Genomic DNA, 61,815 nt, shown 5'->3' with positions numbered 1-61,815 from the left:
TTTTTTGACCGCTAGATATTTTCACTAAAGTGCCAATTAACAAAAGTATAACAAAGACCCAAGCCCTGCAAAATACATTTTCTAGTCCATTTTCTCGGGTTTCCTCCCACAGTCTGGCTTCTCTGCCTTTTTATACAAAATATCTAACATGCTGTCCCTCTGATGGACTCAATCCTGATCCTAACCATCCCCATAACTCCTAAAGAGAACCTCAACATCTTCATCTCTATTACTTCCTGTTCTGCTTCCTCCCTTTCCAATAAAACAATAAAAGTCTTAGAATCTGTATGACTTAAATTCCTGTGACACACAGTGCAATTGACACTACAGATTTTTTTTAACATTTTATTTATTTATTTATTATAATTAGTGTGATCTGATCACAAAACTGATTTGTGAATTCTTTGCTGTAAAAGAATTTTGTACTTTATTGCTCTCATTTGGGCATTAGTGCAACTGCCTGTGTGGATTTTTTCACGCTATTTTTGATTCTGTTTTTCCAAAGAAAATTGTCAAATCTATTTTCTTGATTGAAAGACTATATAAATTTACACAAATATATTGTGTTTTTTAAAAATCATCAAGTTTTACAGTAATGACGGGTGACATTTGTTTTTGCTTGTTTAAAAAAACACGACATGATCTTGTGACAAGCAGAACTTGTCACGAGAGCCTGCAACATAAGCAGTTATGGGCATTGTTCAACGAATTGTTGTGACCAAAAAGGAAACCTGACCTACGTACAAAATGCAATTAATTGATCCTGTACTCTCTTGTCGATCAAGAATTGCAATTTTTGTAAGCCGCTTTTGGATAAAAGTGTCTGCTAAATGACTGCAATGTAATGTCATAAAAAACACAAAAACAATGGTCAAATTATTTTTTTCTGAGATTTATTTCATAACATCAGACGGCTCAGCATTCATTCTCTACGGTGTTGACTTGGCCTCTGAAATGAACATTATTTGTATCTATTTATCCTGACCTCTGCGCAAACATGCTCAGCATCACTTGAGAGATTGCTCACTTGCCACACCCATGATTACCGATGCTGACAGTGCTCTCATATGCGCATGTGCAGTAGACGTCGTGAGGCGATGTATCCCACCCGTGACTGCTAGCGTGCAGGGCTGCAAATGTATGCGGAATGGAGCTTGAAAGATCTGCTGCTTTTCCAAATTCGCAGATTCGAGGCGCAACCCTGCTCTATCTGCGCGAAGCCAACCGGCTTCCCGTGTTAGTGCGTTTCACAGGCTAAACGGGTAAAAAGCCACATAGAGGCAGCCGGGAGAAAAGCGGAAAACAAAGAGTGTGACTTTCAGTTTAAAAGTAACTTTTAAAAAACACGCTGGGAGAAAAATTAAAAAGTAAAAAAAAAAAAACACAACAAAGACCAACTGGCCAATTTATACACTTTCCCTTATCAAGTGATGAGAAAAAAATGAAGGCACAAAGGCATAGATTTACTTTCATCCATTATTCAATCCAAAAATACAATGCAGCCTCATGGGGGCACAGGCCAGTGTCTCTCTGAGCTGGTCCCAAGCCTGGATAAATGCAGAGCGTTGCATCAGGAATGGTATCCGATCTAAAATGTCTGCCAAAACCAAATATGCGAATCGAACCCAAGAATCTCATACCAGATTGGTCGAGGCCCTGGTTAATGATGACCGCCATCATAATAGCGGAAATTGTGCTACTGTTGGTTGAAGAAAGACAGGAGGAAGGCGTGGCCGGAAGCAGAGAGAGAAGAGGGAAGGCAAGAGTCTGGGACTGAGAGTACGATCTTTGAATCAGATTTATGGATGTAGTCAGAGAGGAAATGAAGTTTGTTGGTGTGAGAGAGGAGGATACAGAGAATAGGGTTAGATGGAGAAGGTCGATTCGCTGTGGCGACCCCTGAAGGGAAAAGCTGAAAGGAAAAGAAAGATGAAGATTTAATCCATAAATACATTATGCACTGTGCCTGTGATCTCAGGCATGAAAACCATGCTACTAACTCAGGCAGAATTGAAAATAAAGTATTCAAGATTTAAAGTGCTTATTGTCATGTGTTCAGTCTGGAAGCATGTTTCTCTACAATGAAAGTTTTACTTTGCTGTTCACTGTGCATCCACATAAATATTGACAAATAAACAATAATAAATATACAATAATAAATATACTGTAGTAACCTGATGTAACACTGTAGCGTAATGAAAACAGTGGACTTAACATGAGTATGTTTCTTTCCTGCTTCTTCTCAGCTGTATTGATGAGACTTGTCAAAATGACAAGTATGTTGTGATTATTTCTAACTTTCACAAATGACATTGTGGATTCTGAAACTACAGTGAAAAAAAAAAACAGTGAATTCAGCAAAGTTCGGCCTCTTAAACCAGATATTTTAAATATTCCAATTATCTGGACATTTTAATCCACCTCCAATATGAGATCCATTGTTTGCCGCTGATGATATTACTTTCTTATTTTTAATGTTAACTAATACTAGTTACAAAAAAACGGTTGATTTCCGAGACTATTTGGTTATTATGAATTTAATATTTGAATACTGAATAGGAATTTATTTTAAGACTTTTTAAGGGGTTAGCCACAAAACAGAGGCTTTTATTTTGAAAGTCACAACCGGAAGTTTTCCGTTCAGCTTGACACCAGCGGCGGAGGCAGCAGAAAGCTAACAGGGAGCTCGCTTTTGCCACCTCAACATGGTGTAGCGAGAGCACATCGTCCTCCTCAAAGAAACGGCCCCCCCTTCGGAGACGAATTCACGACGGCTCAAAATTGAATTCACCCACCGAGGACCTCGCCAATGATACAACGGCAAGGGAAAATCAAAAGTGCGAAGAAAAGCTCGGCTTTTATTTGAAAGATGGCGAACGACTCTCCAGCGAAAAGTCTAGTAGACATAGACTTGGCTTCATTGCGGGTGAGTGCAGCCGAACCGAGCCCATGCCCCCCCCCCCCCCCCACCACCACCACCACCCTCATTGTTTTGCTACCACATATTAATGTAAATCGATAAAACATACAGCCAGACATGTAATAGACGTCGGCAACAATGATCCTGTTTTAGGAATGACCCTCCTTGCTAGCGGCGGAGTGTTGAAAATGACCGTTGAGCCGTAGCGAGGTGTTGCCAGTGTCTGGTGTTCCTTTGTTCGAGATGCATTTGGCATGTAGGGGAGACCCAGGCGCAACAGCTGGCTCACACCGGACAAAGCTGTCTTTTCACATTCACATTGCTTTTTATTCACCCTCAAACGCCTTTTTTTTATCTTTTCAGGACCCGGCTGGGATATTTGAATTGGTGGAAGTAGTTGGAAATGGCACCTATGGACAAGTATACAAGGTTGGTTTGAGGCGCAGTGCATGGATGGCCCTTTCCTGGTCTCCTTCCAGGCTCGGGCAAAGTGTGTTTTATCCCACCAACATTTTAAAAAAAGAAACGTCTTTCACATGTTGCTGACACATTACAATCAACAACCAACGATTGGGCCGAGAGTGCGTTGCAATGTTAGTTTCTGGTAATTTTGTTGTTTACTATGGTCGGAGGCGACCTTTTTCTGTTAGTGGTCCACAGTGAGAGGAGTGAATCACACTGTCTACCATGCAATGCATCACCCGTCTTCTTACATCACCTGCTTTACTGAAATGTAGGTGAGCAGGCAGGATCCAGAAGTAATGTCGTAATCAATCGCAGCTCCCTCCTAGTCCTCCTGAACAAAACCGAATTTCACATCCTCTCTGCATCAGGACTTTTTCCAGTTCAGTGAATTGGAATCCCACACTCTGGGCCATCTGTTTCTGGTGTCATATTTCTCTTTTGTAAATTAACATTGCGGCTGTCGAGAGATATCGCCAAGAGGCAGCAGCATTTAACTTAAATGTCTGTTTGGTAAAGGCACGGAGGAGTCCGCTCCGGCCACGTTTTGCTCAGTTTTCCCATCCAGCGCCTCAACATGTTTTTGCAGATTTGATATAAGGAGGGACAGCAAAACATAAATATCCCTGTGTACTTAGCATCGAGCCTGGAGGAATATTTAATAGTGTCAGCTCTGACAGCGCTGGCGAATTGGATTCAATTCTCTGTTGCTATGAATTCCCTCGATCCCTGATTCACTTCTAATACCTCATCTCTGTGTACGTCTCTGCCCCTAAAATCAAATCTGCAGTCTGCCTTGTATCGTGAAGTAGTAGTTGATGTTGTGAGCGTGCTATCTTCCTACCAGATGGTTCTGAGCTGGGCGTATGGGACAGAGAATTACTGCTTGTCCCTCTTTTTGTCCCTTAATCTCTCTCACTCCATTCTCTGTCCAGTGCTAATTCTATTTGCAAGTGCTGCTGTGTGGGAATGGAGCTTTGGCAAAAGTGTGCTGTCAGATTAGCCAGTAGTTGACGCATAGACATTGTTGTAGCAGCCGGCAGTGGATAGGCCATACTGTCCAAACTGGCCTCATGGCTAACGGAGAGAATAGCTGGGTTCCAATCAGCTGTCAATCAGTACATCGACTGTCATGTCAACCAGCTGAACGATCATGTGATCTTTTCGCTTGAGCGGTAAGACTGCAGTGGCAGCAGCAGTAGCAGTGAGCGGAGAGATTGCAACTGGCAGAAGAGCAGCTGTCCAGTTATGGGGAAACCTGCCCATTACTTTCACAAAGCTCAGATTGTCTATGCTCTCTATTGCATCTCCCGTTAAGCACCAGTCAGTTAGTTAGATCCACAGAAAGAGGGTGTTTGTCAGCAGGGTTTCCAACACGAACTGACTGAATAATCACAACAGTCTCCCAGCTGAAAACCGGGTGGAGTTTCATTTAGCTCTGAGGCTTTCTCTGCTGTATCTGGCTCTTGGTCACAGTTTGAAAGTCTTCTTCATCAAAATGATGTTAACACGGTTCTTTTCTCTTTGATTTGTTAAGACCTTTGATTCCTGTCATTATTAATGTTGAAAATGTTGAATTACTCTAATATTATCTATGTATGCCCTTGTCTACGTGGGCTACATCTGTAAATCCTTGTGTTTGTGGATTAAGTGTTTTCTGTTTATTAAATATTATGGTAGGTATTATTTTCTAACCATAAATACATGTGACCATGATTATTAGACATTGGTCATTCTTAGCTGGTGATTTCAACAGAATCCTGATTTGATTTGTGTTACCTTGGTCGTGTTCCAATTATGAATTGTTTTTTTTTTTAAAGAGTTTGCATTCATTTTGTAATGCAAAGCTAAAAACAGAATTAGACCAAAAAAATTAATGAAAAATGTTAAGGTTGGTGAAGCCATGCCATGCCATGCTGCTGCCGCCTTTTTCAAGAGCAGGGCCAAAGCAGAGTATCATTCTGAAAACATGTCACAGCAGATTTCAGCTGGCAGCCATAATGAAAATGAATGTATACCCGACAAGTCTGACTCTAGTTCTTAATTGAAATATATACACAGTAACTTGCACTGCTCTCTGACGAGATAAATGTGGCAGTTTGAAACGTACTGTAGTCCTGATTTTAGGCAGTATTATTATCAATTAATGTATTGCTATTTTGTGGGTTTCCTGCTATGTGATTTAAGTGACCAAACCTATCTGTAAAATAGCACAAACAATAGCCTTAAGGTACTGCTTTTGGACAACGCCATTGTCACGTTGTCATCTATGGTTGTACAAAACAATCATGAGTAGGATTCCTACCAATGTATAGCCCATGTATCTGGTTTGAAGTCATGCTAAAGTTATGTATTTGTATTTATACGTCCTATAAATACGGTTGCTTCAGTGCAACAAGAAATATACACTCACACACACACACACACACACACACACACACACACACATATATATATATATATATATATATATATATATATACACAGACACACACACACAAACACACTTGTTTTCTTTCCTTCTGTTATTCCTTATCAGTTGGCATCAGACCAGCTGGCCAGACTTTCTCAGGTGCCTTAGTGGGGAGATGGGAATATAAAATCTCAGAGTATGCAGGGAAGATTGCCTCCCTAGCTCAACAAAAGACCATATATAGTCAGGCCTGGGGTAGCAGGGTCCCTGTTGACCTGCTTCCCTGCCTACTGTGCATCTATTGGGCACACCATGGTTTTCACACCATGTCATGTCTCAGCTTTTAATGCATGCTTGTATGATTTCTGCCTCCAATATATGGTGAATGAACTGGATGGCCGCAAGGCTGTAATTCCAGCACGGACTACAAGCAGTTACATGGAGGAGAAGTATTAGTCTATCAGTCCTATCAGGACATAAATGGCAAACTTAAAAAGAATCAATTGTAAAAAAATCCTGTGTGCCTGCGTGTGTGTGTGTACATATACACACACACAATATATTTATGATGCATTTCTTTCTTGAATGCCTTGTTTGGCAGTCGCGTATACTTTGTTTCTGCTGCTCATAAAGCAATCCTTTAGCTGCTTTATCCTTCCTTTTGTTGTCTCCCTTAACCATAGGGGCAGCCTCGCCCCAGCCCTCAGGACAAGAGACTCCTCCGGGAGAGAGCTATGCCCGACGACCAATGCCATATGGTGCTGGGCACCTGGGCTAGACTGTCGCTTACCTCAAGGCAATAACTATCTGAATTAAGAGTCGCAAAGAAACCAGATTGTTTGCTCTTAAGATATTAGATATTGTGGATTTTTTAATGTAGGTTGCTGCTGAGATTATTTTCACTAACTATGAAAAGATGTCATGGTTCTACTTCAGCTGAATGAGGCAGCAATTCCATACATCCACATTGTTTCACTGTAAATGGGTAAGAGAGTTCATTGATACTGTCTTTACAATATCCAGACATGGAAGGCTATTTATTGTAGGTCCCAAAACATACTGGGCCGGGAAAATGGCTGAAAATAAGGCAGAACCAATCATGGTAAACCAGCAACTGATCCAATCTTGTTTATTTGGTTAATACTGTTCTCCAATATGCTCGTCCATGATCCGTTTCCTTAATTACTACTTAATGGTTGTATGGTAACTTGCCTGCTTCCGTCCAACTAGAATTGTTTATTCACTTATAGGAAAGCTGTGGTTTGTCCAGTTAAAGAAAGGCTGGATGTGTTTATGCCACTACTTAAAATATACTCCATCTATCCTTTTGGTCTTACAATTAATTCAGTAAACAAACATGAAACAACAAGTAATAAAATTCATTTGAATAGTAAAGCAATGTGTGCGCAAAAGTGTGACAAATTAACTTGTACATATTTGATGTAAAAATAGTAATTGATCTATTGATTTGAAGTAATATTTCCTATCCCAAAGAAAGACCCTCTACATTAATCACTTTGGTTTTGTTGATCAGTTATTGGCTAGTATATTTGGGATCAAAATACTTTGACAAACTGTTTTTTAACACTCAATTGTATATCAGCAAGATGCCGCCTGGTGTCATTTAACACTGTCTCTCTGCTTGTTTCTGTGATTGCTACAGTTTTTGTGAGGCAGTTACAGAAGCACACAGTAGGCTAATTGAATACCTCCAGTCCCACCCTATCCCTGACTGATAGATTGGCGGAACTGACAATAAATGAATGGCGGAACTGACAATAAATGAATAAGTGAAGGATTTTTTTTTCATTATTTCATTGTGTCTCACTCTTATTTCTTCTTGTTTGTGTAGCACTTTGATAGAAAACACGTAATAATAATATTTATTATAAGAATAACAACACAATAAACATCAAGAGAAGGTGGGGGTGATGCTACTTACCTGATTTAAAGCCTCAGCCTACAATGTTAAATGCTAGAATATGGGGTTTGATTTTGTTACACATTATGTTACCACTTTTAAGGATGTCATCTGACTTTATGGGAAATGTTACATTTCTGATTTACTTAAATGTAGAGTAATTTGTAAATAATCACAATGCAAGAATTTAAAAAATGCATGCTGGCAGCAATTTAAAGGTATCGTATCATACACCTCTCAACAACTTCTATTGTTTTTTGAGGTATCCAAACTTTAAATGATTAAACTGTTTGCTTGATATGCCACTCATATTATGCATGTTATGCTGCTAGGCCCAGGTTCAAGTTCCTCTCAGGACAAGCAGTCTTTGTCTGTAACTTTAATTGGGATGGGCTGCTGCTTCGCACGCAGACTCAAAAGGTGTAGTTAGTTTTTTATCTACAACCCCATGTAGTTCTCTTAGTTGTATGTGTGGCTCTGTGTTCCACATAGCTTTCCAGGATAAGGTAGTAATTCTTTGCCTCAATGTGATAAATCAATGGTTGCTGTGGAGGCTTCAGGTAATGTGACTAGAAACCACAGAGATGCAACACAATGCAAGGTAGGACCATTTAAATAACAATTGAAAGTAACAAAAAGGATGCAGTCGACCATTTCGACAGACAGCAATATTATTACTTAAAATCTAGCCCAAACATGGACCAACCGTACCTGCATGTATTTAATAAATGAGCAAGTACTAACCAAATTGGTATTCTACATATATGTAGTGAGGTTCTATTCTTAGCCAACGGCAAAGAGGTCAGATAACACGGACAATTGTTTATAACATTCATCACTAGACAAGTCTAGATATTGCTGACTATTTCCTGTTAAGCTACACAGCTGCTAGTGTTACCCACGAATGTATTTGACTGTGTGCTAATAATCCAAATTGCCAAAAAAATGTTACACTATGTGATAATTTGCAATTTTGCAGCAACTTTTTGGTCAGGGTTGTTTGTGAGTCCATTAGTACCGACCCAGATGTGGAAATAGTCTGATACAAAATGGTTCCATCCATCCCTCCATCTTCTCCCTGCTTATCCGGAGTCGGGTCGCTGGGGCAGCTGCAGGAGCAGTGAGGCCCAGATCTGGAGGGACCCCAAGGTGTTCCCTGGCTAGCCTGGAGACAGTCTCTCCAGCATGTCCTGGTTCTTTCCCTGTGGTGGTCTCCCAGATGGACATGTCTGGAATACCTCCCCTTGGAGGCGTCTAGGAGGCATCCTGATCAGATGCTCAAGCCACCTCATCTGATTCCTCTATGCGGAGGAGCAGTGGCTCTACTCCAAGCTCCTCCCGGACGACCCAACTTTTTACCCTATCTCTTAGGGAGAGTCTGGTCATCCTGGAGAGGAAACTCATTTCAACTTCTTGTTTCCACAATCTCGTTCTTTCGGTCACTGCCCACTGCTTGTGACTGTAGGTGAAGGTGGGTACGTAGATCGAGTGGTAAATTGAGAGCAAGTTAGAGTATAGAGTCCATATCGCTACAGACACCGCACCAATCCGCCTGTTGATCTCCCGCACCGTCCTTCCCCCCACTCGTTGATAAGATACTTGATAGATACTCCACTTGGGGCAGGATCTCTTTCCCAACCTGGAGATCATGGCCTGATGAAGCCAACAGAACCACATCATCTGCCAAAAGCAGAGACTCATTCCTGTGGCCACCAAACCAGATCCTCTCAACAACCTGACTGCACCTCGAAAATCTGTCCATAAAAGTTATGAACTGAATCAGTGACAAAGGGCAGCCCTGGTGGAGTCCACCCCCCCCCCCGAAACGGGCTCAACTTACAACAGGCAATGTAGCCCAAGGTCCAACACCGATCATAAGGGACGAAACAGCCCGTATGAAGGGGTTCGGTACCCCATACTCCCAGAGCACCCCACACAGGAATTGCCCGCGGGACACGGTCGAATACCTTCTCCAGAACCACTAAACACATATAGACTGGTTGGGAAAACCCCCCCTGCACCCTCGAGGACCCTGCCGATATAGAGCTGGTCCACTGTTCCATGGCCAGGATGAAAACCACACTGCTCCTCCTGGATCTGACGTTCAACAATCCGGCGGACCCTCCTCTCCTCTGAATAGACCTTTCCAGGGAGGTGGAGGAGTGTGATCCCCTTGTAGCTGGAGCATCCCTCTGATCCCCCTTTTTAAAAAGGAGGATCACCACCCTGGTTCGCCAGTCCAGCAGCACTGTCCCTGACATCCATGCAATGCAGCTGAAGCGTGTCAGCCAGGACAGCCCCACAGCATCAAGAGGCTTGAGGAACCCAGGGCGGACCTCATCCACCCCCAGGGCCACACTACTGAAGAGCTTTTTGACTGCTTCACCAACTTAAGCCCTGGAAATAGGTGTCCGCTCCAGAGTCCCCCGGATTTGCTTCTCATTAGAAGGCATTTCAAAGGGTTGAAGAGGAGTATTCCTGCCACTGATCTAAAATGTCTCAAGTTGAGGTCAGCAGCACCCCGCTCCCATTGTACACAGTGTTGACAGAGCACTGCTTCTCCCCCCTGAGCTGCTGGATAGTGGACCAGATCTCCTCGACGCCCACGTTTGGGTCTGCCAGGTCTGACCAGCATCCTCCCCCACCATTTGAGCCAGCTCAACACTAAGCGGTGATCAGTTGACAGCTCAGCCCCTCTCTTCACCCGAGTGTCCAGAACATGGGGCCGCAAGTCTGATGATTCGATAACAAGGTCGATGAAAGTACAGTGGCCTAAGGTGTGTTGATACCAAGACACCTTTATGCCTGAACATGGTTTTTGTTATGGGAAATTTGTGACGAGCACAGAAGTCCAATAACAAAACACTGTTTGGGTTCAGATGGGGGTGGAGGGGGGAGCGGCATTCCCCCTAATCGCGCCCTTCCAAGTTGCACTGTTGTTGCCCACCTGAGCGTTGAAGTCTCCCAGTGGACCAAGGGAGTCTCCAGTAGGAGCTCTCACTAGCAGCCCCTCTAGGGACCCCAAGAAGGGTGGGTAAACTGAACTGTTGTTGGGTGCATAGCCACAAACTACAGTCAGAACCCGTCCCCTCACCTGAAAATGGAAGGAGGCTACCCCATCATTCATCAGGTTGAACTCCAATGTGCCGGTGCAGAGACCTAGGCAATCAATATGCCCACACCTGCCCGGTGTCTCCCACCCGGGGCAACTCCAGAATAAAAAAAGAGTCCAGCCCCTCTCAAGAGGCCTGATCACAGACCCCACGCTGTGTGTTGAGGTGAGTCCGACCATATCTAGTCAGAATCTCTCAGCCTTGCACACAAGCTCAGGCTCCTTCCCAGCCAGAGAGGTGACATTCAGTGTTCTAAGAGCCAGCTTCTGCAGCTGAGGATCGGACTGCCAAGGTTCCCTGCTCCGGGCACCGCCTGGCTCACACTGCCCCCGACCCGCTCAGGCCTCCTTGTGGGTGGTGAGCCCAGGGGAAGAGGAACCCATGGAATTCCTTCAGGCTGTGCCAGGCCAATCCCCATGGGTGAAGGCCTGGCCACCAGGCGTTCGCCATTGAGCCCCACTGGACTTAGTTTTCCCTTGTCCTGGTGACTCACGTCCAGGCAAGGGAAAACTAAGTCCAGTGTTTGGGTTCTTCATGAGGGGCTTCTGAGCCACACTTTGTCTGAACCCTCAACTAGAACTTGTTTGCCTTGGGTGACCTTTCCAGGGGCATAAAGCCCCTGACAACATAGCTCCCACGATCACTGGGACATGCAAACCCATCCACCACGGTAAGGTGGCAGCTCACGGAGGGGGTTCCAAAATGTTACAAAGAGGTTCCACAAACTGACTTTTTGGGAACTGTGTTTGTAGAAACTCCAGACACATGAAATTCTTATTTCTAACCACGCATTTATGCATGAAATAGTACCTCTTAATGTGGAGGAATTTTTTTTTTTTTACACTTTAATGGAATGAATAATGATATTATGATACTTGCAAGGTGACCCATCAGTGAATTTCGTGGCAATGGAGGCCTTGCCTCTTTGGTTAATGAATGACTGTTACATAGATTTCATTTGTAATGGTCCGAGGTGCCTGGGGGATTATAGGCTGCGGCGGGCGCCAGAATCCTACGTTGTATCACACTCACCTTCTTTCTTTTGTCTGAATACGGAGTGAGCATGCTGATTTGAATGTACATTCAGTTTGCTCTGTTTGAATAGTTGAAAGGGGTAATGAGTAAAACATGTCCAGAGTATCTTGACATACAAGCGTTATACATACTCCACTCCGCATCGTTTCTAGCTGACACATCTCTTTTGTGCACATCTCTTCCATAATGACCCTTCTCCCTAATGGGTGTCACAAGACACACAACGTCCCCCTGACCGGCCCAGCTGTCTGAACAGAACTCTGTGTGTGTGTGTGTGTGTGTGTGTGTACAGGACTCTGTCTGCGTGTAGCTCATTACCAAATAGTTGTTTAGAATGAGACAAGTGAGTCTCCTCAGTGTCTTTCCTAGATGGATCTTTTCTCTTCAAGATCCTGTTCCCTTAAGAAATGTCTAGTTCGCAGTGGGCTTTGGCAAATCTGCTTGTTACAAAGAATACGCCTGAATTGATTCCAGCAATAGGGTCTTTTCAAAAGCACTCTGCAGTTAGATTTTTTTTGTGTTTTTTTTTTTTTGTTCTAACCCATTCAACTTGTTCCTATTCATACTGAGTGCAAATAGAGCACATTCACTAAATTAAGCTCATCATGTTTTTTGGCAATATCATACAAGAACATTATTTGGCCGCAGGAATTGGAATTCTGAATATTCCCCAATTTGACCCGCAAATGACCAAGCAAAATGAATATTTCTGTCAATTATAGCCTCATTTACTGCTCTCTGTAATCTTGTGACAGAATTTTTTTATGTTTTCAATTTCATAATGAATTTTGTATTGCTATTGGCAGTTGCCTTCATCCTGACTCGCAACTGAAGAAATCACAAGATAGAATAATCTGTCAAGCCCCTTAAGGGGGGTATTTTCAGTAGACTTTGATGAGGTGCCAGAAAAGTTTTTTTTAATTGATTCAGATCTGATCATTGTAACAAAAATTACAGCTTGACAGGTTGAGCAAACTGAAGATTGCCTGCTTTCCTACCCTCCATAGATTTTGTGTGCGTTAGCCTGTGCGTGTGTGTGTGTGTGTGTGGACTTTTGGCAGCATGTTGTACCAACAGAATGGAAAACATGTGGTGTAGAAAATAGACAATAAATTGAGATCTGGACTTAGGTTGTCATCAATGAGGTTATTCTCAACTGTGTTGGTAAAAGCAAACACCAGAACAAAAAAAGCAACGTATCACCTGACAAAAATCTCCCATTGTCCAGAGAGAAAAATCAATTCTAAAACTCATAGTTTCAGAGGCATGCCTTTAAGGAATGGTAGTTGTTGCTTAAAGACTAAATTGGCCACTCCTGTGGTCCTCCTACACATCATCAATTTTATTTTCAGCTCGGAAACAAAGCAGTACGCCTTTGGATGGAGACTATATTTTTATGTTTGAGCCTGTGCGCACAACCTATTTGTTCCCTTCCTTGTAACTCTTCATCATCTTCTTGGTTTGTATTTTAATGTAGTAATCATACTCTGTTTATGTCAGTTCTTTTGAAAACGTTTTCTCAGGAGTTAATATGGGGAGACATGCTAGAACTTGTGACAATATTCAACCAAAGTAATCAGGGTTGTCATGGAGTGGCAGCGTGAAATTTTATTTAGGGTCATAACATGTTAAAACATCATCAGTAATGTTTAAATGATCTAAATTTAGTGTAAGACAATTTCCATGCAGTAGTTTTATTATCTCAGCAACTGGTATGCCATTGTTTTGCATTGAAACTATATAGTTGGACAAAAAGTAGCACTCTTTATTGATCCATAATATTATTATTGACTCAAACAGGCATAGCTGCCGATGAGAAATGGCATTTTTCTTTGTTTAGAAAAACAAAAACAAAACGGCATGGACCACTTTGCAGTCATGTCCGGCACTTGTTCAGGCCACAATCCATAGTACTGTGAATGTAAGAGTATGAAGATTCTGAATCATCCTGTTCATGGTTCTTGTCAAATTTTGTTGTAGCAGCTGGACCTGTTAATTTTTTTCAGATGAGATTTGAGAATAATAGCCGATGAATAGATTTTTAAGGTTGGTTTAACAGCCCGGCTCAAAACACTTTGAATAAAATGATATATGACAGCACAAATGGAAGTACTTAATAACTAAAAGAAATGCATGAAACAGGTGTAGGTTATGTTTTGTTTTTTCATCTTGAAAGTTTAATTATCCATTCCTCATTTTTTCTTGCCTTTTAATTCCCATGTGCTTTTTCCTCTGATTCATTTTCTCTGCCTCCACAACTCCACTAAGTTGTCTCTCCTTTCTCCTCCATCCTTTCTTCACTGGAGAGTGCCTAAGTGGAGGCAGCAGGGTTGTATTTGTGTGTGAGAATTGGGTCAGTGTGCTGGTATGCAACACCAGTATATTTGGTAAATCCCAGAGAGGCAGGGGCAAGGCACAACCCTGGGCGTCATGTGTTGCTTCTTACTGCTGATTGATCATTATTTCTCAAGGTTTCACCCAGTGTGTGCTCTGTCATGCAGCAGCAGGGGGCCACTTATGTGGCTAACTGTTTCCTGTCTGTCTCTCCTTTTCACTGACTCATTATGCCATGTCGAGTGTTACCTTATATCTTTGTATGACCTTGCAATAATTCCTCATCATCACAGCTCTACCAGACAAATGACCCTTTTAATAATCAGATCAGTGTTTCCTCTATTCTCCATGTGCATAATAATATGCAACAAAGTTATTTTTATCAGCTAACGGTCTAGTTTTAAAAACCTGTATTTCTGGCAGTCCGCTGAATGGGGAAAGTACAGGTTGACCTCGTAACAGAACCATTTTAAAATAGTTAACTGCATGAATTTGAAAAATGTACAGCATGAGAGGCTCTTTGTGTTGTGCTGAATCAGGATGCATCATACAAGCTTCTGTACACATGGTCTTTTTGCTACTGAATTGCTGAAAATTACTGCTCAGTTGTAGCAAGCAGAGATACAGCCTAAAACATGAATGAGTTTACTGAACTTGTTTTGGTATCCTATTCTTGATGTGCACAAATTGATATTCAGGCCCTAACGCACAAGCTGTTGGACAGTGTGAGCACAAATGCAGTGTATTTTGGACAGGCAGAAGTCCTGTAATCATTGAAATTTTCAATCCTAAATGTGACAAACTTAATGCCAGGACTCTTATTTAATATCACAGAAATAGAGCCTCAATTTGAGATTTTTTTTTCTCCTTAGCATCTATACAATTATTAGTTTAAGGTACATTTTAATAGACTATTTCTGTTTTTAAAAGCAGTAAGTCAGTTTGTGGTTTAGCACTGAGCTGGAGAGTGGCCAGCAGCACATCTGGCCATGCTTAAGAGGAGCTGTGATGCAGGAGTGGAGAGTTAGGCCAGAGAGGGCTGTGTGATAGCTCGGTGCCTCAGATAACCCCTACGCAGCCACGCCTAACTGGTTGCTTCAAGGGGCCCTTTGGAGCTGGGCCCCAGCTCTCCTGTGGTTCAGCCCAGCCCATTTCAAGGTTCTCTGCAACACAATCATGTGTACTTGACTCGGCCATTTAAAAGTAGGGAACGGCTATTGTTGACATGTGCTCGGTCAGATATTTTCATACCAACTAATTTCGCATTTATTTTCTCCTTAAATCACTCATGACCGGTAAAATGATTGCGGAAAATATCAGTTCCCTTGAGCTCAAGGTTGTGTTTTGTACTTGTATCAACAGTCCAAGAGCTATCCCATACGTTGTCAGTAAGTTTGTGGTAAAGCACTGGACAAGGAGGCACTCACTCCTTGGAGATATTATGCGGGGGCTGCCACAAATACATTGATGTGTGGGAAAGACTTGTGTTTTTTTATGTGGTTTTTTTTTTAAAGCAAAAGAAGAGCAAATTCATCATGTTAAATGCTGTATTTTTTATCTAAGTACCTTGATTTGTGAAAAGAACATAAATTATGGATCTGGTGGATATCTCTGGTCGCATCTATTTTTGTAACCTAATAGTACAACAGGAATGCCAGATTTATGTTTCATAGTCTAAGCAAAAGCACATTCTCGTTTTCCAAATAAAAATTGGGATAAAAAGTCATAATTTTAACTACCAGTAATTAAGACCAAGCTACAAGCACTATCATGCATTCCAGAAATGCAAAATTATTTCAACATAAATTTGGGTTTACTACTTAAAAGACTGTTTTTGAGTGCTGTTCTGAGTTCAATTATTAGACTGTAATGACAAACTTCATCAGCTAATTTAATTTGATCAACTGTCAGTGTAACATTGTTTGACAATAAAGGTGTTTGTCGTTTTAACTCTACCTTTAGCAGTTTGCGTGGGTGTCCCAGCTTGACTTGAAAATCTTTTTTCAGACAATAAATTAATCATTGTTGTCACATTTTTAATCAAAACAAGCAGTTGATTCAACCATTTCTACCTTGACCTTTCTGGTTCTAAAGAAAGCAGTGCAGACAAATCGGTCCTCTGTCAATATCTGATAGTGTACATTTCACCATTAATCTTGTTAGCAACAAATGAGGTGGAGCTGATTCTTCATTCCCATTCCTTCACCATCTGTGACCTATGTACTCAGGAAAACAACCCGTATTAGTTTCTAGCTAAAAGCACATGGGTTTTGTCAGCCGCAATGTCAGCCCCAGTGCTGGTTTTGTGCTGGCAACCTCTGGGATCAAAGTGGATAGGATTAAGGGCATTGTAAAGTGTCCCTCTCACTCCCCCTCTCCTGCCTGATGAAAAGACAGGGCCCCCAAGCCTGCATGGCTTTTACTGTCATAATCCATACAGTTTCAATCGACTAAAGAATGCACTGGGTAAGATGATGATGATGCTTTGGTGGGGAGGGGGTGGGTGGTTCGAATGTCAGTCATGTGTGGCTTTGCTTTTACATGTATTGTTACTCTGCAAAGGGCCTACACAGGGTATTGACGTTTGGTTCTCCATTGCAGTTGCTGCCGTTATTAGCAGACACTGCAACAGTGTGACTGATGCTGTCCTGAGGAGAGGAAAGGGAAATACCCATACACATATAGGCCACAGTTCAGAAATGGCTCTCCTTGGGTTGGGGGCCTGGGATTGGGGGCGTTGAGAGGCCTCTATTTCTGTCTTTTGTTTATGTAAGGAGTGGCAGTAGGGCATTAGGGGGACAGAGAAGTCTGGGAATGTTGGTACTGTATAGCTCGGGAATAATGTACTCATCATTTGATATGTAATGTATATAGTAATTTGAAGTAGACCGTGGAATATACTATATAGCTATTGAAATGGTGGGTATGATGACATACCGTGTAACAACTGGAAAATGTCTAAAATATTGTGGTTCGGTTAACTAATTGATCAGTGATAAAAGCAGGCTTTCAAAACCCCCCTACCACCCAATCTATTCCCCATTGATTTTTCCCTCATTGCATATGATTATGAAAAAGTATTTGCCTTATCCTTGTGAGCTACATTCAAGGATCTCAACCAGAAATGTTCATAAATTTCTCACAAAGACTATAGTTTGGCCAACAATAAATGGGGGTTTAGATATGCAGAGAAAAAAAACTTTTTGATGAGTGAATGTAACATCTCATTGCGCCGGTGTATGATTGTATATAAACTCATGTGATGTTCTGCAAAAGCTATTGCTTCCGTGTATGATTGGAAGATGCTGGCAGGAAATTATGTACGAAATAACATACACAGGAATGTTCATAACACCGCAAAGGACTGAACTGAAATTAGTACTTTGCAAATGATGCTGCAGATTGTTCCCAGCAGCAAACAACACTAACATTGTTAGATGTTTTGAACTTAAAAGAAAAACTGCTCTATGTTTGTTAACTGTATATGTAATAACCTATATCAGGGCATGAGTTTAAAGTTTTGTCAAACTGACCTTATTGGATATATCTGAATATCTGACTATTATTATATTGATAAACTATTATACTGATATTATACTATTATATTGATAAAAGTTGTGGATGGGAAACACTAGTATAATTTTAAGTCAGTTAAATGTATTTCTATTTGTATCCAGGATTACTCTTTTGTGAGAAAGTGTATTCTTATGTAGCCAATGAAATACTCCCAAATGTGATTTTTTTTTTTTTTTTTTTTTTTTTTTTAAATCACCAATATTCTCCTAACCACAGCTTTGTTTATTCCTTTCATCCTCATCAATCAGCACCCAACTAACAGTAATTAAGGATGCAAAGAGTTTGCCAAGTGAGTGCTCAAACCTGTTTTCGTTTCCCCGTAGGGACGGCATGTCAAGACTGGACAGCTGGCTGCCATCAAGGTCATGGACGTCACAGAGGTACAGCACAACAAATCTTTTGTTTCAGCAGTGACATCATGATGTGAGCATTTGCACTGGTCTCTCTGCCAAGAAATCAAGGCATTTTTGATGCCAAAATGCACCCTATAAACAGCGTTTGATTGAAAGGGCATATTGCTGTATTTAATATACGACGCACTGTCGACAAATTGCATTTAAATTTGCTTAAGAGGATTACAGGCATAGTCTCCGTGTACAATTCAATATTTTGGTTATCCTGTCTTTTTTGTGATGTTTAAATAATTCCTGCATCAGTTGGTTTTTAGTTGAGCTTAATGTCATGAGTTCAAATCCTATGTGACATTTTAGTTGGCGCTGTTTTCTTTTTCTAGTCCGGTTGCTCCAGTTATGAAAGGATCTCCCCCACTTATTTTGTAATTAATGGCATATGTATATAAAATCATCGTCGGCAAACCTGAAAATAAGATGTGAACATACACTGTACATGGAAAAACAGTGTTAAATTAGAATCATTTTAAAACATAATTTTGAAGTGACGTAACTTTTGAATACAATGCTGTGCAATAATGGCGCCTGCCAACGCAAAACACACATACACACTGTAACCAATAGGAAGGGGAAAGACAACAAGATGCTCTTGAGTGAAGTGCGTCAGTTATTAAGCAGCAGTGGGAGGTCCTGTCTGCAGACCAGAGAACAGACGCAACCACACATGCACATATGCTGAAACACAAAGCTGCATGTTTCAGAATGCCAGTGAATGCCAACAGGCCCAGCCACCCACACAAGGCTGTAATAATAATGTAGTATAGAGGCATAATCATTACCCTCCAAGCATGAAAGATACATCTCACTTGACTTCGCTACCCAAAGAAAGACACATTTAGTGCTGTTTTGAGGCACACTGGCTCCATGTGCAATTCATATACCTGATTCAGCAACAGAGAACATGTCCTGACTTGCCCACTGCCACTCCTCGCAGAGCCTCTCATCATGGTGATTCAGATTTACACACCTGTTAGATTTGGTACCATGCTTTGTCACCTTTTGGAATGTTGCCATGTTGCTTCCACAGCTTTGTCATCTGTCACTGGGTGTGTCCTCTAGATGTACAACTAATGGCTGCACCATAAGCTAAACCTGTTTTCCTATTTTTTGTAAATGTCAGTCAGCCACACACTGTATGTATAATGTAAAAAAAAAATAGGTCAGAACAGTGTCTGCGAGTTTGCTCCTTTTTTAATGGTTACAATGTGCAGCTAAGCTTTTTTTTTCCAAACTGATTTAGCTCAATCACAGGCTTAAACATAGTGACTATTAAGTTGGTGTGACTTATCTGTTTAAAGACAATTGACTTGTCAAAATTACGGTTGTATCTGAGCTATGACAAAGTGACTGGCTTTGAAGAGACTGAACAGCAAAGCTGTATTTCCACACAAACACAAGGACATGAATAATTCCATGGTGTGTCTCCTGGTACAGATTTGGGAATTCCGTTTATGGGGCTATAATCAGGGAAGCTATGTGGCAAATCAGGGCTGGTAGTTTTTGTGATCTTGCAACTCTCGGGAAATTTAGCCGTCTTGCAAATCCTCCCATCGTTTAAATGTTATGCGATTAGTGTAGAAAGAAAGGACTTAACTGCCACTGTAAGTACAGAGCACTCAGCGTTGTCAGACAGAAAGCTTATATTTAAACTTTATCAATAGGAAAGTTAAAGTATAGGTATGAAGTGAACTTACAGAACAACATGTCTAACATGTTGCTGTTCGACATTGCATTAAGTTGAATTACATATTAGGGGTATTTTAGTATTGTTCACCAGTACAACTAATTTGTAAAATCCACAATACCCACATAAACTAATTATGATTTTGTGATTGATTTTGGGTTCATAGGTGTCCCTGGAGCTATTTCTATTGTTTTGGCTGAATAGGGTTTTCAAATCTTTCCAAATTAATACACCTTCTTAAGTAGTTAACTGCTGTTTCTTAGTTCTTAGTAATAAAACAATCATTAAGTTTCTGTCTAGAGAAGATAGAACCTTGGATTTTGACAGGACTGTTGTTTTCTTTTTAGTTTAATAATTTTATCATTAAAGTAAATTGAAGGAAGTAAATAGTTGGGAGATTTTTTTTTCTATAGTTATATCTATTTTTGTACCGGGCAGTAAAATCAAATTTGTTGTGTGTGAAAAATACCTTTTAATGCTTGAATGCTTCAACCATTTGTTAGCAATGAGTGACCCACATACATTTTGGATTTTGAATACCCTTGAAATATTTTCACTTTCTGACTGCTGAAGCTCTTACCTGACAAACACCATGATTAGGTCAAGCCTCATTGCTCTCTTTTTCATCTGCGCTGGCCGAGTTTAACAATCACACTAGCCTGTCCAGTGTCACTCTGACCCACATTCTCGTCTCCGCTCCACATTCCCAAATCCAGACACTCCTCCACTTCTCATCTCTGCTGCCTTGCACATTTTTATCATGAAAAGGAGGGCTTTCCCCTTTTTTCTCCATATTCTTTTTTTTTTATCAAAACTTGGAAGAAAAAAAAATCCAGTCCTCTATGAACTATAAAGTTCACTGTGAGATTTGTAAGTGCTTATTTGTTTAGCTGCTGCATACTATTTTTTGAAAGTCTGGGGAGGAAGTTTGTTTTTGCAATTTTGTGACCCAGCATTAAACACCTAAACATCGCATGACCTTTGTTTTGTTTTTTTCCTCCTCCAAAATATATCATGTTGCTTTTAATGACAGTGCTTGACTGGTCTGTCTTTATTTTGAGGTTAAGTTTGTTTTACATTTAAAATACAACACTGAAGACAAGAAAACAAACAATTTTCCCAATAAAACCCATCGTTTAGTGAAGACTGCATTGTGTTGCATCTTGTTTTTAAGTCTGGATGCTATGCTGAAATATGACTTTAGATGGAATGGCCTTTTTTTTTTTTGCTTTTCATTTTACGTAACAAAATTTAAATGAAAGAAAATTGATGTTTGCTTTGTCTTATGAGGTATCTTCCTCTAAATCTTTACATTAGTTAAGACAATTCATATTTCATTGTATTTCTTATTCTTCCTCCTTTCTACTATTATCTATTACTGTTATGTTTTTTACTTGAAACTCTGGCACAACAATTTCCTTCGGGATAAATAAAGTTGTTCTCATCTCATCACATTTGATGTCAGGAGAAAGCGAACACTAATTAAAATGAGTCACCTAAAACTGCTGATCACTTCCCTTGTATGTATCATGTTAAATCCACTCTGTTGTCAATTTACTAAATTTCCGCTTCTATCTCTGTCTCAATCTCTTTCCATTTTTCCTTCCTTCTGACACAAATCACCATATGATTTTTGCTAGTCCTTCCCAGATCACGTGACTCATGGCAGTTAGGCCTTAGCAGGCACGAGTGTCATAAGCCAACAGCTGCACAACAGTGGTAGATGGGGGAGGAGGGGTTCAGCGGGGGAAGCATACAAAACAGAATGGCTTACGTCAACTTTAGCGAGTCATGCAGCAGCAGTATGGCTGGCTGCGCCGACAGCCAAGTTCCATTTTAGTGCATATGATGCATTCATTCCCTATATAATCCGCCATGGACCTAAAGTAATGTTAATACACTACATTTTCCTTCTCTGCCTCTTGATGAAGCTGAAGCTACTTGTATTGTAAAGAAGAAACCCCACATATGGAGATGTAACTGTACAAAAGCCCACGCCTTCATTTTACCCCTCCTCACATGTAATTTCTTCTGTACAAGGGGCCGTATAACCATAAAACAGCAAACCACTCATTGGCTGAACACTGCTAGTGTTCAATTAGTGTGTCACTGTTAATCTCTGTCAGGTTGCGATTAGGCGCGAAGGGGGAATTTGCACCGCAGCAAGAGCTGACCTTTTACGAAGATGTTACACAGGGCAGTCTGTCTCTCTCGCGGCAAAATGCATCATGCATGTGTGCATGCGGATGTGTTTTAATAAATCTATATCCCCACAAATTTTTCGTATTCTTAGTCTACAAACTGTGATTTGTGTCTATTTTTTAGGTATCTCTTTTATCAAAGTGTACTGTTTAACCAACCTTCCATTGAGTCACCCTACCCAAGGAGTCTTACTCATTATTTACTGATGTGTAATACTATAATCTCCAACCACAGCTTTTGTCAGCTCTATTCAGGTGTATGTGAGGCAGATTCTGAAAAGTGTCTTTGAAGGATTTGTCATTGACTTAATGTACATTTATTGTTGTAAAGGGGATTGAATATATGGCGTTTGCACAAACCAAACTATGAGGGGAACCACTCATGCATCATTAATTCTTAAACAAAGGAAACATTGCCAGTAGGCCAACTAGTCTTATGGCAGTGTAATGCAGTTAAGTCCTGGACAAATAATAAATGAATGCTAGGCAAGGCTGCATTGAAACCACATTAGGACATTGTTACCTAACTCGACAGTCACTATGATTCCAAGTATAGAGAGGAATTGTGTTGATAATTATAATAGCAATTTAAGGCCACATGACGGTTAGCCCCCTCTCATGGTTTTGTGTGTGCGTGTGTGTGTGTGTGTGTGCGCTTGTTTGTGTGTGTGTAGGATGAAGAGGAGGAAATTAAACTGGAGATCAATATGCTGAAGAAATATTCCCACCACAGAAACATTGCCACCTACTATGGCGCTTTCATTAAAAAGAGTCCTCCGGGACATGATGACCAGCTTTGGGTAAGTCTTCAGATCCATCCAGAAATTAATGACAGCCATGATTTGTTGTATTATCTTAATCCTAATGGCATCTTATAGTACTATACTTACCAATTATCACGTTCCTACTTTCACAATCTCTTTTTACTCGTTTTTAAGGATGTATTATTTTGAACTTCTTTTAGTTAGTTGGTCTTAGCATCTGAAGCTTCAGAGTTTGATGTCTTTCCTTGTATTTTTGTGCAGTTGGTGATGGAGTTCTGTGGAGCTGGATCGATCACGGACCTAGTTAAGAATACCAAGGGGAACCAGCTAAAGGAAGACTGGATTGCCTACATCTCAAGAGAGATCCTCAGAGTGAGCCCTCGTTTCCTCCTCTAGACTCCCCTCTATTCCCCTTGTCTCCTCCAGGTCCGTCATTCTTTCTTTCTCCAACCTCCACAGGGTCTCGCTCACTTACATGCCCACCATGTGATCCACCGTGATATCAAGGGCCAGAACGTGTTGTTGACTGAGAATGCTGAAGTCAAATTAGGTGAGCAAAGAAAAAAGGGTTTCTACGATATTTTTTTTAACTTGCAGTTCTTGGCCATCTCAAGAACAAGAGGAAGAAATGTTTATCCCAATCGTTTGGTGTTTAAAACAAAATTACCTCAATTGTGTGTGACAAACCGATTCGTAGCACTGATGACCAAAGGCGTTTGTAGGACCAACATTCCACTACATGCTTCTGTATGGAAACAGGCAGAAAACGCTATTTTATCTCTAGAAAATATCTCATAAGCAACATTAGTAGGAATACATGTCGTCCAATTTGGTTGGAATACCTATCCATCCAACCATCCATCTTCCCCCGCTTATCCGGAGTAGGGTCGCGGGTCGCTGCAAAAAGCAGAGACTCGATTCTGCGGCCACTAAACCAGATCCCCTCTACGCCCTGGTTGCACCTAGAAATTCCTTCTATAAAAGTTATGAACAGACAAAAGGGACAAAAGGGCAGCCCTGGCAGTGTCCAACTCTCACCGGAAACGGGTCCGACGTACAACCGGCAATGCAGACCAAGCTCCGACACCGATCACACAAGGACTGAATAGCCCGTATTACGGTGTTCGGTACCCCATACTCCCGGAGCACCCCACACTGGATTGCCCGCGGGACACGGTCCAATGCCTTCTCAAGAACCACTAAACACATATAGACTGGTTGGGCAATCCCCCCTGCGCCCTCAAGGACCCTGCCAATATAGAGCTGGTCCACTGTTCCACGGCCAGGATGAAAACCACATTGCTCCTCCTGGATCTGAGGTTCAGCGACCCAGCGGACCCCTCTCTCCAGCACAGCTGAATAGACCTTACCAGGAAGGCTGAGGAATTTGATCCCCCTGTAGTTGGAGCACACCCTCCGATCCGCCTTTTTAAAAAGGAGTATCACCACCCCAGTCTGCAGGTTCAGCTGCACTGTCCCCGACATCCATGCTATGCGGCAGAGGCGTGTCAGTCAGGATAGCCCTACAACCTTGAGGAACCCAGGGCGGACCTCATCCACACCCAGGGCCCCGCTACTGAGGAGCTTTTTGACTGCTTCACCAACTTAAGCCCCTGGAATAGGTGTGTCCGCTCTGGCTCTGCTTCCTCATTTGAAGGCTTTTCAATGAGGTCTCAGAGGTCTCGGAAGTATTCCTGCCATCTATCTACAACGTCTTGAGTACAGGTCAGCAGCGCCCTGCTCCCATAGTACACAGTGTTGATGGAGCACTGCTTCCCCCTCCTGAGCCGCCGGTTCTTGGACCAGAATCTCCTCGATGCCCATTGGAAGTCGTTCTCCACGGTGTCCCAAAACTCCTCCCACGCCCAAGTATTTGCCTCAGCAATCACCGAAGCCGCATGCCGCTTGGCCTGCCGGTACCTGTCAGCTGCCTCTGAAGCCCGTCCAGAATTGGTTGGAATATATGTTTTGCAAGTCTATGTTTTGCAAAAAGACTTGCAAATTGTTATATTTTATTTAATATTGTTTTCGAGAATATACTGGTGTTTTTCCTCTTATAAAAACAATATAATTCCATATATATTGCATTTCGTTAATCTGTATCCTTACATGTGTAATGACAAAGTTGAATGGGGGGAAACAACAAAAACAATGAATTTAAATTGAATTCCAAGAAAATCCTTTCAGTAGCAATGGAATTAAAAGTGGGTGATTCTCTTAAACGTCTGAGCTGCAAATCAAAGGACCTACAAGAAATTACAACTCCAACAACGCGAATGCTCTGCCATAACATACAAAGTGAGTGTGATCACTTCAATTTCTGTTTCCAGTGGACTTTGGTGTGAGTGCACAGCTTGATCGGACAGTTGGAAGGAGAAACACCTTTATTGGAACCCCCTATTGGATGGCTCCTGAGGTTATTGCTTGTGATGAGAACCCAGATGCTACATATGATTATAGAGTAAGACTCTCCACTCAGTGTGTCAGCTAATATTTGAATCGATAATTGTATTCAGTATGTTTTAATGGTCTTTTCTTTCTCAGAGTGACCTATGGTCATGTGGCATCACAGCTATTGAAATGGCTGAAGGAGCCCCACGTAAGTGTTTTTTAAACTTAATCAAATTTAAGACAAGTGAAATGGGAAATATTATAATATTGGGAAACTTGTTTTTGATATTGATGCACATGATAATATCTGCTTTAGGAAAAAACTATCTGTTAGATACGGAACACAAAAACATTTTCTCACGCATCATGAGGGATATTTTAGTTATACATTTTTAAATGTTTCTGACAAGCTGACACAACCCCACAAATCCCATCTTTTCAATCATTTGAAAACTGAATCATTTTTTTCTATTTATGAGAATTGCTTGGAATTTTTGGTCAATATATTCAATATAAATGTTCACAATCAAGTAAACTATGCTGTAAATGTAGTTTACAAAGTAGCAAGTGTTTGTTTATCTTCCTTTTTGGTGATGTCTCCGGTAATGATTGTTTTCGATATGCATATTTCTTTTAATAGCACTTTGTGACATGCACCCCATGCGTGCACTCTTCCTTATCCCAAGAAACCCTCCTCCTAGGCTCAAGTCTAAAAAGTGGTGAGTGCAACTTATGAAGCATACATTTTCTGTATGCTCTGTATTTCTAACATTTTGAGTTCTCTATTGTCCCCACAAAATCGTTACACATCACGTTTGTCCCTAATAGCTAATGTATGGGTTTACTTTTGACTTGTTTATGTTCATCTTTGCCTTTTTTCTATTTGCTTTTACCTCAGGGCAGATATATATATGTACACACACACACTGAGTCATCTGAAACTAGTTCTTCCACAATTTTGCTGCTGAGCTAAACATCTGCGATGCACCTGCTTTGGCAGCCTCAGCTTCCCCTGGCGTATGCTCTGGACATACTGCAGAAAAAAAAATCTTTAATCCTCTTTTTTCCTTTTTTTTTTTGCTGGCATGTGGGCTGAAAGGAATGAAGTCTCACTTTAAAGTGTTCAGAATTTTCCACATCAATATCATGGTGTTAAAACATGTAGGACTTCTTTCCACTCGTGTCTATTTAGTTGCTATGATTGTTTGGTTACATGCCTTAAAAAACTTGGTTTGGAGGGGGTTGGCCTCGGCTGAGAATGAACCAAAATGTTGCATCAGATTCTGATATTTTTATTGTGTTTTTTTTTTGTTTTTTTTTTTTTTTTTTGAAACTTTTTTTCCCTTATTTCAGTTTTGGTATTCTAAAAGGCTAATCCCAGCAGTCCTGGTTTGTGTAAAATTATAAATTTTAGATTTGTGGTGTCATCTGATTTTATTTAAAGCGAATTTATGTCCAGTACCATTTTAAGTGATGATTGACCAAACTATATTTGGGTTTTCTCAGTATAGATATCTTAAAGGTTTAGTTCTGCATATTTCATTAAAAATGTAAAAATGGACAAAAACCAGAAGCTGTCTGCAATTTTTAAAATGAAGCAGGCTTGCTGGGGTTGATCAGTAATTCCGAGTCTGAAATTGTATGTAGAAATATTCATTTTACACAGGTATCCTCTACAAAGGTTTGTCTTTTGACAGAAATGTCAGTGTGGCTCCCAGTGTCTCCTCACTTTCAAACCCCCGTGTCTGCCTCCATCCAGCTATTTATTTTCCCCCTAAAAATCCCACAGGTCCAAAAAGTTTTTTAGTTTCATCGAGAGTTGCCTGGTGAAGAATTATACCCAGCGCCCCCCAACAGAGCAGCTGCTGAAGCATCCCTTCATCCGAGACCAGCCAAATGAGAGACAAGTCCGCATTCAGCTGAAAGACCACATTGACCGCACCAAGAAGAAGAGGGGAGAAAAGGGTATGTCTATCTTGCTTTGTCCTCACTTGCCAGCCACTCGCTTTTACATTATATGATTCATGTATCTCATTCGAATGCCAGTGACTGTGCTCTCCATTCTAAGTGTCTTTTCGTGTTCCCGTGTACAGACGAGACAGAGTACGAGTACAGCGGCAGTGAGGAGGAGGAAGAGGATCCCCCAGAGCAAGAGGGAGAGCCCAGGTATGGAATTGTCATTACAGCCCCACGAGAAACCAGACAATCCTACTGTTGGAAGGCATTCAAACTGAGCAAGAGTTTCTCCAGTAACTTACCCCTCCATCTCAATTGTTTTCTCACTCCCCAGCTCCATTGTCAATGTGCCGGGTGAGTCCACCCTGCGCCGGGACTTCATCCGCCTTCAGCAGGAGAACAAGGAGCGGTCAGAGGCACTCCGCCGTCAGCAGCTTCTCCAGGAGCAGCAGCTACGCGAGCAGGAGGAGTACAAACGTCAACTACTGGCAGAGAGGCAGAAACGCATTGAGCAGCAGAAAGAGCAAAGGCGGCGTCTGGAAGAGGTAGGGTGTTTTTGCGGTTATGGTATTTCTATGTGATGCCACCGTGACCGCTGTTTGTTCTTAGCTTCTTTTTGTACTGAAATTTTAGATAATTCATATGTGTTTGAAAAAATCAGCAACAGAGACGCGAACGTGAAATGAGAAGGCAACAGGAGCGCGAGCAGCGTCGCCGTGAGCAAGAGGAGAAGAGGCGCATCGAGGAGATGGATCGTCGACGTAAAGAGGAGGAGGAGCGCCGGCGTGCCGAGGACGAAAAGAGAAGGAACGATCGCGAACAGGTGTGTTTTCAAACAAGCTTCTCCCAGGGCTTTCATGCTTTGTATTGACCAGAGGATTGTGTATCCACACCTGACAGTGAGGATCAAAAATGTTAGATCCAAAATGCGCTCCTAAGAAGAGTATCACAGTGCGAGATTAAGACAAAAGGAAGGCCCCGTGCATTATCCACAAAAATAAAAGAACAGCAATAATAAGATGAACATTAGCTACATCTCCATATACTCCCAAATTTTGATTATGTTAGGTTTAAATGAAACAGAATCAGGGAAAAAATACATTTGAAGAAGACCTCTTTGTTTATTTGCAATTTGGGGGGAGACATTCCACGTTCCCTCATAGAATAACCAGAATTTGATATTTGCTCTAAGTCTAAAGGGACATTTTAAAAGAATTTCAAAGCAACTTCGCTTTGAAATGCAAAATCTCAAATGATGATGACTGACACAGGATCTAGATGCAAGCCTTTCTACTGTCACTTATTTCAAAGGCTTCTTTGCTTTTATTGACAGGAGTACATCAGGCGTCAGTTGGAGGAGGAGCAGAGACACTTGGAAATGCTGCAGGAGCAGCTGCTCCGTGAACAGGCCATGCTTCTGGTCAGTTCCAGAATTATACCACCTTTAACATTCCACAGGCTCATCTTGATAGTATTGATGCAGAATTATGCAATATCCATAACACAAATCCTCCTCTGACCAGTATTGTACAAGTGAATCTGTGAGGCACTTGTTTAATTCTCAGTCTAGTGGCTATGGTTTGTGGTGCTGTGAAACCGTAGTAGATAATACTGTGATATTAGCCCATCATCGTCATCTCATTTTACATCCAGTTGGAGGGAGCCATTGAAATGCTCTCTAGTATATTTTTGCAGTTATTATTTAGTAATACAGGCCAGTCATTAAATGGCTGTTCAAGACAAAATTTGCAATTTAGCCTAAACCAATTAAACAGATTTACTGCTACTGCTTTTAAATGTTTGATATGACGGCTGTATTTTCACATCATTTACTTCAAAATTGGTCACCGGGTATTCAAATATTTGTTTTTGTTAAATTTGTCACATATGTAAACCTACAACCATTTCTGCCTTCAGCCCTGCAGTCCATTCCATCTTGTCCACCGTCTGTAAAGGTATTTTGGGATACATATCAAACCACATTTAGTTTTTTTAAATTGCTATTTTCAGGACTCTTCCCAAATTTTCTGTATTGGGATTATATCCAATATATGCAGATAAGTGACTTTACCTGTTGTTGTCCCCTGCATTTAACAGTAAAAGCTTACAGAATGATGATTAATTATTAATTCTCTTTTACAATATATTTTAACGGCCAAAACATTCAATCACCAACATAATTGGAATTTTTATCTCAACCGATGACTTGATGAAGCAGTGATTTTCTAATAGGATTTGTTCATAGACCGCCAGTTTCTTTTTTGTCTTTGGCTGCAACAGTTGTGATCTTGTTCTTCTGTCTATATTTTAGGTTCATATTCCTGATATATTAAGGATAGGATTGTGGGTTCTTCTTGAGTGATGTTTCTGGGCTTTCCTATGTTTGGAATTAGTGATTTTTGGTTTCCAAAATCCATCACTCTGATGTGAGCATGCTTTATTGGGAAAAAGTTAGGTTGGTAGTTGTTGCTCATTGGTACCAACAATTGGTCACAACACTGATCAGTGTGTATTGATTGAATGTGGATTGTTTCATTTTGTCTTTTATTTTTTATTTTTAAACCAAAGGCACCCGGTGTGTGTGGTTTATAGATATGTCTCACTCATGTACATAAGTCCTAACATCTTATATTATGAAAAAATCCTACATAGCACTGCTTTAAGTTTAAATCAACCAATTTGTGTTTGGTAAGGGAAGTGGAAAAGGTCTTTTTTCAGACTGTGGCCCTCCCCAAGACCAAGCTTAGAATAATCCATTCGCTTGATCTGCCCCTGAGAAATATTGTAACCCCCTATCTATCTCCCACCAAGTCCTTTTTTTTTTCTCAAAAGGAGCGTTTAATTTTGCACTCAAATGAGATGATACTTTCTCTCCGAATAATTAATGTTATATAATTTAATCACCTCCTGAAATACATTGTTAAATATTCTTACAGAAGCTGCTGAAAACAATGAATTTCAACAAACTTTTTTTTTTTTTGTTGCAGTTTCATGCTGTAATTTTTAATTTGTGAATTAGAGCAATCATCTACATAATGCTGAGACAAAAAGCACTATAATGGCCGAAATGGCAAAAGAGACAAAACCATTAATGAACATCGATTTGAATGAAATGTGTAATGGAAAAGGTTTCGAGAAATAGATCGTTTTTTTTCAAGCAGCCAAAGTTTGCCAGGCTGGCTGTGGTTGCCGGTTCTCCCATCTTTTGTCATCACCTTTCAACCAACCCCACACTCTGCAATAGGAGTTCAAGTGGCGAGAGCTGGAGGAGCAGCGCAAGGCGGAGAGACTCCACAAGCGCCTGCAGCAGGAGCAGGTGTACCTGCTGTCGCTCCAGCATGAATCCAAACCGCAACCTGGGGACAAGACCAAACTCACATCAGACCACACCAAACACCCTCAGATGTCCATGTCCACCATGCCCACTGACAAAATCCTCACCCCAACCCCACAGGCTCAGGTCATAGACAGTGCTGCTTCTGTAGCAAGAGGCACTCAGGAGGGCGCTAGAGCCCCTCAAGCATTCCCTACCAACAACACTAAACCCCAGGCAACCTTTTCTGAGAAAAATGACTCTGATGAAACTTGTACTGGACAGCTCTCAAACTCCAGTCCCAGCCCCCCTCCGACCGAAACCCCCCCTGACTGTAAAGCTCCTGTGAAAGAACATTTGGAGCGCAATAGGCCAGCTGAGCCCGTCAGTCATCCTCCCCAGCCTATCAGAGAGGTGAACCTCCTCAATGGCTCTGACTACCCTGCTGCCTGCTCTTTCTAGCTTCTTCTTGCTTGCCTTTACACAGCCTCCGTGACCATGGTGATAGAAGTGGTGCGAGTGAAAAGCAATTGTTTTCCTCGGTTTGAGGATTCCCCCTGACACACCTGAATTTGTGAAAAGCAATCACATTGTGAAACTGGTTTGGCCACTGTGGTCCGATTCCAGCACAGTATCTAATTTGTTCAAATATGAACCTCTCAGACGGGCTCTCTCACAGAGACAAGTTGGGGGAACGACACAGAATAGAAACCCACAGGCTTGCAACCATCAGCAAATAGCTTTTTTGGCCTGAATTAAACAGAGCTGTTTTCTGCCACTCTCTTGGCTCTCCCTCACACTCGGCCTCCATGATGACTATAGCAGTTTTCTTTAAATTTTGACTTTGAAAAGCAAGAGCAAGAAAAAGACATGCCACTTTTAGGATTGTCTAATTAAGGGGAGGGGAGAAAGAAGCTTCTTACTTACATTTTGATTAATTTCAACTAATTTAGGTTACCTTTCAGATCACTTATTTTGACCAAAAAAAAGGATTTCCGATCTCTGATCTCCATACATCTCATAACCTTTTCTTTTTTAAGTCTTATTTGAGCTATCTATCATTCTATGTAACATTCAGCCGACTAAGATGTTTTTCTCCCGAGACCAATGAAGATCCATAAGTGCTGTGATTCCCTTGATCCTGGAGGGCTGATGTGGAAATCTTTGAAATGGCTTGTGTGTGTGTGTGTGTGTGTGTGCGTGCGTGTGTGTGTGTGCGTGTGTGTGCGTGTGTGTGTGTCAAGCCATTGCATGTGAAAAGCTGAGGCCCAAACTAACATGCAAAACACCGAAGCAGTGTCATTAACTATGACTTTCTCTCCGTTTTTTTTATACTGATTTGTTTCTCTAAGTTCATTTAACGTTCTGTCCCCCGAGTTTGTGTGCACATGTACCTGCAGCTGTCTCGAATGGGCTTCAAGCATGAATAATATCATTGTCACTAGCTATCTTTATTGTTATTTGTCAACAAGAAATTCAGTTAATTTTTTTTTTTCTGTCGGACATTGTTCTTTACATAACAAGGAGAAGGAAACCATTTTTATTGGAAATGGAAAAAGTTGCTCATATCATAAGTCTTTAAGAACAGGATCTTGAGATTTGTCTTGTTGTAGGCCTGGGCACAGAATATTTTGTAATGGAATTTGTTTATCAACAGTTGTAGTTAAACTATTCTTCTGTCATCATGCAAAGACAGGTCATTGTACCATTTTGTTTTTCTTTAAAAGTTACTGGGAAATGTATTACAATTTTTTTAAATTGCTCTGCAAACTCTCTTGGGTGTTTTCATAATCATAGAGCAATAGTGTGTAGAATATCATAATCATGAGGACTTGCCAATGAGCAACAATGACCTAAGGTAAATTCTTAATATGGTGATCTTAATTATTTCCCAAGTTAATTACTTTATTGCAACATATAACTGAATATAATCAGATTTTGGGCCTTTCATCCAACTCACAATTTTTAGCCAATTTAAATGTTCAAATCTGTGCAAATGCCAACTAAAGGGTAGGTGTTATTTTCCCAGTGTGGCTCATTAAATAAGGTTCTTATCAATTGGTTAAATGAAAACACAGCACTGACCTCTGGTATTTACAGGTGGTTCCCTTCTACTTGTTTTTCTTGGCTTGTAGTTGTGCGAGATCTTTCCAACCCTCGCTCAATGGTTGTCATGTATGATTCCCTCATCCCAGGCAGACGAGCGGTACCGTAAGAATATACAGGGCTCCCCTCAGACCGCCCCGCCACCCAAGCAGCCCCCTTTGCCTCCCCGCTCCTCTGAACCCTTCTCCAATGGTGGCTCTGAGGCCTCTGCCATGCACCGGCCAATGGAGCCTCAGGTAACTTGTCCCTTTAGGTTTTCCTCTTCTCTATAACTCTCTCTTCCCTCTACTGGATTCGATTTCCCGCACTGGGTTGTCAAGCATTGAAGTAAATTCAGGGTAATTTGGGGCCTAATCATTTTGTTCCTGGAGACCCAATGCCATGCATGCGTTTGTGTTTCCCCGTATAGTCAATGTGGGAGAAAAAAAATGCAGGTCAGAGTCTTTCCTCTTTGGGCTGGATTGCAAGACCAATCTGCCCGGAAAGGGTAGCTGAGGGATTTATCATAAAATGCAAGTCAGACTTTTGGCTCTTTGATTCGTTTTACATTCTTATTTCAGTGTATCTTGCCTTCTAAGGCAGACATGATTCCACACACTAGACAAAACATTTCAGAACCAATCAAACTGTGTATGTTGTATCCGTGAATGTTCTCAGCCATCGAGGTCATGGTTAATCATCAAATCCTGTCATGGCAACTGGACTGGAGAAATGTTTGCTTTCTACTGACTGCTGGAAAAAAATCTTCGAGCCGTCAGTTATGTTTGGCTGAAACTAATATTTTATGTGATCATAAGTGTCGGTGTGACACTACATAACAAAATCAAATAATCATCATCATTTTGTGTTGTGCTTGGTTTGCGATATGCATGCGCATAAATTTGAGCGCATGTATGTAAGTCACACACATCTTCCCTCATGTCTCACTGTGTTGTCTGCTTGTTTCACCTTCTTCCTCCTTTTCCTCTTGTTCCCCCTCCTTCCTCACCTCCTTAAAAGGTCCAGTGGTCCCACCTGGCTGCTTTAAAGAGCAGTAACAACGCTGCCCCCTCTCCTCCTCCTCCTCCTCCGCCTGTGGTGTCTCGCTCACAGTCCTTCAGCGAGCCCGGCGGTGTGACCTCTAACTTTGCACAACTCCACCTGCGTTCCCAGGACCCCCACCATCACCAACACCATCACCACCCTTCGCCCGCACGCACTGACCCCCAACCCCAACCTCCCCTCCACCATCCTCCAGCCCAGCCTAGGGCTGAGCACCAGGCCACCGTGGAGGAGGTGCCTCCCAAGGTAAGGAGTGTAGGAGGGCCCCCTTCCCCAACCTCCCCCCTTCCGTCCTGGTCTGGTCATCATTCACCTCTTTTCCTGTCAGTCTGCTCATTTATCATGCTCCTCAGCCGCACCATGTTTGAATGTGTGTCTCGTTGTGTTCAGTTTTATATACTTTGCCCACCCGCAAATTGTATCGAAACTAAAACTGACCACTCAGAATCTCAGGAACCACTAAATGTCATTCTATTTTTGGTGCAAGGGATGTTGCTGGTGCATATCTGCCAGCTTTATTTTAAAAAAACAAAACAAAAATGCTTCTGTGTTTCAGGGTCCACAATGAAGATTAGGGCTACTGTGCATTTTGAAAACTTTTCTTTTTGTGCGTCAGTTCAACCAGTTTGCCAGACCACTTTCCTTCAGTTACATATGGATCTTCAAATGTGTTTTCTCCAGGTCCCCATGAGGACAACATCCAGGTCTCCAGTACTGTCACGCCGAGAGTCCCCTCTGCCATTGCAGTCCAGCAACCAGGGTGGACAAAGGAATGCTGGGGGGTAGGTGAAAAGACCATTGTAGTCAGAAAGCTTTTCCTTTCAGTCAATGAGGATTTATTTACATAATCATTTAAATGTACTATGTAATGATTTTGTTGCCATATTTGTTGATCAGGTGACTGGTTTCGGTCCTACATGTACCTTTTTGTAGGGGCTCAGAAGACAGGTCTAAATATATTGAATATTATCTAACTGTGACATCACACCCTGCAGATTCTCTGATATTGAAAGCGTTACCGTATGATTTTAAATGTAGATGTGTATCAGTGCCTGCTGAAAATATGTGGACCATGTGATAAATAACACTTTTTTTCAAAAAAGGTTCAGGCTTTATAAACATCAGTGATGTTCTGAGACTTAGTTTCTTTGAATGCTAGTAAGTTTGTGTTATAATAAATATTTAGGTAAATTGACATATTTCAGTCTAATTTGTCTTGTCCTGTATCAAAATCCTAATTTTCACAACCTAAGAAGATATAGTAATACATATTGATGTCTGAAAATGGAAATTTGAACGCTGAGGTATTTAATTTCTTTCTGGATTGCTGAGTGAGTTTTCAATACATAGCAATATTTCCATCAAAATGTACATATAAAGTAGACTTGTACCATTTCTTTAAATTAAAGGAAATCCTATTCTGAATCTAGCGTTTTTTGTTTGGTTGCTCATTTTTTCTTTGTTTCAGCAGTGTGGAGCAGCGCCCACTGTGGGACCGAGTGGAGAAGCTCCAGCCCCGGTCAGGCAGCGGCAGCTCCTCAGGCTCGTCCAACTCCAGCTCCCAGGCCAGTCCAGGGGACCGCTTCAGACCACGCTGTGAGTCCCCTGGTACTGTATTCAGGCACATTGGAATAACTCCTCCTATATTATGTTTGGCACCGAAGGATTCACACGTACATAACTGTTCATCTGCTCACACTGCAGTAAATGTTGCACCGTTCATACACCAGTAATGGTGTAACTGTTATCTCTTACTAAAATCCCCATGTTTCTTGTCCAAAGCCTCCTCCAAATCTGAAGGATCCCCCCTTCAGCGTCCTGAAAATATTCCCAAAAAACAAGAAGACAAGAATCTTGCCCGACCAACTCGACCTGCTGTAAGTTCTCTCTCCCCTCAGTACAGGTCAAACTTGTATTTCTTTGAGCAGGTGAAATATTATTTTGTTCCATTTGTGTTCTTCTCCATTTTCGACCACAACTATTCAACCGCCTGATGTGTGAAACTACACATGAATCCGATGGTTCGTGAATTTTGAGAAACGTCTTAGGTTGATGTGGTAAGCCTATTGGACGAGATAATCGTTCCCCCTGCTGTGCTTGCACCATTTCCCCATTCGTTATATCTTATTATTGAGGTCGGAGGAAAAAGACACTTTTGATTCTTTTTGAGGAGTAAAATAATTTTGGTGATGTCCCTGGTTCCTGTCTTCTCTGATTGTGATACGATTATCATTTCCTGACAACCTATCTCATGGCCTGCACACTTGTACCTGACTTTATGTTCTATCGGCAAAGCACACATGGCACAGCAAAGGTTTGAAGCCTGTACCACAGTTTCCTGAGCCTGTATTTTAAACACAACCACACTTGTATGTTTTTTTGTTTCCACATACACGTCAGAATGTTTCTGATTCTCAATTGGTTTTGTGACTTAATGAAAGAATATATGTTTTTCTTTCCGTATAAATATTGGTATGAACTCTGATTGTATCATTTTGCCAACAGTCAATTTTATCAGCAACAATAACTGGGATCATGGCATTAGTTGTACACAGCAAAGCCTTTTTTAAAAGATAATTTGCTGCACTGTGAAATCGTGAACAACTCTGATCTGGAGCAAACATAGGCTACTTTTGTGAAAGACAAATTCCTGAGCTAAAAAAATCAGGTAACAGTGCAAAGATACCCATTTGGCCTGACATTCATTCTACAAATGGCAATCCTGAGTTGACACAGAATAATCAGATCAAATACAATGCTAATCATTAATGTTAAGCGAGGACGAATTTCTCCAAGGCTCCGCTTCGCAGATTGTCTCGAGCAAAAGCCACTTCACTAATCCTCATGTTTTTAAGTTTTACCTCCCAAATGTTTGGGGTGTTTGTTTTTATTTAGCTCAAATCCAATTAAAATCATTGCAGATAGGCTGAATTTTGTCAAAATCATAGACTTGATTCTATCTAAGAACATCTCATTGTACCGTGCAGGACTTGGCGGCTCTAGCCAAGGAGCTCCGTGCAGTTGACGATGTACGACCTCCTCACAAGGTGACCGACTACTCCTCTTCCAGCGAAGAGTCAGGTACCACTGATGAGGAGGATGAGGAGGAGGTGGACCAGGAGGCAGGAGAAGAGTCCACTTCAGGAACTGAAGACTCTAGGGCAGGGTAGGTAGAGCTACAATCTTGATACAGGGGTGCCATTTATTTTTTTAGATATTTTGAACATGAAAAGCAATACAAGTTTAAGCTTTCTAGTGTATGGATATCATCCTAATTTGAATCCAGATAATGTGCATGTTTTCACCGCATGGCTGGTAACACTGGTCTGGTTACGGACATCAGATATCCCCATGGCTTCCGCAGGAGGCAAAGTAACGGAGAGACAGAATCGGCAAAGACCATGCTGGTGGAAGACTCGGAGGGCGAACAAGCCATAACACCCTCCAAGGACGGCACGCTGGTCATCAGACAGGTAAGACAGGGAATGTGACTTAAGTGATAATTCAGGTATTTTTAAAACACTTCACTTTTTCCCTTCTTGTTGGGTCAGAATAATTAATAGGAAATAAATGTATTACAGCCAATGTGTGCAGGTCAGTTAATTACAATGGCTATGTACACAAAAGCATGGGATTAAAGAAAAATAATTCTTCAAGAAGCACCATGAAAATAAATGACGAAAGAACGAATGTGGAATAATAGAGTTTGTAATGATTCTTTTCTTCAACCCTTGATGCTGACAATCTACTTCAATATTTCTCAATGACGAACTAATAACAATAACCATTAACGAGCGCATAAAATATGATTTGAAATGATTTATAAGCAATAAGATGGGAAAGAATTAAAAATACCCAAATTATCTGCTAATGACAAAGAGCAATCACATTACATTTTCTTTTGTTTCCATATCTGTCGTCTGTGATCCAGTATATCCAGCCATTCACACCCATTTTCTTTTTATGCTTGTATTTCTTCAGGCTTTTTTAACTTTTTCTTTAAGCAAGTGTAGACTTGCAGCGAATTACGGATTGCATTTTAACTGACGTGGGCAGAAATGGAGGGTTTTTTTAGGTGTATGTTTTTTTATGATGAGGGAAAACAGGATCTTGAGATAGAGTAACCAACTTGGTGAGTGCAGGCTCCGTGCTCTCTCCACCTGCTTGCTTGAGCCCAAGTGTGCCTGTTCTTGCTTCCAGAGTACCGTTGACATAAAGCGGTTGGTCAATCTCTCATCCTCCTCCTCTCCCATGGCCGGCCCTGGTCACGGCCATGGCCAAGAGAAAAACGGCTTTGCAAGCCGCATACACCACCTGCCAGACCTTATCCAGCAGAGCCATCACTCCCCTTCCTCTTCCACCACCATCCTTTCCTCCACCTCCTCCCCATTCCCCTCATCACCTAGCCTTGCCAGTCCCGCCATGTCCCCACAGAACCCCCTGGACAAGCTCACTGCTATAGAGGTATGTCACCCTCGCACCGCTGAGGCAAACGACCGAGGAATGGACGGTTTCTGTGTTCAGCCATAGACATGCAACAAGCAAATCTGAGAGAAATAGCAGTTGCAAATTTTTGTTTTTATCTTGCTCAAGTTTTACAGTGGAGTTTGCTCCTGGATCAAGTTAATTTGCCTTACGAAATTCATTGCTGTCTATTAGTGTAGCCTATTCTCTCTCTGGCTGTGAGGCTGATAAAAATGAACTATTTGCCAGTGCTGTTTTGTCTCATTGCTATGTTGCTTACCATCTCTAAGCCAATACATACCAACTGTCCCGTCCTTGGTTGTTGGTCTGGGTATGTCTGTGGCCCTCTATGCCCCTCCTGACTTCACTCTCATCTGCCCCCTTCTGGCTTGGCTGGCACCTGGTTTGAATCCTCTTGGCCTGCGAGACTATCCTCCTGCAATTCACTGCGTTTTGCTTGCCACTGCTAACACTGGTGCCTCCTGGTGGTCCGACAGTCTCATGGCATGAAGGCGACTAAACCGGATCTTGTTGCACCCAGCTATCAAGGATTTTTTAAAGCTGGATACCACATATTTCGGTGCTTAAAGTACTTCTAGAACTTTGTCATGGTGGCATGTGAGTGCAAAAGTTTTGCTGTTGTACTTCGACACTTTTAGAGGAAAAGTGTACGGGACAATTTTTGTTTTAGACTGCTGCAGGTATACTACTTTTTACAGGGGGGGGTTGAAAGAATTTTTGATTATTATTATGTATTGCATCATCCTTTGTGATGCTACAACCTGCTTCCTGGTGGTGGAATTGTCCTCTTCTGTGCTTTCCTAGAAACAGCCTTTGCCTTTTCTAACTTTCACAGCAAGTAAGAATCATGTTCATTTTTTTCCTCCTTCTAATATTTCCGTCCATTCCAAGCTAAACACGACTAACATAAGTCAAATCAACTGAGTGTGAATTCCTTTGTGCAATTGGATTTAAAGCTGAAATGATCTGGATGCTTTTTGAACCCACCGAGGTAGACCTTAGGTGCTGAAAACTAACAAACTTTTTTTGCGTAATCAAAAGAAATGACTGTAACCGTGCAAGATGTTACAGTTTGGACCAAAGGCTGCCGTTTTGTCTCTTAACAATAGGCGACTCCTGACACCTATTTCAGTTTTGTGTTAAATAATAAGACTTGCTTTTACATTGTTCTTTTGGCAGTCCCAGTCAGAAACCAACTCCATGTCCAAGCACAAGTCTTCGTCTTCCTTCACTCCCTTCATCGACCCACGTCTTCTCCAGATCTCTCCATCCAGTGGCAGTTCCCTCAACAACATGGGTACGTTGCCTACAACCTCAGAATGGACCCCCCCATTCACACACTCGCCTTTAACTATTTTTTTCAGCCTTGAAAAAGATTTGGTTTATTTTCATAACTAAGCGCTGCCAATGGAGCTCTGTCAGTACAGAATTATTTTTATTCAGTAAAAGAGTAATATAAATGATAAATACCAGATACGCAGCTGCTTTAAGCCCGACTTGTACACCACCAGGATTTGGACAGGACGGGCGGCTAGCAGACCCACTGAGGTCTGACCCTTCGCGTAAAGGGTCAGTGGTTAACGTAAACCCAGTCAACACACGCCCTCCGAGCGATACCCCTGAGATCCGCAAGTACAAGAAGAGATTCAACTCCGAGATCCTCTGTGCCGCGCTCTGGGGTAATCCTTTTTGTTTTTAATTTGGCACAACCATGAAAGTCTTGTCGCTGTCTCTCGCATTTACAGTATAAGTGAAATACAGTGATTTTTAACTTTGTTTGTATATGTCGGTTTTGACCATAGGAGTCAATTTACTGGTCGGAACTGAGAGCGGTCTGATGCTCCTTGACCGAAGCGGTCAGGGGAAGGTCTACCCTCTTATCAGCAGACGCCGTATCCAGCAGATGGATGTCCTGGAGGGACTCAATGTCCTGGTCACTATATCAGGTAAAGACTCTAGAACAGAAACTAGTTTTCGTGTGGAACCTATCGTATGAGCCTCAAGTCAGAGTAAGATCTCTGAATGTTTTTGTTGTTCATCAGTTAAACTGCTTTGAAGCTACTTTCACACCATCGCCTACCTTATTCATAAATAGGTTTTCCATTTCCCAGAATTACATTAAAACTATCTCTCTGGAGCAGATTACGATCTAATCTTGGACAGACTTGTCATGATCTCAAATTTCATGAAACCTATATTACAGTCTGTCTGCCTAATGAATGGTGGAAAAAAAACATTTATTCTTATTGCATATTGCAATTCTAATGTGTTTGAATGCAGTACACTGTAGAAGTAGGGCTGCAACAAAAAAGCTATGGTAACCATGAAAATAAATCTTTAATCTCCAGATTATATCACCTTGCAACCACATCTTGTCCAACATTAATGCTTAGTTTTTTATGCTTATTGGGTCTCAACAACCCCAAAGAGAAATTAAAAATGCAAACCATATAAGAGCTTGGGTCATAGGAAGCTTAGGAGGCAGGGAGCTATATTCAGTAGTTTTCTCTTTACAGGCAAAAAGAACAAGCTGCGGGTGTATTACCTGTCTTGGCTGAGAAACAAGATTTTGCACAATGACCCTGAGGTGGAGAAGAAGCAGGGTTGGGTCAATGTGGGCGACCTGGAAGGCTGCGTTCACTACAAAGTTGGTAGGTTTCCTCATCTGTCAGATTCCTGAATATCAGATAAAAAAGACACGAGAGGCACAATCACCTCTGGCCAAGATTCGGTCAAACTTTTATCTTTACCACACCGCTGACTGCAATGTCTCCCTTTCATTCCAGTGAAATACGAAAGGATTAAGTTCTTGGTGCTGGCCTTGAAGAATTCTGTAGAGGTGTATGCCTGGGCACCCAAACCGTACCACAAATTTATGGCCTTTAAGGTGAGTGCTTGCCGATAATACCTGCATTCATGTTTGTTTTTTTTCCCCTCAACCATCCATTTCTGATTTTAAATGGCCAAATTAACCTGTTTCTTCATATTTGCTCTTAGTCATTTGGTGACCTGGTGCACAAGCCTCTGTTGGTTGATCTGACTGTGGAGGAAGGACAGAGGTTAAAGGTCATTTATGGCTCATGCTCAGGCTTCCACGCTGTGGATGTGGACTCTGGTGCTGTCTACGACATCTACCTGCCCACGCATGTAAACACCAAGTTCTCGATTGTCTCCTGCGTCCTATTTTTACCTGCTTTTAAATCCTCTCGATGTCCTCCCCCAGATCCAAACCAGCATCCAGTGCCATGCCATCATCATCCTTCCCAACACTGACGGCATTGAGTTGTTGGTGTGTTACGAGGATGAGGGCGTCTACGTTAACACCTACGGACGCATCACAAAGGATGTGGTGCTGCAGTGGGGGGAAATGCCAACTTCAGTGGGTAAGGAGTGCTAAGAGGGAAAAAAAAACACATACAATTTTATACCTGCACTTCTTAAATGTTTTTTTGTCTTTTGTTACAGCCTACATTAGGTCAAACCAGATCATGGGCTGGGGTGAAAAGGCCATAGAGATCCGCTCAGTGGAGACGGGCCACCTGGACGGAGTCTTCATGCATAAAAGAGCCCAGCGACTCAAATTCCTTTGCGAGAGGAACGACAAGGTGTGAGCCAAGCTATCAATTTAACTAATGTATATCAAGAATGTACTTAATGTTTGAAAAAGTGCCGTTACTCAATGGGTAAGATATGATTGGTTGAACAAAGATAACCGATAACCCGGCATTAAGATTATTATTTCACCACACCTATGTGTAACCAGATAACTTCTAAACAAAATTGCACTCTACCGCTGGTTGTCCATGCGTTCTGTAGATACGATAGACTATCAAATGGATGGAATGGATCTGTCAAGTTTATGCACCGGAAAACAGAATGATAACAATTCATCTGTAATAGGTTGATATCAGATAGTTAACTTGGCCGAGCAAATATGGTGTGGGCTGCCACATAGACCCTCGCAAGTGCAGTCTGGGATATAATGATAATAGTAATTATAATTTATCCTTTATTAATCCCCGTGGAGAAATTTATTGTCTGCAATTAACCCATCATGGATGAACCATGAGCAGAAGGCATGCCATCCACTAGCGCCATGGGAGCAGTTAGGGGTTCAGTGTCTTGCTCAACAACACTTCAACACACTAGGAAGAGCTGGGAAACGAATCAGGAATGTTCGGTTCCGAAGATGATTGCTCTGCCTCCTGCACCAGGCCACCCATGAATATGACGTTGATCAAAATCGACAACATTTATCAAACATCCTTTGCTCATTTTTGTGCCTTTATCCCTGTCTTTCAGGTCTTCTTTGCTTCTGTGCGCCCCGGCGGGGCCAGTCAGGTATACTTCATGACCCTTGGACGCACTTCCCTGATGAGCTGGTAGTCAAGATTTCACTACGCCAGCCAACACGACAAACCACACCAACGCAGTGACCAACAGATGATGATTGTGACTATTACCTTCAACCGTGAAGAAGAGAACCCCTTCCTCTCGCCCATTCAGATTGGACTGTAATCATGAAAAGAAGCTGGCAATGCAGGGGTGGGGAACATGTATTCTGTTTGTGTGCACCATCACCAATCCACTGAGTGTTACTAGTAAACTTAAAGAGACAACAGAAAGCCAACAGGCCTCCAGGTTTTCCTCACCCACCGCCCGACCTTTGAGCCGACCCTCCCTCCCCCCATCCTCTTCCTCTGCAGGACGCAGGATCTTTTGCCTGTTGATGGTAAAATCTTAAATGTGTCATAGTAAATCTTTGCATCATGTCTGTGTGTGAGTGGGAGGTCAGTGCAAGAAGCACTGAGCATGTGAGTGACTGAAGAAGCGCGTTTCTCCAAAGAGACAACGAGGATGAACGCAGCTGTTGCTGTATTTGAAGAAGGCAATTACTGTACGTGCCACACCTTGAGTGGGTCCTAGCTGTCTGTTACTGTTTAGTTCAGGTCCCGTTCAGGTAAAATGAACTCCCAACTCCCATCCGAGGTAGATTTCCACATCTAAAAAGTCATTGGACATGTGTATTGATGTCTTCTTCACAGTTAATAATGGCTTGATGTGGAAAATCCACTCGTATGTGCTCACTTTTTTGCCTTCAAAGATTTTTAAAGGGACCTTCATGATCTATCCATTAAATACAGGGTACTGGATATCAACTTGTACATACTTAGATCAACCAAGTGAGCTTTAGACTCCACCAGGACTTACACTTTCCCTACTTCTACCACATTGCCTCACAAAGTTATGTTTAACAGTAGCCCTGTTTATAACAGCATGTTTCTTTAGAGTCATCATAAAGGTTTTTTTCATACACTGTATATTTTGTATGACTTGCTGCACATAAATAAAGAATAAGAAAGCACCCATGGAGGATTTTTAAAGGAAAGATCCACCCTCACTTCTTCATCATCAATCTATGGGCATGTTTTATGGAAGGTGGAGACAGTGAAAAAAAATGGTTATCTTAAGATGCAAAGTGTCCTGAAATTCTGCTGGAAGTACTTAATACCCCACCCATCCAACTAAAGACCCAGTAGTTAAGCCTTTGGTGGATTTTTCCTTTAATATCAGCTGTAAGTAGGGTTAGAATACAAACTGTGAATTAGACATACAGAATCAGCATTTGGCCATCAAGGTAGCATGGAGACAGGCGGGTGTAACTGCTAGCAAGGGAATGAAGGTAGTCTACACAAATAGAGGAAGCTCCAGAGAGTATCAGCTAAGTAACTTCCATTTAACAGTTGAAGCATCAATTTTGATGGAGACTTTAGATTAATGTTCAGCTCAAAAGTTGCCTTAGTAGAGTCTCCATTAGAATCTCCTGTTAAACGTGAAGTTTTGTTTTTTTTTGCGTACTGAAGGAACACTTTAAACCAGCCATGTGATACAATATTGGACCTGTTTAGCCATTTCGAGCTTCAGACTTATTCAGCCAGTCTGCTTAAACCCAACAGCGTCTCCATTACACATTTGTATTTTATTTCTTCCTTTTCCTTCTCTCATTCTCCGAATCTCAAACGATGAGGCTGCTTTCTGTTTGCCTGTCGCTCAGGCCAAGTGGCTTCATTCCACTGTAAGAAGTAGGATTCATCCTGCAGCTGGAGGAATGAAAAAAGCTTGGTTAACAGGAATCAGTGCAAGATTTGAGGCCACGCTCCTAAACTCTGCTCCTTCACCTTGCTCCACCTTGCTCTCAGTTCAGGTGGTGCCTTCACTCCCCAATATGGGACCATCGGGGAGCTGCAGAACCTGAGAATGAGAAGCTTTTAACTGTCGAACCATTTGTGAAAAGCTGTAAAGGCAGTGTTACAAAACCACTTCAGACAGTGTGTAGTATGAGGCATATTTTTCACTATGGCTTAGTTTTTAGTCTTGTTTCTGCAATTTTGATTATGTAACCCTTCAGATAATACGACTGCAGTGGTTGTTTTTTTTTTAATTTGTAATGCACACCTTATGTTGGAAATGTTTACAGAAGTAATTGTTTTGTTAAACCAATGTGCATCTATGAATATTTATGGTTTATTTCGAGGGCAGTCCCTCCCCCCTTCCCCCCCTGTTTTGTATTTTGTATTATTCCCTTTTTGTACTATCATTTAGACATTTGTGTACAGAAATAATCTGCTCACATTTTGAAATGACACAAGTTCGGAGTGTGACTTCACTGACTCCTCTACATCCCGCTTTGCGCACAGTGTTCCCCTGGCTATGTGACAGCGTGGATCAAATGTTTTCTACCACCCAGGTGACCATTGGTTTAACCCCCCCGCCATACCTTTCTAATTTATGTTCTCTCTGTGTGTACTATGGGAATTACTGTATTTTTCCTGAAGGTCTTTTTTTTCCATTGAATAAAGTCAGAAGTAATTTACAGTGTATTTTCATGTTTTTTTTTTTTTTTGTTCTTCATACCACAGAATCCAAGTCTGCTGTTGACAAACTAAGTTCATGCCTACAAAAAAATTTGGCTCTGGTTTTACAGTTACACCTTGTGCTGACAGGCAAAATCTTCACAATAAAGCTGGCAAATTGAGAGGGCAGTATGACATTTTTAATTTTGTCAAAACTCAAGGGAAATCCGTAGAAATTATGAAGCGTATTAAGATTCAAAGTGCTTATTGCCATTGGTACGGTCTTGAAACGTGTTTCCCTGTACACTGAAATTCTTATTTTGTTATCCGCAGTGAAACCAGAGAGTCGAAAAAGTTAGCATACTATTGCAACGAGATGTAAGCAAAGGTACAGGTTGATTGCAACTCCTCCATGGGTGCCCATGGGTCAGCCGCAGGGAGTCCTGCTGTAGGATCATCCTCCAGAAACCACCGTTTCGCCCCTTCACGCCTGGAATGTCTCCTGGTGGGGGCGGCAGCGACAGAGACGTCTCCCTGTCGCTCCCTGCACCTGATTGGTGTTACCCCCCTGCGGCTGTTGTTGGGGTTGCTGTTCTTTCCCCAGCACCCGACCTTCCTCCTCAGCCAGAGCCAAAAGGTGTCTGTCTCTGCGTCCCTCAAGAGGCACATGGTTGACAGCCTCGGCATCTCAGCTCAACGGAGTAGATGGTAGTCTACCAGCTGGCTTCCCAACACTCAGTAGCAAAATGGGCGTATTTGGCCTTTTTGTACTCGATAGCAGCCCCAATCCCTTCCTCATGAGTGATTGTAAGTTCATTGAAGTAAGCCAGCCCAGCATTGCACGACCATACAACGATGTCTGGGTCGAGAAATGTGGTGGTGATATCTATGGAGAACTGAAGTTGCCTGGCCAGGTCAACCCTCATTTCCCAAGTCTTGTCAGGGGAAAAGGGTCGAGCTGCTTCTTTTTGCCTGATGTATCTATGTTCTCCGCCATCTGAAACAAAGTTGATGGTACTCTCTCCTGGTGGTGACTTTCTGTTATCTTTTCAGCATCACTGCGACACTTCAGCCAAGTTTCCCTGCCGGCCCTGTGACACAACCTTGATGTTGACGCGCTCTTCCTCCATCCTCGCCACCACCATCTCCTTCCTCTCTTCGCAAGTGAGTTGGCTTTGGACCAGAAGCGAGGCATCTCCCCCCCATCCTATTCCTGCTCTTCCTACCTGGACTCTGCCGACGACCTCATTGCAGAGAAGTGTAAACAGGATGTGCAAGTTGAGAGGAAGTGCAAATATGCCTATTGAAATCCAAACCGTTAAGTGCACACTATTTGTTTTGAACGTTTTAAGCATAATCGGGAGTACCAACTCATACATTTTCTTATTAAAAATTACTGCAAGGAAATTGCTGGAGCACCAATAAATACATTTTGCTCATCCAAAAGGTACCCCAACTAATTTAGTCAAATTACCACTCACGAGCCTCTATGTTTGTTTTTATACAGTATGAAGTGAGTCTCCTTGATTATTTTCCCCATGACACAGTGAAGGCGAGGCAGAAGGTATGTTTGCTCAGCTGTCGTCCCGTTAAAAAGCAAACAGTCTCCTGTCCACATCCATCACCATCACAGCGTGTGTTTGCGTCGTTCACCTCGCATCACCGCAAGGGGGCGCTGTTTCCCCAAAGTCGAGGCCCATCCCACTTCCTGTCGCTTCCACCGAGCAAAACAGGTGTGTAAAGGTGGCGATTATATACAGCTATCGTTTCCCTTTTTCTTTTCGCGGAAAAAGGGCTTGGTTACCGGTTAACGCGAATACTTTACATTTCTGCTCTGTTCAGGTCTTCATTCGAACTGAAGGCGCCGATCGGATGAGAAGTGAAACGTCTTTAAGGGAAGACATTCAGGTCCAGTTGCCACAAAAAGATTTCGTCAAGAAATAACCGCGACCTGAACGACCGAGAACCTCCATTATCACGAAAAGTACAAGTATCACATGTATATGTTTTTTTTACATAAATAGTATAAAGAGATAGACATATGTACACATAAACATGGCAAAACAGAATCGAATGTCAATGAAACAACCAGGGATGAGGAAGCAAAGGACGTAAGGACATTCGTTCTGTATGTAATCACTTAACTTTACAAGTTAACAGTGTTAAAGGTTTTTGAGAAATAATTAGTACTAGACGAAAAAGAAAGTAAAATTAAATAAGTAAATAAATAGATAGATAGATCAAAAAAAAACTTGCAAGGGGAGTATAATGTGCTTAATCTGGTGGTTCACAAGGAATCTCAGACAACAAACTGTATATTTTTTGGTTTTTGGATCTTTCCATAAGTTTTATATATAATATAAGTTTTATATATAATTGTATATACTTTATATACAATTCAAAATCGATTACAAAGAACGTAAAATTGGGGAAACACTTTTGCATTCTGCTATTGTGAATGAAGAGCTTGGCCTAAAATAACATTGACAAAGAGTTCCTTTCTTTTGTTGCTAGCCCAAAGGAAAGACTCTTTTTTTTAATTGAACACAAATAGCATAAATAAATATACATATATGCAGGTAAACATGGCAAGGTAGAATCGAATGTCAATGTCAAACATTGACAAACAATGTCAAACAATACAATGTCAGTATCACATGTCTATGTGTTTGTGCGAAATATCGCCGTCACCTTTTTCTTATTATTTTTTTGCACAATGCAATGTCAACCCCGGAAATGTCTTCGGAAGGCTTTTATTTTGAAAGGTCTCCCGCGCGTACGCCCCGCCGTGCCTACGGGCAACTTGACGCAGTCGCACTGGGTCACGCCGCGCGAGCCAGCCGGATGTTTTGCGTCGCCGGAATGAGATGGGAACGTTCGCCCGCTTGACGTCGAGGCGGATCGGACGGCTCCGGCTCCGGTTCCGGCGGCGGCTCCTCTTCCTCCTCCGACCGGGTGAGTGCGAGTTCCCCGGGGCTCGGCCCGTCTCCCTCGGCGGCCCGGGTGGCGTCGGGTCGCGGTGCTTGGACGCTGCGGGGAGGTCGTGACGGTGTGGGTTTTTTTTTCCGCCGTGGCCGTGCTCCGCTAACACTCCCCCCGCCCCGCCCAGACGGAGGCGCCTTCAACAGGCAGGTGCGGCCGCCGTGTTTGTCACCTGTTTGAGCGGAGGGGGAGGGAGGAGGGTTGGCTGTGTGGATGGAGGAAGAAGAAGAAGAAGAAGAGGAGGAGGAGGAAGGCCGGAGGCCGGATCAAAACAAGCGAGTTTCTTGCGTCTCCTCCGCTGTTTTGGAGCACCTGGTGGCTCAGCTGAGCGCTGGCCGGCGTCCCAAAGGGAAGTGGAGGAGGAGGTGTCGAGGTGTTGGCGCGTTTCTATGGAGACCTGAGGGGAAGCTTGATGACCAAAATTGTATGTGTTTAGGGGAGAGATCGATGCGGGAAATGAAGAGAATAACCTCAAGTGGACATCAGAGAATTTCCTAAAACTAAATTAAAACCCCCCAGACCCCCTGCTATTTATCCTGGTTTTCATGAACTATGCGCAGACATGGCATGTTGCGCAGAACTATGCGCAGACATGTTGCTTAAGGATATTTGCATCTCAACTCGGGCCAAGTGTCCAGGACCCAGAGCTGTTTCCACAGATATCTCATTGTGTGTGTGTGCTCCCTATATGGCGACCTCAGGGATCAGTGTATTCTCTGTAAAATGTCTGATCAGTTTGTCAAAGCTAAATTCTGGACAGCAGCAAAGTTTCTATTTACTTTGACATCACTATCAGGCCATTTGATGCCGTGTGTTTGGTTTAGATGCTGATGTTGTTTTTTAACTCAACACAGTCCAAAATGTCCCAATATTACCATCCACACAGGTTTCCGTGTATTCTGATGTTGATAACTTGTTGATTTTTAAGGGCAGCACTGGATATTAAGGTCAAACCCGATTTAATCTCAAAATGGATTTATATCATGTGTTAAAACCCAATAGACTCTATTGAGTTTTATTGAATTGAGTATGATGGGATTAATTCTTATCCATACCGTTTGTTCCATTCCCGGGGTTCTAGGGGGGTTGGAGCCTCGCCCAGCTGTCGTTGGGAGAAAGGCGGGGTTCCCCCTGGACCTGGATCGATCACAGGGTCACATATAGAGGCACACAACCATTTGCTCTGTCATTCACACGTCTGGGTAATTTTGCGTCTTCCGTGAACCTCCTGCATGTGTTTGGACTGCTGAAGGAAACCGGAGAACCAGAGAAAGTGAATGTCCAAACTCCACACAGAATGTGAATGTGCAAACTCCACACAGAAACATTTAATCTTTTTGGTTTTCTTTCTTTATTTATTTTTTCTTCCTCCTGAACACTGCCATCAATATTAATTCCGTAAACCCAACATTGGTCGGAGTTTACTGATTTAGTAGACTTAAACGGCGATAAACTCCTGATTACTTCCATGATCAGTTTATCAAATGAATTCAAAAGTTGTTTGGTTAGAGAGCTGGGAAACAATACTTCAAGAACTTAGCATGGGTATTTTAGGATTTTTTTTTTCAACTTTAATGTTTTCTTAAAGATGATTATGACGATTTTGATTTTAATCAAATAATAGTTAGAAGTAAAACTTGACTTACAACATATTACATCAGGAGTCTCAAACCTGCATCCCTTGACCCCTTGGGCGATGACTCGGCAAAAAGGTGCGTGTGATTAAAAATTTGCACCAACACTAATTTCTGACGTCAAGTAGGGGCCACAAAGTACTGGGACTAGGTGATCTTTTGACACATTGCAATGTTGCAAATTCATCGCACGAGTGTGTATTTCAGCCGAAACACACCAGGCCTCACACACAAATGACGTTTTACACCAATCTGTTCTTTGTCAGTGGTTTCAGCGCGGGCTGCAAACGCAGGCGGTAGAAGACAGAGGTCAGAGGTCACGAGGGGAAGGGGCTCCTCTTCTGTTGGCCAGACCTCGGTCAGATTATACATGATAATTGTTTTTTGTTGAAAGTGGCCAGATGGACAGTTACAGAGAAAATACTAGGTGGATGAAACAGATGAACAAACACAGACGGTTAAAGGGAGGGGTAAGATAACCTACGAGTATCCGTTAACTTGTGTGTTTTAACAAACAAACAAAAGGACTCAGTCCAGAAATAAATTTATTTAAAAACAAATGAGCTAGTGTGCAAAATTACAAACATGTCAACAGTTTCATATAAATGGGTCTGATTGTCATGTTTGATGGAGATTGTGCCAACAGAACACCTGTCAAACATAATCATGTAACTACAAAAAGCTCAACGGAATAGTAAATGAATAAATATTAATAAAACAATTTAACAACACTTTAATAATGTCTTTAATGGCAGTGTTACAAAATTCATCAGATATTAATTTATATAAACCTAACAATGTCTCATCATACAAAAGTGTAAAAAATGATCAGAGAAACTGTTTGTAAAGGATTATGAGCAATCAGTCTAGTCATCTTTTTTTTTATTCTTACTGGCATAAAAGTTATTTGCCTTCCTAAAAAATGGCAAAGAACACCTAGAAAATGTTTTTAATTAAAAAAACAACACAATTGATGACTACGTGTTTTCCATTAGTAAGTAAACATGCTTTTATAGCATAATCTCTGTTTATGCAGAATAAGCCTAAACATGCGGATTCTTTATGCCTTGCTCCAGCTTCAGAACTCGCTGCACTGCTCTGAGTGACTTCTGAGTTTTCTGTGTCCAAAGAGACTGTCGAGTGTTGCTGCAGGTGTTTTGGACAGCACACATACACACACAGACACACAGAAACACACACACTGTGTGTGTCTCGGCAGATGGTCTGCAGAGAGTCAATCGAGGCTCACAGTGTGTTTGGCCACTGTGCCGCTGGTCAGCTGTTGCGTCCCAGGGAAATACAACTCACACCACTGCTTCTTCCAATCAACTTCTTGTTTTCCTGTGGAGACACGAAACTGGACTAATTCTCTCCTATGAACATTTAACTTTGCAATTTTAAGTATTATATTTCTGTAGGCAGATGGCACTTGGCTCTTGCCGTGGCCTCATTTCAACCTGAGAAATAAAACTTTACCAAACCCAATTTTTTATATTTATTTTAAGTTTCCTCTTTGCCCCTCGCTGTTGCACTAACAGCATCGTAATCCCGTCCCGTTCCCGATGAAACGGCAAATTAGTTAATTGAAATAAATCTGCAACTCTTACATTTGTAATGCTTTTTCCTCTGGACATAGGCCAGAAATTATCCAACTGGCATCTCATCATTTGTGTGATTTATTTTTTGGTTTTTAAATCTTTTATTGAAGTAATTATCTTTTCATTATTAGTATTTTTATTTATTTATATTTTTTTTAATTACTATTTTGGAGCATTCCGACCACAATGTCATGTTGGCTCTTGGAAAAAAAGGAAAAAAGAAAATCAGGATAGTAATTTGTGTATAGCAATGCTTTTCTAGATGACAGGATTTTGTAAAAGTGCAGACTCACAGTAAACGCACACAGCTCGGTGAGCCTCGAACTGTATCAACTGTGTTTCATCCCTGCATTTATTTTATGTTCTCATGCACTCGGTTGACATTTCCATAAGAGCCATCCTGGATGGCTGTGCGTAGGTCAGTTGCATCGATGTGAATTCAGACAGGAATTTCTTCTTTTTATATGCATGTGAGGCTCCATAATCTTTCAAGTGACAGAAAACCAAACTTCCGAGTCATCAGCCCCAAGTGTGCCGTGACAATGAGGAGCAGGTCGCCTTCTGGCACTCATTGGGACATAAAACTTCTTGATGCCCCCCCCCCCCCCCATACTTGTCTTCTTCCCTCTTTCAGCTGTGCTACACTCCCCTCTGTCCTCTTGCACTCTCTTGAAGGCTGCGCTCGTGTTTCTGGCCATTCTTTCAAGCGCCCTCCGCACACTGCTCCCTCCCTCCCCTCAGGCTGAGACAAAGAGGGGAGGGTGACTGAAGAGCTCCATAGCCAGGTGTTCACCATTGCCGCCCAGGGAAGCAGCCCTCACACTACAGCTGCCCTCCCCAGCCTCCCATTGTGTGGCACTATTGTTGAATCGCCCACCCCTCCTTGATTCATTGGCCACACAGGGGAAGCCCTTTTCAGACTTGTGTGTGTGTGTGTGTGTGTGAGAGAGAGAGAGGGAGACACTGGTGGTGCGACCAGCACTCAGAAAACATGCATGTGTGGTGAGCACGCGTGCCTCGGGGAAACTGGGTGTTGCAGACTTAGCCGGCTGCCCCAGTCCCCCCATCCCCTACCCCCCCTGTCTCCGCGCCTCTTTGTGAGGCGGCTGTACTGTGATTGGCTGAGAGGCAGCCACTCTAAACAAGGGAATGGCCAACATTGTTGGTCCATCTGTTCTGGGACTCATTGTCCAACTTGGCTGATTTTGTACGAAAAAAAATCCAGCTCTGGAAGACAGACATCAGGGACAGTGGCGTCTGGCTGGATGATAAGCGCTGACTTGGAGCGAAGGACGCAGAACTGCCTATTGGACTTGAGCGTCTTTTTCTTCCCTTTCTTCAGCTAAACTGCTTTCCACTCTGGTTTTTAAGGATTTCAATGTATGGGAGCTACTCTGACACTTTTTCCCTATTGGTTGTTGATGCTGTTTACAGTTGGTAAGTGTGATGAAAGGCCACTGCGTTAAAGGTAAAACTTAAAATTATTAATGTCAGATACCTCTTAGAGGAGAAAAATTCAAGAGTTGCTTAATTATGTGTTCAGAGGATGCTGCAGGTTCAAATTGCATGACAGGTGTCCTTTGTACTTGGCCTTATATTCTCTTTATTTTCATTCAGCAATTTTGTTTCTTGTCAACAACTGTTATAGTGTGATTTATCTGTCCAAATCAAAGTTAACGATGAGTTACATTTCTCTAAATGTGTCTTCTGAGATGTTTGAGGTGAGGAGAGTCTTTCAAATCATGTCATATTTCTCAGTACCATGCAGATCAGTGTTATTTTCCAAAACCAAGCAGATATGATATAATGTGGTTCGCCGTTTTTATTTATTTTCGGCCTCTTTGGATCCGTGCGGCACAACTCCTGTGTGCAGAGACACAACAAGATGCAAATTACAATACAGACAATGGAACCGTAATACTGGTTCCAAATAATTGGATTTTGTAAAGAGTGGATAGCTGCCTCCTAAGTATGATATACTGAAATAAGTTTAGTCATCTATGGAACAAGTTAGACTAGAGATGCAACCCACAAGTCTGGGCCACAACATCACCACAGTAGAGTGAAGCAGATAGAAGTATGTGTGTCTGTGTGTGTGCGCACGGACGTCTCACTGGTGTGAGAGACAGTTGTGTGAGGACATCTGTTGCCCTGCTGCTGGCGGGGAAGGCCTAGCGTGCCTTCAGGAACACCACCCATACACACACACGCACACAATCCTTCAGGGGGCATCCCTCTTTTTTTTGGCAATAAGATTTTCACTGTGTCATGCAGTACTGGACAACCTACTCTTGTCCCCCCTTGCCCCTTTCAGACAGTGCCCATTCCCCCCCCATCTTTCTTCAACACCCCCACCCATCGTCACACAAACTCACAAAGCCCCCATATACAAAGGACTGAGAGGACAGTGTTACATATTCATTACTGCCTCATCAAAGCCTGTAGCGGTGCTGGGGGGGTGCGGGCCTGCCGGCGTTTGAAAGATGCACCCACTTACTCCCAAGTTGTGGACATGGTGCCATGAGGTTAATCCGCTGCGGGGCCCAGCCGTTCAGTGAGAGCGAGACCACACTAGAAGAGTTCTGAAAAAATGGCGATACTCAGGGAAAAGGCTCATTCACAGCAAATTTCTGCCAGAAAACAAGGAGGCATCAGGGTGCAGTTAAATAGGAAGCACTCGAAGGATCCCTCACACAGAGGCCAGGGAAGACCTGCTCAAATATTTACAGAGCAGTTAATAATTTTAATGTTCTAATGACTAACACATGACTGTTTCTGTCTTTCTACAGAGGTAGAAAGTTTTATGTGTTTAATGACTTTTCAGTTAATGCCAGATTACCACTCAATAAAATGAGTCAGTCAAGTTAACAAGACCTGAAGTCCCCTTTTTAGCAGCAGATTATAAGCTACTCTCCTGCTGATTGGAAAATATATATATTCTTCTTAATATTAACTTTCCTGACATTTTAAGAAGTACTTATCAACCATGGAGGGATGGAATGACTGAAATATCCATCAGTGTTTCTGCTTATTTTATAATGTTCTGCTTGTTCCTCAGGCAGTATAACGAATGGCCTGAGGAAAAAAAAAAACACTGAACAGATACTTTGGATGTGTCAGATTAGGCCATTATCAGCGCTGCTCACAGCAGTGTGAGTCACTTGCAATATTGTATCTTTTGTGTGTCTCTGGTGTCCCTGGGCATCATGAACACCCACACCAATTGATGTTCCGTCATTGCTGCTGGTTTGTTGATGGAGAAGGATGCCGGAGGGGCACACTTAGACCAACCCAACCCTACTCCTTCCTCTAACTGGACTGTTGACTGTGTGTGTGTTTGTTTGTCTGTGTGTGTGTGTGTGTGTGTGTGTGTGTGTGTGTGTGTGTGTGTGTGCGTGCGCACACGTGCGCGGCTGTGCATGCAAGCGTGCGCGGAAGGTGGCTGCTGACTGAATGCCGCAGCCTCTGTCTTGGCATTTGTTAGGGAGAATGCTTTCAACAGCTGTAGCTTAGCAACAGCAGCTCAGCCATGTTGCTAAGCAGCCTCTTTTTCATAAAATGCACTCCGCCCCTCCACCCTCTTCCCCCACCCACCAGCTTTCAGTCAATTCCCTTTACATCATGAGTTCCACTGAGATTACTAAGGTTTGAATTTGGGTTTTTAGGTCAGGAGACGTACATAAACAGTTTTAAGCACTGTCTAACGGCTATTACTGTTTTTTGGCTGTACATTTTTGTTTGATCCTCTGAATGTGTTCGTGTGAGTGTGTAAAAGTCCTTGAGTGTGTGTGAATTATATGGTCTGGTGTGTCATCTCCACGGTAAGAAGAAGCCATGTGGTTTGTAACATGTGATTGTTGGCTGCAGGTCTATTTCCTCCCGATTATATCCTTCCTCTTTTATCAATGTCTTAAGTTGTTTTTCCGTTGCAGATGTAAAACAACCAAGTCATGAAAAACACCACAACTCCGCACAAAGTTAAACTTTGAAGATGTGACCACACATTTTAGCTTGTTTTTTTTTTAAGCCCTAGTAACAGTTTTTCCTCTTTTATGTTACTGTTATAGTTCATAGAAGGCTTCTCTTTTTTCATATTATGAAATGATATAGTTTCATGTTTTGCTTTTCTTGTTTCTGCTGTGCTGAGAATGTACTCCACGATACACTTCTATCCAATTCATGACCCAATATCAACTTTTTTCCACAATGTTTTGCATAATTTGTCTTGAGTTCAAAATTTGACACCTATCAGATCAGCCTCCCATTATCTCTGCATTAAACACATTACTTTGGCTTCCTGCTGACGTTCATTTTAATGAGTGACTCCCACCAGCCCAGTGGGAAGAAACATATGGACTGTAATCACTAGGTGGAATCTAAAATGGCCTGTCTGTCTTTTTTCCCCCTCTCTTGTTTCCTCCTGCAGATTAATGCACCGTGGAGTTGCTCTATAAAATCGCACTGGGGCCCAAAAGAAGAAAAAAAAAGCAGGAGCCCATTAATTAGGGTTAAGGGCTCCGGCTGGCCCTTTATGTCGCCCCGCCTGGCGCTCATCTGCGTCTTCAACTGCCTTACGCAGCGGCTCAGAACAAGATTAGCATGAAGCCTACAGGGTGGATTGATAAGTCTGATTTTCCTGAAAATGAGACACAGCACTGACTCATTATTATCGTGGAACCGCAGTGCCTGTTTGAAGATCCACAATTTTCAAATGATTTCCCCTATAAATTTCCTGCGCTGTGTGTGTGTATTATTTTTTAAAAGACCAATTAGTTAAGGATGAAGGAACTTCATTAGGTTCATAATATAATTGTCACTCAGCCTAATTACGTGGACTGCGGTTTTACATGACGCATTGGAAGTCTTAATGTAATTTTAATTTTTCTTCCCATCCTCTGTTTTAGGTACTGATGATTCCAGCTTTGTGAGAGGGCAGCAGTTGGCCTGCGGTTCTGGATGTCTGTGACAGATCCATGGGCCAAAAGGACCATGTGGAGGCCGGAGCAGATCATATCCTCGACCTGGAGCTGGGTTTGGAGTATCTCCACATAGTGGGGTCTGACCGGCAGGCTGGCGGCGCTGACGGACCCCCTGCTATGGAGGAGCAGGGGGAGAACTCTACTGAGTGCAGTGCCACCACTTCCCCTCCGCAGGGTCCGTTTGAGGAAAGTGCCGGGTCAGATGTCAAGAACAAGCCGGCGCCGTCTTCCACTGCAACTTGCCCTGTCAGCCACAGCCCAGATGGGGGGGAAAGGGGGTTAACTCCCAGCAAAAGCACCCACCAGCCGCTCTGTCGGACCCAGTGTGTGGATTTGGGGACTGAAGGGCCCCCTGAGCCCCCATCTGAGCTGGAACAAGACAACTCTGTTAAGTCATCTCCACATAGCTCCCCATGTAAGCAAACCCCAGAGCCTCCTTCCATCCCCTCTATGACGGAAGCAGCACCTGCAGTCACTGACAAAGAGTACCAGGCCAAACTAGATTTTGCACTGAAGCTGGGTTACTCCGAGGACACGGTGCGACTTGTGCTGTCCAAGCTGGGTCCCGACACTCTCATCAATGACATACTTGGAGAGCTGGTCAAACTGGGAACATCGGAATCCGAGCAGCCAGCAGGGTCTTCAGCTTCTACTTCATCTTCTTCATCCTCCTCTTCTTCTTGTGGTTGTTCTGAAGTGCCCGAACTTCAGCGGTCTGACTCACCATGTCCATCAGACTCCTTGGCAGATCAGGATAACCTGCGTCCGATTGTGGTAGACGGGAGTAACGTAGCCATGAGGTGAGCCGAAGGTCAAAGCGGGGCTTTTTTTTTTTTTTTTTTCCATAAAGCCATCCTCAGTCATTGTGTTTATTTCCTGTGTTCTGTGTCCGCAGCCATGGCAACAAGGAAGTTTTTTCCTGCCAGGGCATCCAGCTGGCTGTAGATTGGTTCCTAGAGCGTGGCCACCATGACATTACAGTGTTTGTCCCTGCATGGAGGAAAGAACAGTCCCGCCCGGATGCCCCAATAACAGGTTAGTGCTGGAGGTCAGATGACACACACACACACACACAACACACACACACACACACACACACACACACACACACACACACACACACACACACACACACACACACGCACACACTCACTTCACACTAGGTTTCTATGTGTCTTTGACAAAAAAAAATTCCAAATAATCCCCAAACATGGAAAATTAGAAACAAGTTTCAGTAAATGAATGACATTGCCATAATAACATCGAAGTAATCAAGAAACATACAATGTTGTTTGGAGTGCTGTGCTTTCAAAAGAATAGGAACTTGTTCATTTTAAATTCTGTATTTTCTCTTCTATTCATGCTGATGTTCATTGATATGAAAGAAGATAGTCATATCAATCTTTTTTATCAAAAATAATTAAATAATCAGTGCAACATGGAATTGAACTATTCCTTGAATAGAATAGAATGCACCTTTAATTGTCTGCAGTGAGGAAATTTCAATAACAACTGGTTTCATAATTGATTTATCTGGAAATCATGCTTAAAGCCGAAAGCTGAAATGGATGACAAACCATTTACAGGATGACAAACCATTAATTGCGGCAGCTCTAGAATTCAAAAGAATGGATTTTTGCCTTAACATACAGCACGCTTCTGTTGATGCTCCTCTTTGAGAAACACATAGGTCAGTGGTTCTTAACCTTGTTGGAGGCACCGAACCCCACCAGTTTCATATGCTCATTCACCGCACCCTTCTTAAGTAAAAAATACAATATGATTATCACTCAGACACATATACAGCCCTCTCTAAGCGATCTGATAGGGAGGTCTCACTCTGCTGCATAAACCAGCGACCTCAAAGCGGACCGGTAGGAAATCTCAGTGCGGGACGCTTTCAATGACTGTGCCCACTAACTGCAGACTAGAGTGAGGGGTGGGCCTCTGCGGCGGAGGCTCCACCGAACCCCTGAGACCGACTCACCGAACCCCTAGGGTTCGATCGAACCCAGGTTAAGAACCACTGACATAGGTGTTTGGGTGCCGCCAAAAAAGTCGTTGAAAACCATCTCTACAAAAGAGGGTACTCCGAGATGCCGCTGTGATATCGCCCTGTCCCTCCGTTAATCCCCCCTCTTTAGACCAAGACATCCTGCGACGTCTAGAGAAGGAAAAGATCTTGGTCTTCACTCCCTCGCGGCGTGTTCAGGGTCGCCGTGTTGTCTGCTATGACGATCGGTTCATTGTCAAGCTTGCCTTTGAATCGGATGGCATCATCGTCTCCAATGACAACTATAGAGACTTGGCCAATGAGAAACCAGAGTGGAAGAAGTTCATTGACGAGCGGCTGCTGATGTATTCCTTCGTCAATGACAAGTAAGCTGGATTATTCATGATCCTTACAACTGATATTTCAAAAAGTTATGACTCTAAAAGTAAATAGTATGATTTTTTTTTTAATCTCAGTTGCCACTTTCAGACACCCAGATCACTTTACAATGCAAATGACAAATAATATGCATCAACATGCAAAAAGCACGTTTATTCTTTTAACGGCATAGATAATATAACTGTGTCTTTTGCTTCTTATTTGTTTAGATGGTGTTACTAAGAGTTGCAGCACAAATTGTCCTGCTAGAAATGAAACTCAGATTTTGGAAGCAGTTTACTTGAGACTTTTATTCACATTCTTGCTTCTACAAGAAACTATTCATAAAAGGTCTATGGATTATCCTAAGCACTTAACCTGGAAATTTTGGCAATAAAAATAAACCCTGTTTGGTCAAACTGTATTCAAAATACACATTTCTCTCCATGGATGTCCATGTCCATGTCCATGGATGATATGCCTTCTTTTGTGTGAGCGGGTGAGCTTTTCCTTTTAACCTCTATTGAATCATCTTTTTCTTGCCTAATTCTGCTTTTCCGTCTCTTAGATTCATGCCCCCAGATGATCCTCTTGGTCGTCATGGTCCCAGTTTAGATAATTTCCTGAGAAAAAGGCCAATCATGCCAGAACAGAAGAAGCAGCCTTGCCCATATGGTGAAATACATAGATTTACATATAAGTCAACTAACTTAAGTAATTCTGTCTTGCACAATCTAAAACATGACTGTTAAAAAACAAGTTTAGGTGTGGTAATGTGTGAGCAATTTGTGCTGGTTGACAGGCAGTGTTTTCCAGCTGATTATATTACTGAACTAAAACCATTTGTCTCTTCAGGAAAGAAGTGCACTTATGGCCACAAGTGTAAGTATTACCATCCAGAGAGAGGGGCTCAGCCTCAGCGTGCAGTGGCTGATGAACTGCGTGCAAGCGCAAAAAACTGCATTACAACAAAGAACCAGGGAGATGCTGGGCTTGTTAAGAGCCACAGCGTGCCAGCGAGTGGTATAGAGGCGAAAAAAGGCGCCCCAAAACGGCAGTCTGACCCCAGCATACGAGCTCTGTCCTACAGCGATGCTGAGGAGAAGCTGCTAGCAAAAGGAAGGGCCGAGAGCCTGAAGAACAGTATATGTGGCAGTAGCGGCAGCAATTCCTCAAGCAGCAGTTGCAGTGGGAGTATAACCATGCCCCCAGCTCCAGGGGGCCCACCAGCTGGACTCAGCATTCCCCAAGACCAACAGTCCAGAGCAGCTACCCCCCACAGTCTCCTACCAGCCCCCAATCATGACCTTTACCCTCACTGTGAGTCTCCAGACCTGAGCTATTACACAGTAGCACGTGCCTACTCTGGCCTGAGCCTGTCCTCTCGACGGAGCCCAGACTGCCGCTTCCCCAATGACACGGACCTACGGCTCGGCTCGATGGGCTCTGCGGGTTCCGAATGTGGCAGTGAAAGCAGCGTCAGCTGCGGTAGCAGCTGTGACTCTTATAACGAGAGGCCATGTCCTGGATGCCCCCCAGACAGTTTACTAGAGGACAGCGTCCGATATGCTAATCCCCACAGCCGGCTGTATCCACACCACGCCACAGCAAACCATGAACTTTGTGGCCTTCATCCTGCAGATTACCCAAACATCCAACACAGCCACGCTTCTAACACAGGAGTGCACAGCTACCACCTGAGCGTGGCACGAGGGCAAAGCTGTGCTCATGATGCGCCCCCAGATGCTCCCCCAAAGCGTCCTCTTTTCCCATTACCCCCTCATCTCCAGCACCAGCCGCTGACCGCACGCTCTAGCTGTCCAGGCGACTACCACTCATTGCCCCAGTCTAGCCCTCACCCCCCTGGCTCCCCTCTTGGCCACTGCCTGGCCCCCACTAGAGCAGAGAGTGTGTCAGACTCCCATTTGTATGAACACCTCTCTACATCACACCATCACCATCGTCCCAAAGCCTTGCCCAGCTGGGACACATACTACAGGCAGCCACCTTTGCCGCCTCGGTATGAACCATTATCCTATCAGAGTCTGCCAGATACGCACCAGGCATCCTGGCACACCCCTCCGTGGGACAGCTACACCCCGCACCACTCCTCGCACCCTGCTCTCCATCCCTCCCCGACTCATTATATAAATCATCCCCTGCCTCCAGCTCACTCTTCCCACCCGTCTCTTCCATCGAGCACACCTCTCCCGACGTACCCACCGAACACCACCCACCTCACAGTGCCTACCCACGCTCCCTCCACCTTCATGTCACAGCACCCAGAATCGCCTGCACATGGTCGCTATGGTGACGTAAGGGAGAAAGTGTACATCAACCTGTGCAACATCTTTCCCTCAGAGCTCGTGAGCCGGGTCATGGCCAGGCGCCCTCATATCACAGACCCCCAGCAGCTGGCGGCGGCCATCCTGGCCGAGAAAGCTCTGACAGGCTACTGAAGGAGGAGGGACAGTTTAGTCTCCTGGGTGGATAACAAAAGCAATGTGATAACATAAAATGTGGATTTTTGCATCAGCAGAACCCTATAGAATTTGTATTTGCATGATGTGAAGCATGAGGGATTTGCATGGTAGAAGCTGGAATGTTTTCTTCTTTTTTTTTTTCTTTTGAAAAAAAAAAAAAAAAAAGGAGAGCTATTGCTATTCTCAAGACAGTGAGAGAATGCTCATCCTTGTAGGTCTTTAATGCCGAAGATAATCTAAATCCAGCTCTGGTCTCTGCTCAGACACAACTAAACCAACCATGCTGTGAATAGCAGAGAGAGAAAAGTGAAAGCTCAAGTTGAGTAGAAACCTAAAGCTTGTACAAGAGCCACTCTGATGCGAATTGATGTAGTGGCTTATTCAGTGTCTTTCACAAGCAGGACTAGTTATGCAGCAAAATTAAAAGGCACGTTCCAGTTTCAAGTCGAATCAACAGGGAATTGGTTTAGAATTACAAATGCAATTTATTCAACGTTAAATGAATGTCACCACATTTTGAACCAGTTATGGATCTTTTGCGAGTACACTTTCACAATATTTACATTTTTCACAATTTTCTCTCTGACCTAAATTAGAGAGTTTAAATATTCTAAATGCAGTAGTGTTGCACCAGGGGAATGAACTTGTCTTCTTCATAACAATTAAGAGAGTAACATGGATAATTATTTCAAGGGATGTGCTGACATTTTGAGAAATGACTGCTTGCCATGAACCTCAAAGTAAGAATGGGGGTTTTCTGACTAGTATATGTAAGAGCAGCAAGACTTT

General features: G+C 42.5%; 2 protein-coding genes across 18 annotated transcripts in view; both read left to right on the top strand.

Moving 5' to 3' along the window:
• Window positions 1-2,686: 2,686 nt before the first annotated feature.
• LOC147233399 (mitogen-activated protein kinase kinase kinase kinase 4-like) lies at window positions 2,687-44,632 on the top strand. Of its 17 annotated transcripts, none has more exons than XM_086148190.1 (32): window positions 2,691-2,926; window positions 3,284-3,349; window positions 18,098-18,154; window positions 22,744-22,869; window positions 23,095-23,205; window positions 23,293-23,383; window positions 25,164-25,294; window positions 25,378-25,432; window positions 25,865-25,943; window positions 27,014-27,189; window positions 27,318-27,390; window positions 27,515-27,725; window positions 27,842-28,003; window positions 28,514-28,600; window positions 30,425-30,907; window positions 32,689-32,835; window positions 33,752-33,886; window positions 34,322-34,422; window positions 35,109-35,236; window positions 35,423-35,517; window positions 36,628-36,806; window positions 36,984-37,113; window positions 37,841-38,104; window positions 39,305-39,422; window positions 39,637-39,804; window positions 39,928-40,071; window positions 40,642-40,776; window positions 40,912-41,012; window positions 41,123-41,272; window positions 41,349-41,508; window positions 41,591-41,730; window positions 42,428-44,632. In XM_086148190.1, exons 1-32 carry the CDS (start codon window positions 2,870-2,872, stop codon window positions 42,509-42,511), a joined length of 4,344 nt encoding a protein of 1,447 aa, XP_086004316.1. In that variant the 5' UTR covers window positions 2,691-2,869; the 3' UTR covers window positions 42,512-44,632. The 17 variants fall into 17 exon arrangements, with proteins under 17 accessions (XP_086004327.1, XP_086004316.1, XP_086004315.1 ...); XM_086148189.1 differs by having other exon boundaries at window positions 33,692-33,886; XM_086148186.1 differs by having other exon boundaries at window positions 33,599-33,886; window positions 35,112-35,236.
• Window positions 44,633-47,656: 3,024 nt separating this feature from the next.
• The window catches only part of LOC147233398 (putative ribonuclease ZC3H12C), a 17,373-nt gene continuing 3,214 nt past the window's right edge, over window positions 47,657-61,815 (top strand). Inside the window, exons 1-6 of the mRNA XM_086148176.1 lie at window positions 47,657-47,934; window positions 56,098-56,972; window positions 57,068-57,207; window positions 58,317-58,551; window positions 59,112-59,218; window positions 59,399-61,815. The exon at window positions 59,399-61,815 is cut by the window's right edge and continues 3,214 nt beyond it. Coding sequence (XP_086004302.1) covers window positions 56,167-56,972; window positions 57,068-57,207; window positions 58,317-58,551; window positions 59,112-59,218; window positions 59,399-61,002 — 2,892 coding nt within the window. The 5' untranslated portion in view covers window positions 47,657-47,934; window positions 56,098-56,166 and the 3' untranslated portion in view covers window positions 61,003-61,815. The remainder of the gene's footprint in view (window positions 47,935-56,097; window positions 56,973-57,067; window positions 57,208-58,316; window positions 58,552-59,111; window positions 59,219-59,398) is intronic.

The sequence above is a fragment of the Fistularia commersonii genome, chromosome 6, assembly GCF_037954325.1.
Source record: "Fistularia commersonii isolate RoL2024-O1a breed Wild chromosome 6, RoL_Fcom_v1.0, whole genome shotgun sequence".
Lineage (NCBI taxonomy): Eukaryota > Metazoa > Chordata > Actinopteri > Syngnathiformes > Fistulariidae > Fistularia > Fistularia commersonii.
Note: the sequence above shows the minus strand (reverse complement) of the source record. Positions and strands in the feature narration are given on the sequence as shown.

Bases quoted from the DNA above. Each gene is read 5' to 3' on its own strand.
- LOC147233399 (XM_086148185.1), top strand. From the start codon at position 2,870: ATGGCGAACGACTCTCCAGCGAAAAGTCTAGTAGACATAGACTTGGCT. The intron at 18,155-22,743 runs GTACAGCACAAC...GTGTGTGTGTAG, and splicing joins AGGTCATGGACGTCACAGAG to GATGAAGAGGAGGAAATTAA. The intron at 41,273-41,348 runs GTAAACACCAAG...GTCCTCCCCCAG, and splicing joins ACATCTACCTGCCCACGCAT to ATCCAAACCAGCATCCAGTG.